At 36.0% G+C, this 72,089-nt stretch overlaps 1 pseudogene; it reads left to right on the top strand.

The window, feature by feature from the left end:
* Positions 1-19,324: 19,324 nt before the first annotated feature.
* LOC109275059 (UDP-glucuronosyltransferase 2B17-like) lies at positions 19,325-49,942 on the top strand (annotated as a pseudogene).
* The last annotated feature ends 22,147 nt before the right edge of the window (positions 49,943-72,089 follow it).

Here is a 72,089-nt window from a genome sequence, read left to right as displayed (position 1 = left end):
TAAACGTACTTTGATTATTGAAGTGTAAGTGCTCAAACTAGTTTAAAGAATATTTGTTGGCAAATGCTCACCATATTTTAATTAAATGTGATTTACTTCCTACAGCTTCATCACTCACTGAAAACAGAAATTCTAGATTTGAATCTTAGAGTCCAGCTTTGATCAGGTTTGGAGAGATCAATAGTGCTACATCCATCGTTAGAATTCCTCCTTATGCAGGCAAATTCCTTCAAAGGGAATGGCCAGAATTTTGTGTTTCAAAAATAAATCACCTCAAAAAGAAATTTACATTAGATTTTAAATTTTATTATGGTATATGGAGCTATTTAGGAAAGTTGTTTCTTTCACAACTTACAGTAATTTTTCCTCATGGCTTTAAAGATATTTTACTTAGATCTTCTCCCTCTATACATATCCTTCAATAGTGAAAGTTCTCAAATGCAATTCATCTAATGAAGTTAAAGTCTTTGAATAATTATTCTTTCAAAATTGTAGGCTATATTGTGTTATTGAAAGTGTTTTTATGAATAAGTTGTATATAAAGGTATTTTCCCCGTAAACAAAATTTAGGTTCTCTTTTCTCATTCTTTCTATGTTTTCTCAAAGCTCTTTCTTTCATCTCATCTCTTTAACATATAAACACTGAGTCTTTCAGCAGAGGTGATATTAAAAATAACTCCTTCTCTGTGTTTTAAGTAATATAAGTCTCTAATAAATGACAAAATAAAAAATTATAAAGATATTGGGAAAAATTAGAAACTAATTCACAAAGATTTAACAATTCCTCACAAAAATTATTTCATGATGAGTTTTCTATGAGGAGAGACGTGTAAATATCTCAGTTGATCAAGAAGTTCATGATCTAAGATCTATAATAACAAAATAGTCTTAATCTCACAGCCTAAGTCCATTTCAAAATAAAACTCTAATGATATGTTCCTGCCAGGAAAGTTTACAACAGGATTTTTTTAAGTTCATATAAAAAGTATGAGGTGATTTTAGGGAAAAAATAACATTTTTAAACTGGTACATATAAGTTTGGTATATTTCCTAATTAAACTTATCAGTAAAAATTATCTCACTCCAACTTAAACTATAACAAAACCCTTAGGGTTACAGTTACTTAGTATTTTCTTTGCAATTCAGATCATTAAAGATCTTTCCAATGATTGTCCTTAAGAATATCTTCTAATTACAAATTTGTCATTATTTCTTAACCAAACGTCCTTTCCCATTTCTTATCTTTCTTAAAGTAATTAGGCATTCAGTGGGATTCTAATTCCATGCTTTAAAAAATAGTTTTGAATGAGAACTATATGGAAAAGTATTTATCCTGTTTAAGAATATAAACTCCCAACTCAAAGGAACCAGCATATTTAATGAAAAATATACTTACACTTGAAGACATCTGACATGAGTTTCCTTAAACAAGGAGACAACCAAATAAGCATAAAATAGAAAAATAAAACACTGTAATTAGCTTTTTCAACCACACACATGCGTGTGCGCATGCACACACACACACACACACACACACACACACACACACAGTGTTCTTTCTTTTCCTCAAATAATCTGGAGAGCTCTAGAGGAAATGACCATGTATCTGATTCACCAGCCCCCAGCTAACATACCATAGCACTTTTTTCTGAAACTGGGGCTAAAAATGTGAAGAAATCATTACTCAAATAATAAAGTGAGGCATTTCAAATCACATATTTTATTTTCTAACTTTATGCTTTGGTTCATTTTTTTAAATTCCCTAAATCAGACATTATTTTGATTATATCTGTTATTCACCACAGAACTGCTAAAAAACCACTGATCTACAGCCAGTGAACTTATCTGTTATCAGTATTATTTGTGCAATGTTAATAGGTGCATCCTGGCATGAGTGTAAATTATTTTGTTCTTTATTAGGGGAAAAGGGTGCTTATTTTGTTTTCTTAATCTTAGGCAGTCTGGAAAAATACGAAGGTGTGCACTATCTCAGTTCAGTAAGTCACCAAACATCTATATTAAGAATATTCCTGGGGTGCCTGGGTGGCTCAGTAAGTTGAACATCCGACTTCAGCTCAGGTCAGGATTTCATGGTTCGTGAGTTGATGGTTCATGTAGTCAGTTCATGGTTCATGACAGCTCAGAGCCTGGAGTGGGCTTCAGATTCTGTGTCTCCCGCTCTCTCTGCCCCTTCCCCACTTGCTCTGTCTCTCTCTCTCTGCAAAATAAATATACATTAAAAATATTTTTAAAAAAAGAATATTCCCTTGCCACAAAGCTTCTTCAGTTTCTGCTTTAATTTGTCTACTCAAGACTATTCCTAGTTGTTTGCACTGCTTAAAAATAGGTTTGGACTTCCATTTCTGGTCCTTATGGTGTTACTGTGGGCAGACTAGACCTCTACTGTAAATAAATAGAAAATGCGAAAATTATATATAACAATTATTTTCAGACATTGAATATTAGGCATCACAGGAAGATGATAACTAAAAGAAGGTAAACTAATGAAGTGAATCTTAAGGTCTCTCCAGTTTTCTGACTATAGCCACTATGTAATTTGCAAATTCAAAATAGCCCACACTATTTTCTACTGAAAATTAAGATACTGAGAAAGGGCTTTGTTTTGACACGCAAAAGTCAGTTTTCACACATGACCTTAAACTATCTTGATTTTAATACCAATTTATATCTCTCAGCCTTATCAACTGTTTTAAATGCTAAAATTCCAGGTTAATGGCATGTGACCTTTCCACAGAGCCCATGCAGATAAGAAAGATAAAGTAATTCTCAGTATACGTGGCTATTGCTGTCATGGAAAATAGCCAGAGTGGAAAAGATCCAATTTGGGAAACTGGCACCCTCAACTATTCCATATCAGGGATACAGTGTTCGACTCTATAGCTAGCAGATTTGATATTCTTGACACTCAGTTTAAATAGTAGTTAGATCAGCTTTGGTAAATAGAAGTCCATACATGCAGGCCTAAACATGGCCTTACTGTCTGCTACGATGGTCACTTCGTTAATTTGTTATTGGGGCCAGCACTGGGATGGCTGTTTATAGAGACTGGCTGAGTGATTTGGCCTACTTTAGTGTTTAGCACCTATTCCATGATGGATGTTCTCTGGTGGGCATTAACATGGCATCTCATGGTCAAGGGTTCTAACAGGGTCCTGAAACATGCCAGGATTTCTTTTTTTCAAATGCATGTAATCCTTCAGTCCAGATGGCATCATCTGGCTGTGCTGTTATTCTCCTAGGCTTGCCAGAGATTCCGCACGTATAGAATGTGCAAAGCCTTTTTGGCTGCCTATATATTTTACCCTTAGCTCTGCCTGCTGTATATAACCATATCCATAGCTTTACATGGGTTAGGACTGCCTGGTTGCCACTCTGACCTTACTGCTCATTGTGATCATTGTGACCACTTGGCTTCTAACAATTGAGTGCTATCAACTTGTTTTTGAGCTGTTTTGTAACTACAAACAGACCTGGCCATCAGAGGACACCACACTGAGCATTCCTTATAACTTCAGTCAGTACACAATCACTGGCAGATTTTCCAGATTTATGTAGCATCTCTATCTTAATATATGCACTTCTCCAAGCCCTTTGATTCCTTCTTCCACTGTTTCCCATGGCACTTCCAGCATGTCAGTTTCACTTTGTGTGGGCCATTCCTTACCACCGCTTCCTGAAGTGTGAACAAAGGTATTGAATTCTGTGTCCTGAGAGAGAGTGCTCCAAAATAAAACTATGCTTCCTTCTGCAAGCTTATATTCCACTTTCCTAAATCCAGTCCCTCAGCATATAGTTCTCTATATAATTTCCCAGTTCCCACTAGGAGATATTGGCTATGTCCTCCAGTTCTTTTGAGTTTGAGTAATATCTTCCTCGTTACAACTGGCGGTGAATGATCCAGCTCCAATATCCAATGTCAGTGTCTACTCTGATTCCATTCTTGATTCCATTATCAAGCTGAAGATAAGCTTGCAGGGAGATTATTAAGGAGTGATCTTGGAAACAAAGTCTGTGAAAATGAAGGATTTGAAGCAAGATTGAACAGTGGAAAAAACAGAGACAGGGCACCTGGGTGGCTCAGTTGGTTAAGCATCTGACTTTGGCTCAGGTCATGATCTCACAGTTTGTGAGTTTGAGCCCTGCAATGGGCTCGGTACTGACAACTCAGAGCCTGGATCCTGCTTTGGATTCTGTGTCTTCCTCTCTCTCTCTGCCCCTCTGCTTTTCGTGCTCTCTCTCAAAAATAAACACTTTAAAAAAATTTAAAAAGATGGAAAGAAAAAAGAAAAAAAAGAGACTTACAGTATCCCTCCCCTTATCCACAGTTTTGTTTTCTGTGGTTTCAGTTACCCCTGGTCAACTGCAGTTCAGAGGCAGATGATTCTTCTGACATATCATCAGAAAATCAAAGGTAGTCTAGTGCTATATCGCCATGCTTACATCATTCACTTCACTTCATCTCATCACATAGGCATTTTATCATCTCATGTTATCGCAAGAAGAAGGGTGAGCACAGTACAGTAAAATATTTTGAGAAAAAGACCACACTCACAGAACTTTTATTACAGTATACTGTTTTAATTTTTCTATCTGTTACTGTTGCCTAATTTATAAATTAAAACTTTAGCTTAGGTATGTATGGATATGGAAACATAGCATATACAGGGTTTGGTACTATCTGTGGTTTCAGGCATTCAGTTAGGGTCTTGGAACATATCCTTGCAGATAAGGGGTGGGGAGACTACTGCAATGAAGCTTCAGCCTAGGTCTCAACCAACCAAATCTGAAAGTAAGATCACCTTTAAGAGTTTCCCCAAATTGAAATGAAGAGTCGGGCATTGGATATGGGCTGCCCCAGGAAAAAGACATCACTTTAGACTATATAGTTCTGTTCAGCAGAAGCAGCTCTTAAAGGAAGCTGATAGATGAGAGCTGTCAATCTTCTCAGCAGCGGAGGAATAACTTCTATATTCCCAAAAGGAGAATCTGGGTAACACATCAAACATCCACCAAAGGGCATTGCCATATTAAAGGATGTTGCAACTCTGTGGACAATGCTTTGCTTAGAATCTTCTGTCCAAATCCTTTTTAAGAGAGAATCTCCTCTCATTTCAAGTCAACAGATTATTGATAGCAAGAAAACAAACCTATTCCATGACATGAGTCTTCCCCTTTCTACTTCTAATTTGAAGAGACTTCCTGATAAGATTTTTAAAATACAATTTACATGGATTACGAAGGTAGACTGCAAAACAAAGTTCAGAAGATACCTAGAGGATAAATACTTTGTCAAAGTGTTGAGGAAGTAAAACTAACATAAGAATTTTGCAAATGTTCAGAAAAGGAAAATATCATAATTGGGAGGTAGCATTTTCAAATGAATGAAAGTAATTTAAGTGGGACTCAAAGGGCACCCAAGTATGGATAAAAAGAAAAAAAAAAGTAGTAGTAGTATCTACAGCCAGAAAAACAAAGGCAAAGAAATGAAATAGAGCTAAATATAACATGTAAAATATGGAAGAGGAAATTCAGAAAGCTGGTTTGGAAATGCTCAAATCAGAAAAGATTTGCTCTAACACAATGCTGCTTTCTTATCTGAAGATTCCCTATATGCAAGGTAGTTTCTTTCTAGCCCAGCGATAACAGTATTTCCAGTGATACTGGGATTAATTAGAGGCACATACAAATACAAGATCATCTACCCTTTTCCTTATTTGCTTACCAAAACCTCTACTGTTAGTTCGTACCAGTTATATTTTAACTACTTCATTCATTCCTGTGTGTGAATGACAGCCGCATCAGAAGTTAAGAGAGGTTTATAAAAAAGGATTCATTTTACCAGAATGTCTAAGAAGCGGACTTATCTTTCCGTGCTGTATTTTTATCTCAGCTGTGGGACCTGTGGCAAGGTGCTAATGTGGCGATTGGAATAATCATTAAATCAATTTAAAGACAATACTGTCTGAATTTGCTCAGAGGGGTCATGAGGTGACTGTTTCATCCTTGCGGATTCCACCACACCATCTGTTTTGAAATTTGAAGTGTATGCTACATCATTTACTAAGAATGAATTTGATTTGCTTGTCATGAAAAGTTCAAGATGTGGGTATATGAATTACCAAAGAGTAAAATGTGGACGTATGATTCAAAAATGCAAAAAAATAAATATTCTGATACTTTTCCAAAGCTCTGTGAGGGATGCAGTTTTGAACAAGGAACTTATGAAGAAACTGCAAGAATATAACTTTGATATTAGTTTTGGAGATGCCATTTCTCCTTGTGGTGAGTTACTGTCTGAATCATTTAACCTACTTTTGGTCTACTGTCTTTACTTTACCACTAGCAATATGTATGCAAAACTGTGGAAGGCTTACGTGATCTTCCTTTGTACCTGCTGTCATCTCAGAACTTAATGACAAAGTGATAATTACGAAGAGGGTGACAAATATGTTGCATTACTCCTATATTTTGACTTTGTATTTGAGACCTTTAATAAGAATTGGGATAAGCTTTACAGTGAAAGATAAGTCAGTAGTTTATTACATTTTATCTAAAGTAGGTGGAAAGAAACCTTATTTTATATATACTGTACATAGATATACTACACATAGATACATAGATATAGATGATATAGATGTAGAGTTTATATATATATATATATATAAATATATATATATATAATTTTTTTTTAACGTTTATTTATTTTTGGGACAGAGAGAGACAGAGCATGAATGGGGGAGGGGCAGAGAGAGAGGGAGACACAGAATCAGAAGCAGGCTCCAGGCTCTGAGCCATCAGCCCAGAGCCCGACGCGGGGCTCGAACTCATGGGCCGTGAGATCGTGACCTGAGCTGAAGTCGGACGCTCAACCGACTGAGCCACCCAGGTGCCCCTATATATATATAATTTTAAACTAAAGAGAATTTATATTTTCTTAGGTTTAGTGTTGAAATGGATATATGATAGTTTCTCAATCAAAATTTATCAACCATTCAAGAGAACTTGTGTAAAGTAATCTAGAACTCTGTGACACTAGAGATGTCCCTCCACTTGACATTGATCTACTATATTAATATTCTTAAGGCTTTAATTATTTAAAGAGCACTGTGTTTTTCATAAATCCTGATGTCTCTGTTATTTATTGCTGTGTAACCCACCATCTTAAAACTCAAGGTTTAAACCAAACATTATTTGCTGATCCTACAGACCAGCAATTTAGGCTGGGCTCAAGGAAATGTTTCTCTTTTGGGGCTTTCCTGGGCTCACTCATTAGGCCCCAGCTAAGGAGGAATGATCCAAAAAAGTGTCACTCACATGGCTAGGGTTTGCTAAATTAGCAGGACACTTTGATTCTTACTTCATATGGCCTATCCAAAGACAAGCATGTGCTTTTTCCAGTGATAGAAGTCCACAAGAGGTCACATGAAAGTTCTAGGCCTAGGCTTAGAAGTCATACTATGTCACTTTTACCACTGCTATTGGTAAAACAGGTCATGAGGCAAATCCAATCCAAAGATTGGAGAAATACCCTCCACCTCTTGATAGAAGAACTTGCAAAGAATATGTAGCTATTTTCAATGCACTACAGGAAGAAACTTCATTAAATATACTTATAAAATCAATGAAGGTCAGTTATGAGGAAACATATTTTCCAAACCTCTTTCTGTTTTAAAATATTCTTCATATATAAGAAATAATGACTATTTTGTGTGAACTTTACATTTGCCTGCCTTTACAATTAAAATTTACTATGCACTTATAGCTAAGGTACCTTTCAGCTTTCAAAATCAAATTCCTGGGGCGCCTGGGTTTCTCGGTTGAACGTCCGACTTCAGCTCAGGTCATGATCTCACGGTTCATGGGTTTGAGCCCCCAGTCGGGCTGACAGCTTGGAGCCTGGAGCCTGCTTCTGATTCTGTGTCTCCATCTCTCTCTGCCCCTCCCCTGCTCATTCTCTGTCTCTCTCGGTCTCTCAAAAATAAATAAATGTAAAAAAAAAAAATCAAAGTTCTTATATCTCTCTTCTAGATTCAATTTTTTTTACTATTATATCTGTTCTAATTCTTTCATCTAATCATCTAATATCTCCTTTAGAAAGGAAAATTGCTTCATTGTGGATAAGTTGTCTCTGGGCATTATTTATATTACTCCTTCCTTCTCAATGGATTAAAAATCATCTGCTAGGCAAATCTAAAACATTGGGGATTACATTAGAATTATCAATATCTGTTTTCTAATGCTAGATTAACTACTTACTCTCAGTTTTTTTCCGCTTGAAAAATAAAGCAAAATGTGAGGGTCCAGTATATTTGTCATATCTGAATGATTTCTAATCATGATCCTGTGAACACATTCATTCAATAAAGAAGTTTATTGAGCTTCACCTATGTTTCTTGTTTAAAGGGGAAATTGATAAATATTTGTTGAGAACTTACTCTCTCCTGGGAAATCTTCTATGTCCTTCATATTTATTCACTCATGGAGGGCACACATAGAAATTCTTTTTATAGGCACTATTATTCTTCTCATTTTACAGATGTGAAAACTGAAGTACAGAAAGTTCAGGTAACTTACTCAAGTTCTCATAGGTAAGAAAAGTTGGGATGGAATTGAAACACAGCAGTCTGGCCCCTGGACCTAACAAATTTGCATATTGCAATAACTGAAAGAAAAGAGAGAGACCCTAACTTCAAAACCTATTACTGGGAGAGACACTGTACTAAGTACCAAGTATACTATTATATAGAAGACCAAGAAAGTTAATTTTTCTTAATCTGAGTGGTCTTTTTTTTTTTTTTTTGAGATAGAAAGAAAGAGAGAGAGAGGGAACAGGAGTGGGGGAGGGGCTGAGGGAGAGGGAACAAGAGAATCTTAAACAACCTCCACACCCAGCATGTGGCCTGATATGGGGCTTGATCTCATGACCATGAGATCATAACCTGAGCCAAAATCAAGAGTCAGATGCTTAACCAACTGAGCCACCCAGGTGTCCCCTGAGTGGTCTTTTTAACAGATGCTTTCCATTGCCAGCCTATGTCACCAACTACCCAAACTTAACTTTACCAAAAAAAGTGTTCTCTTATGACAATTTACTCAATAGAAAGAGCATCTTTTTGTTGAGCAGTATTATAAACATTTTGGAAACCTAAGAAAAATATCCCTTTCAAATGGAAGTTAACTACCCTCACATAAATGTCATAATTATTCTTAGGAGCTAAAAGGTATGTCAGATTAAGGTTACTGAGAAAATAAAGCTCTTAGTTATTAAAACATTAACCTGTGACTATATATTTTGTATGAGGTTACTGGAGACAGTGGGTTAGAGAATACAAGTAAGACTAAAGCCTCTAAAATAAATCTGCTAAAAATTAAAGAATCACAGGTCATAGAAAAGAAACTCTTCTTTTAGGTAAACCTAGAACATTGGGGACTTTTTTGACTCTCTGAGATTCCATTGCAAGTTCATGAAAGGTAATGTGAAGGAAAACAGGGCATTGAATGACAACTAAAGTAGAAAGCTGGATGGTAAATGAAGTGAGAAGGTGGGCAGATCCATGATCAAAAACCAAACTGAAACACTCAAAACACTAAAGAGATAATACTAAGACCAAAGTTTCTAAGATAAATCTGCTAAAAATTAACCAAGAATCATAGGTCATAGAGAATAATCTTTTAGATGATGCAATATACGGACTTACACAATAATACGAAAGAAACAGGGCATCAAGAGGCAAACAACCAAAGTAGAAAACCGGATGGTGAGTGGAATGGGTGGTTGAGTTGATGGGTCTGTGGGAATAAAAAACTAAATAAATAATCCAAAGTCATAAAGAAGCAAGGGAACCCTTATTTTGGGTAAATAAGGGGACAAAGATGCAAAAGACTGATGCAAATAAACATGTACAACAAGAAGATTTCCAGCTTAGTTCTCCAGAAGTTGTTTGCCTTTTCTTGAACAGGCACCAGTCACAGCACTGCTGATTTATTCTAGGCCTAGAAAGTGACAAAGGAGATCGCTTGGTTAAATTACAAATATATAAAAAGGAAAATTTACAACACTTTGAAAGTGAATCTCTCTTACCACCCACTCCACATGCTTAGTAATATTTATCTTCAGTTTTTTCATTTTATTATTTTTCTGGAGACCAGAGACACAAATTTAGAAAACATTTAATGGACTGAATCATGGAACAGTTCTTCGGCTCCCATTCTTTCCAGGCAGTTATCAAGCAGCCTTCCCTTTACATTAAATCATAATTAATACATGTCAGAATGTTTAACGTTTCCTCGAACAGATAAAAATACATGACATGGATGTGGAGGTGAAAGACATCATTTTATGTAGTGCATCTCATTCATGATGCACTTTACTGATTATAGAAAGTCCAGGAATTTGGTCCTGCAATAACTTTTCTTTTGTAAAATATACAGGAAAGGATGAGTCTGCAAAGCTATGGAAAGGGAGGCATGTTGATTCCTGGTGAGGTCTGCATCATCAGGGAGGACCTTTGAGCCACTGGGGTTTCTCTGCTTGTCTTTCCCTATACTTCTAAAGGAAATCAGCTTCCTGTTTTTGCTGTGGTGGCTGGCTGAGTGCAACTGAAGACCAGATTGAGATAAGTGTGATCAATGCAAATTTTTCATGCTACAGACCCATATTTAATATGGAAGATCAGGGTGAGATTTAGACAACACAAAAAAACCATAAAATACCTAGGAATAAATCTAACCAAAGAGGTAAAAAATCTATACACTGAAAACTATAGAAAGCTTATGAAAGAAATTGAAGAAGACACAAAGAAATGGAAAAAGATTCCATGCTCCTGGACAGGAAGAACAAATATTGTTAAAATGTCGATAGAACCCAAAGCAATCTACATATTCAGTGCAATCCCTATCAAAATAACACCAGCATTCTTCACAGAGCTAGAACAAATAATCCTAAAATTTGTATGGAACTAGAAAAGACCCCGAATAGCCAAAGCGATCTTAAAAAAGAAAACCAAAGCAGGAGGCATCACAATCCCAGACTTCAAGCTATACTACAAAGCTGTAATCATCAAGGCAGTATGGTACTGGCACAAGAACAGACACTCAAATCAATGGAACAGAATAGAGAACCCAGAACTGGACCCACAAATGTATGGCCAACTAATCTTTGACAAAGCAGGAAAGGATATCCAATGGAATAAAGACAGTCTCTTCAGCAAGTGGTGCTGGGGAAACTGGATAGCGACATGCAGAAGAATGAACCTGGACCACTTTCTTACACCATACACAAAAACAAACTCAAAGTGGATGAAAGACCTCAATGTAAGACAGGAAGCCATCAAAATCCTTGAGGAGAAAGCGGGCAAAAACCTCTTTGATCTTGCCCGCAGCAATTTCTCACTCAACACGTCTCTGGAGGCAAGGGAAACAAAAGCAAAAATTAACTACTGGGACTTCATCAAAATAAAAACCTTCTGCACAGGGAAGGAAACAATCAGCAAAACTAAAAGGCAACTGACAGAATGGGAGAAGGTATTTACAAATGACATATCAGAGAAAGGGTTAGTATCCAAAATCTATAAAGACCTGATCAAACTCAACACCCAGAAAACAATCCAGTGAAGAAATGGGCCAAAGACATGAATAGACACTTCTCCAAAGAAGACTTCCAGATGGCCAAGTGACACATGAAAAAATGCTCCACATCACTCATCATCAGGGAAATACAAATCAAAACTATAATGAGATACCACCTCACACGTGTCAGAATGACTAACATTAACAACTCAGGCAACAACAGATGTTGGCAAGTTTGCAGAGAAAGAGGATCTCTTTTGCATTGTTGGTGGGAATGCAAGCTGGTGCAGCCACTCTGGAAAATAGTATGGAGGTTCCTCAAAAAAACTAAAAATAAAACTACCCTATGACCCAGCAATTGTACTACTAGGCATTTATCCACAGGATACAGGTGTGCTGTTTTGAAGGGGCACATGCGCCCCCATGTTTATCGTAGCACTATCAACAATAGCCAAAATATGGAAGGAGCCCAAATGTCCATCGATGGATGAATTGATAAAGAAGAGGTGGTATATATACAATGGAGTATTACTTGGCAATCAAAAGGAATGAAATCTTGTCATGTGCAACTATGTGGGTGGAACTGGAGGGTAGTATGCTAAGTGAAATTAGTCAGAGAAAGACAAAAATCATATGACTTCATTCATATGAGGACTTTAAGAGACAAACAGATGAACATAAAGGAAGGGAAACAAAAATAATATAAAAACAGGGAGGGAGACAAAACAGAAGAGACTCATAAATATGGAGAACAAACTGAGGGTTGCTGGAGGGGTTGTGGGAAGGGGGATGGGCTAAATGGGTAAGGGGCACTATAGAATCTACTCCTGAAATCATTGTTGCACTATATGCTAACTAATTTGGATGTAAATTAAAAAAAAATAAAAAATAAAACGAGTTAATAAATGAGACATAAATAAATAAATAAATAAATAAACATTAAAAAAATCAGTAAAAAAAAAGAAAAAGGAAACAACTTCTTATTCAGTCACTCACATCAACCTTGGGGCATTTCTCCATTTTCAGTGAGGAGCAAAGTGAGTTCTGAGCTGGGCCCAGGTGCCATGTGAAACTCAGTCACATGTGTCTTCGTCAAATGATGAGGATCATTAGCACGGAAAATAAAGCACACTTAAAATGCCATAGGGTTAAGTAAAAATACCACAAATATCATAAAAGAGACACAAGCCTAATGATACGGAGATGGAAAACAAGATAGCCATTTAGAATGTAATATAAATCATATAAATGCTCACAGAGAAATACTCACAAACATATCAGTCATCTTGAATTTGTAATACATGAAAGAAAATGACTTTTTATTGAATATTTGAACCTAGAAAGGCTGCAGAAGTGGGAGTATTTTATTAAATACGTAACCTTTTCACGCACAGGGTCGTCTTTTCATTTTTGTTGTTTAAATGTTTGTTTAAACTTTAAAACACGGGCATACTTTGAACATCCTGCCCCACAGAGATCTGAAACTGTATTACTATATCTTCTAAGAAATACAAACAAAAATTCACAAACTAATATATCTTTGTTTCTCTATTTTCTTTTTCAGGAAGATCCACTACATTATGTGAAATGATGGGAAAAGCTGGCATGTGGCTGATACAAAATATTGGGATTTTGAATTTCCTCACCCCCTCCTCCCCATCCCACCCCCATTAACTAATTTTGCATTCATTGGAGGACTCTACTGAAAACTTGCCAAAATATTGCCTAATGTAAAACTTTAATCCCTTAGAAAGAGTCTTCCATCCGACATTCAGACATCTTACCGAAAAGACATGGGGCAATGTGTAAAATTTCTTCACACCAGTCCCTCACATGACAGTGTTTCATAGTTCACCTATCACCGAAGATTCCGGGCTACGTAACCGTTGAGAAAAGTGTGAAAGAAGTGTAAGATCATGTGGATATAGCCACTATAAAACAGTCTTTCACTGTCCAACATCTAAGAAAGGATAATTTTTCCCACAAATGTGTGTGCTGCTTCCGCTAGATGCTAGATTCCACCCTCTGCACTGAAGGAGAGTGAATGACATAAATGCAGTCACTGCTCTTGGGAAACTTATAGAATAAGCAGCTATGAAAACTATAGATGTTGGGGCACCTGGGTGGCTCAATCAGTTAAACACCTGACTCTTGATTTCAGCTCAGGTCATGAACTTACTGCTCATGAAATCAAGATAAGATAGAGTCTAGTGTTTTGATACATTGTATTATGATAGCCAGAAAATATACAAAGACCCCAATCCTGACAGTAATACCTTTTCCGTAAAATATGGTTGTACAAGAAAAAAAAAAAGAGAGAAAAATGGGAAGAAAAAAAAAGGTTTTGCATACCTACCTTATTGGATCGGTGTGAGAATAAAAAGCTCTATGACAGTCATTTTTCATTATTTGCAGATGACATATTTTCAAACTTGTCTACTCACTAAAGTTTATTGGTAACCCCCAAACCAATACGTGTAGCGCTTTCATGGTCACTCACAGATATGCACAGAGCAGCAACAAACATAGATTCACCCAATAGGCATGTTCCCCGTTGAGGCTGAATAAGGCCATACTCTGCCTTGTTGTTTCATTTCAGATTATAAACAAGTGTCCCTTTCCTAGTATATTTTATTACATATCTTTTGCATTTCTGTGCTCTTTCTTGGTGATTTCATTGTTTAGAATGGCCCCTGAGGACAGTGCTGAAGTGTTTTCTAATGTTCCTAAGAGGAGGCAAGAAGATTGTGATGTGCCTCAGAGAGAAAATATGTTTGTTGGCTAAGCTTCATTCAGTTCCATTAGTTATAGCACTTTTGACTATGAATTTGATGGTAATGAATCAATAATATATATTAAATAAAGTGTTTTTAAACAGAAATACACCTGAAACAAAGTTATATGTGTATCAACTGAGGAAAATGTGAGGAGAGACTAGTAGGAACCTAACTGTATATTTCCCCTGGGAGCAATGATTCGATATTTGCTAACACATTCTGTTATAGAACATAACTACTGTGAATAGTTTCTGAGAAGCCTTTCTCAGAAATTATTTGTTCTGGTGCACTAAAATTCATTCTTTAGTGCATAAAGTGAATAATTTTATTTCAATCATTTAAATTGCTTAGTATCACTGGCTAGGCTTGAGACAAATATAGTAAGTAAGATACCAGGAAGGAAATATCCAGTTTAATGTTAACCTACACAAGAAGCCACAAAGTTAGAAATACAAATAAAATAACTTTATGTAATGCACTCCAATTAGTTTATATATAGACTGATTAAATGTCTTATCCATTACATCACACTGTCAAGGAGTAAAATCCACCTGAAATAGTTTATAAGCAAAATTTGTCACACTCATTATTATAACTATGGCTCTGGCTCCCTTTAAATATCTGGGCCGGGATCAGAAATAGCATCACATTTATATACAAGATTTAATCATTTTATATAAAAATAATGTTAATGCACATCATTGCAATTTTGTTAGAACTCTGAGTAAAAAGTTCTGAGTAAAAACGAAGAAAAAAAGTATACGAGGTTTTGAACAGTTATTTCCTTAATGTGAGATGAGATTAATATACCATGCCAGATATTAGCAGAGCATAAGGCAGAAAGAAAAAAGATATAAAACCTTAAGAAAAGGAAAATATTTCCATAAATCTTTGTCTCCATCAATTAATATAATACCACCAGAAAAAAGGATTAATGGATAAATCTTAGCTGAAGCTTAAACTTGGGGAGCCTACTGATAGTGGGAATTTGAAACACAAGGAAAGGTTGTGGTTAATAAATTGAGGGTTCTTTCTTATGTGCATTTCAATGTTTTAACAAGAGTGCTGTCCTCTTACCAAAGTAGGTATATGTAATCTCATAATTAGGTTATATTATCATATGTAGCCTTCACAATCAGGAAAATCTATATATCAAAAGAGACTTCATGAAATGTTGTGAAGAAGAAATATGGATCGATTCAATAACACCTATATTGGACACAATGACACACAAATATAAGAAGCCTAGTTATGGATTTGTCTTTCACTGTATTCAAGGATTTCTGTTAACATTTCAGATCCTTTTGAATATATAAGTCAACTGCCAACTCCTCAAAAGAATACAAAAATAAATAAATAAATTAATTAAAAGTTGATCAATCAAAGCTAGGTTTATTTGACATAACAAGAAGGGAGAACAGCACCTTGACAGGGTTTTACTATGATTTGAGAAGAAGGAAGTCAAGGGAAGATCATTCTAAGGTGCTGGGGCCTGGGTTGGTAATCACAAGGAAGATTTTGTAAAGCATGGCAATGGTTGGAACTGGGAAAAGTTTATGACATAACTTTGGATTGTTGGACACAGTGAGGTGAGATCTTGAAACTTGTTTTCGTGAATAACCTATGTGTTTTAATAAGTAAACTACATTAGTGGTTACAATTTTTGTTTAATCGACCCTTAAATACACCCTTGGGACATAATGTCCTTGATCTGCTTTCGAGATATGACTATAATTCTCAAACATCTCCTCCCCAGTGGCCTACCAGCACATACTCCCCAGCCACTGGAGTTATAAAAGCAGGTCTTACAGGAGGTGGGGTTGTGGAGATCTACTTGCAGCTACCTAAGATGTGTTTCTGCCCTTAAGTCCCCTTAATAAACCATTTATTGTCAAGCAGGACTTGTCAGTCTTTATGTTTTGTCTTATGGTTCCTCTGGCCTTTAGAGATCATTTTGCATAAATCTCCCTTTCATGGAACACATGATATATTCACAGGGCTGAAAGGAAAAAACTTCAATCAAGAATACTCTACCTGGGAAGGATGTCATTCAGAATGGAAGGAGAGATAAAGAGTTTCCCAGAATAGAAAACCTAGGAATAAAGGAAGCTGAAAAGAGCTGAAAGACCTACTCAAAACTATAAAACAGTGATGAAATAAATTAAAAATGACACTAACAAATGGAAAAATATTCTATGCTCATGGACTGGAAGAAGTAACATTGTTAAAATGTCCATACTACCTAAAGCAATCTACAGATTCAATGCAATCTCTATCAAAATACCAATAAATTTTTTCATAGAACAAAAATCAATAATACTAAAATTTGTATGGAACCACCAAAGACTCCAAATAGCCAAAGCAATCTTGAGAAAGAAGAACAAAGCTGGAGGCATCACAGTCCCACATTTCAAGGCAACTACAAGACTATAGTAATTAAAACAGTGTGGTACTGACACGAAAGCAGGCACACAGATAAATGGAACAGAATAGAGAGCCCAGACATCAACCCACACTTATATGGTCAATGAATCTATAATGAAGGAGGTAAGAAGATACAATGAGGAAAAGACAGTCCCTTCAGTTAATGCTGCTGGAAAAACTGAAAGTTATTTGCAAAAGAATAAAACTGAACCACTTCCTTACAACATATTCAAAATTAAATTCAAAATGGATTACAGACCTAGATATGAAACATGAAATCATAAAGCTCCTAGAAGAAAACATAGGCAGCGATCTCTTTGACACTGTTTGCAGCAACATTTCTCTAGGTATGTCTCCTCAAGCAAGGGAAACAAAAGCAAAAATAAACTTCTATTTTTATTATTGGTAATACACCAAAATAAGGTTTTGCACAGGGTAGGCAACCATCAACAAAACATAAAGGCAAGTTACAGGGAGAAGATATTCACAAATGACATATCCACGAAGGGGTCAATATTCAAAATATATAAAGAAATTATACAATCCAACACCAAAGAAACAAAATAATCCAATTAAAAATAGAGGACCTGAATAGACATTTTCTAAAGAAGACAAATAGATGAAGGGGTGCCTGTCTGGCGTAGTCAGTAGAGCTCATGACTCTTGGTCTCAGAGTTGTGAGTTCAAGCCCCATGTTGGGCATGGAGCCTACTTAAAAAAAAAAAAAAAAGAAGAAGAAGAAGATGACAAACAGATGGCCCACAGACACATGAAAAGATGCCCAACATCACTAATCATCAGGGAAATGCCAATCAGAACCACAATGAGACATCACCTTACATCAGTCAGAATGGCTAGAATCAAAAAGACAAAAAATAACAGCTATTGGCAAAGATGTGGAGAAAAAGGAACCACCACCCTGTTGGTGGTGCAGCCACAATAGAAAACAGTATAGAGGTTCCTCAAAAAATTAAAAATAGAAATATCATACGATCCAGTAATTCCACTACTGGGTATTTACCCAGAGAAAACAAAAACACTAATTCAAAAATATATATGCACCCTATGTTTCCTGCAGCATTATTTGCGATAGCCAGCATATGGAAGCAACCCAAATGTCCATCAATAGATGAATGAATAAAGAAGATATAGTATATATAGACAATGCAATGTTACTCCACCGTAAAAAAAAGAAAAAAGAATGAGATCTTGCCATCTGTGATAATATGGACAGACCTAGAGGGTATTATGCTAAGTGAAGTAAGTCAGAGAGAGAAAGACAAATACCATATGATTTCACTTATATGTGGAATCTAAAAAACAAAGCAAATGAATAAACCAAAAGCAGAAAGACTCAAAAATACAGAGAACCGATGGTTGCTAGAAAAAAGAGGGGGAAGGGGAAAGCAAAATGGGTGAAAGGGAGTAGGAGACACAGGCTTCCAGTTATGGAATGAATGTCAGGAGGATAAAAGGTACAACATAGGGAATATAGTCAAAGTTACTTCAATGGCGCTGTATGGTGACAAATAGAATCTACATTTGTGGTGAGCGTAGCATAACAGATAACTTGCTGAATCACTATGTTGTAACCTAAAACTAATATAACATTGTGTGTCAACTATGCTTCAATAAAAAAAAGAAAAGAAGATTATCTTTAAAAAGTCCATGCCACAAAAAAAAATTTGTGAGGTGAAGGATGTGTTAACTAATTTTATGGAGTAATCATTTCACAATATATTTGTACACCTTAAACCTGCACAATGTTATATCAATGATATCTCAATAAAGTGAGAAAACAAAATTTTAAAATAAAGCATTATGCTAATTATAGTACCAGCACAAAAGACAACATAATGTATAATTTCATTTATATGAAATGCTCAGAATAGGCAATATATAAGACAGAAAGTAGATAAAATGTTGGCTAGGGCTGAGAGATGAAGAAAACGGAGAGTTTCATTAGAGGGTAAAGGTTTCCATCTGGGGTGAAGAAAGTGCTCTAAAATTGATCAGTTTTGTTCACGATGGTTGCACAATTCTGTGAATATACTATGAAATACTAAATTGTACATTTTAAATTTGGCAGTTGTATAATATGTGAATTACATGTCAACAAAATTTCTATGAATAGAACAAAAAAATCCCTTGAACAATCATATCCAAGAAATATAATTCAACTGTATAATAACTTTAATTCTTGTGTCAAGAAGATTGCAGACACAGTTACCTCTTGCCTCTTCAAAATATATTACATAAGATAGGTGATTTGCGCATGCAAGGTCATTGGCTCTTAGCTAGATGATAGAACTTATAATCATCAAACAGACACTAAGCACATGTGTACATAGATGAAGTCATCTGCCTTTGACTTTTTCCGCTTGCCATCCAAATGCTTTGACTGTTCATATAATGTGTTTACTTTGAATGTAAGCGTTACATTTTAACTTCTTGATTGACTTCTCCTTGGGTATTAGCACAAGCGATGGTAGAAGGAAACAGGAATTTGAAAAGAAGCATTACATTCCACCAGGATGTCTATGAAATGGATTTCAGTTCTTCTGCTGCTACAGCTGAGCTGTTACTTTAGCTCTGGGAGTTGTGGACAGGTGCTGGTGTGGCCCACAGAATACAGCTACTGGATCAACATGAAGACAATCCTGGATGAACTTGTCCAGAGAGGTCATGAAGTGACTGTTCTGACATCTTGAGCTTCCATTCTTGTTGATCCAAGCAAATCGTCTACTATTAAATGTGAGATTTATCCTACACATTTACTGAAAGATGATTTTAGGATTCTCTTCAGAAAATTGATCACCAAATGGACATGCGATTTATCGAAAGATACATTCTGGGCATATTTTTCACAACTGCAAGAAAACTCGTGGGAATATTCTGACTGTATTGAAAAGCTCTGTAAAGACGCAGTTTTGAACAGGAAACTCATGACAAAATTACAAGAATCAAAGTTTGATGTCATACTTGCAGATACCGTTGGACCCTGTGGTGACCTGCTGCCTGAGCTACTCAAAATACCTTTAGTGTAGAGTCTCCGCTTCTCTCCGGGCTTTACATTTGAAAAGTATAGTGGAGGACTTTCTCTCCCTCCATCCTACGTACCTGTTATTATGTCAGAATTAAGTGATCAAATGGCATTCATAGAGAGAGTAAAAAATATGATATACTTGCTTTATTTTGACTTTTGGTTCCAAACATTTAATCAGAAGAGGTGGGCTCAGTTTTACAGTGAAGTACTAAGTCATGTTTTTCACTGGTGGCATGAAGTCTTAATTATCCTATTGCCTTGGAAGGTACATTTGTATAAAGTCAGAGGAATTTGTCTTTTATAAGTGAAACGATGAAATGAAAATATGAAATGATCTCTCAATCCTCAATCTCACAAATATTATGGAAAGACTTATACAACAGGGTCAGTTTGAACCTGTGGTCCAGTATTAATACATTATACTCCAGGAAGTCAATACCCATAAATAAAGCACTGAGGATTTCTTGAAGCAATTACATATCCATTATTTGTGTGTTTGTTTTTAATATTTAAACTTTTTTTTTTTTTTACTTTTTTCTGGGTAAAGTGTTTAATCCTTCCTTTGTTTATTAAATACAGGGTGAAAATATTACTTATAATATACTTTATTTTTTAGAATAATTTTAAGTCACAGCATATTGAATCGAGATTTCCCACATAACCCCTGTCCCCACACATTCGTAAGTTCCCCCATTATCAACATCTCCCACCAGAATGGTACATTCGTTACAACTGATGAACCTATATTGACACATTATCATCCAAAGTCCATAGTTTACAATAGAATTCACTTTTGGTGTTGTACATTCTATAGGTTTTAACAAATTTGTAATGACATGTACCCGCCACTATTATATCAGAGTAGTGCCTTAAAAGTCCTCTCTGCTGCACCTATTTCCTACATATCCATTTTACTATACTTTTCCCATCTTTAAGAAAAGGCATTAGAAATTTCACCATCTTGATGTAAGCAGACGTGTAGACTAAGGATTTCCATATTTCTAGCACAACAGTCTGTATAGAGTATTGAGGACATTATTTTCATTTGTTTCTCCTCAGTTTCCTCATTTAAAACTTAAAGTGTTTTGTCACATTACCTGAAAGATTCCTTCACAATTGGAAGATATGGTGGCTCTATCCCAGACTCAGGAACCTATAATATGAAGTTTCTAATGATTACACATTCTTTCACAAGGCCTTACAAATCATGTTTTAAAGGCTTAAAAATCTTGTTGAAGGGTGCACACAACTATGTCACTCCATTAAAGACAAAATGAGCCAAAGTTAACAGTGCACGTGTTTCCATACTTGATGAAAATATTCCAGCTGTTATTTGCAAATATTATTTAATACACAAAAATTATTAAGCTACTCATATGAACCAACCGCAATGGTAAGCACAAGGAATCAAGCCATACCCTCAAAGCCTCACAGTTTTCTTGGAAAATCTAGGATCAAGGAAATAACTTGCTAAATTATAGAAATTAGACAGGATTCTAGGGAAAGGTGTTTCCATTGGTTAACTGATTGGGGAGCTCAAATAGTTGCTTACATTTGCATCTGTTACCTTTGCAGCATTTCAGAGTAAACAGATGTGTGTTTAATTTGATAGTGGCTTAGGTTTAATAATCGTTTATGATTGTGAATGTACTACTGTGATGTTAGAAATGAGCCTCTTACACTTTGTCTTTTATATATACATGTGAACAACATATATATGTAAATATATATTTGCATCATTATATATGTTTGCATCATCATACATGCTTTGTATCATATATGTATTGTGTGTGTGCATAATTAAACCACAAACACTTTTAAACATTTTTGGCTAAATTATTCCAAACTCCTTTCAGAAAATTCCCTCATATATTCACATTATATTACTTTCATCTCCTCTACCTGTTGCTTGGTGTGGGTTTATTTATTTATTTATTTATTCATTTATTTATGTACTTACTTATTTACTCTTTTTTTCTATTAAGTTTTTATTTTGATTCCGGCATAGTTAACAGACAGTGTTATGTTCATTTCAGGTGACAATACAGTGAATCAACAATTCCATCCATCACTCAGTGCTCATCACAACAAATGCGCTCATTAATCCCCATCACCTATTTTACCCATTCCCCTCATTCACCTCCCCTCTGATAACCATCAGTTTGTTTTCTACAGTCAAGAGTCTGTTTCTTGATTTGTCTCTCTCTCTTTTTTTGTCCTTTGCTTGTTTGTTTCATTTCTTAAATCCATACATAAGTGAAATCATTTGGTATTGGTCTTTCTCTGACTTAATCTCACTTAGCATAATACTCTCTAGCTCCATCCATGTCATTGCAAATGGTAAGATTTCATTTTTCTGTATCCATTCAATCTACAGACGCTTGGGCTGTTTCCATATTTGGCTATTATAGATAATGCTGCTATAAACATATGGGTACATGTATCTGTTTGAATTAGTATTTTTGTATTTTGGGGTATATGGTAGTGCAATTGCTGGATCGTAGGGTAGTTCTATTTTTAACTTTTTGAGAAATCTCCACACTTGTTTGTGTTTTTTATTTTAGCCATTCTGAAAGGTGTGAAGTGGTATCTCATTGCAGTTCTGACTTGTATTTCCCTGATGATAACTGATGTGGAGCATCTTTTCATGTGTCTATTGGCTATCTGTATCTCTTCTTTGGAGAAATGTATGTTTATGTCTTCTGTCCATTTTTAATTGGATTATTTGGTTTTGCGATGTTGAGTTGCACAAATTATTTATATATTTTGGATAACTTACGCTTTCTTGTATATATCATTTGCAAATATCTTCTCCCATTCAAATTGCCCTTTAGTTTTGAAAATTATTTCCTTCATTGCACAGAAGGTTTATTTTATTTTGGTGTAATCCCAATAGTTTATTTTTGCTTTGGTTTCCCTTGCCTCAGGAGAAAAATCTAGAAAACCATATCTAGAAAAATATTGCTACTGCTCATGTCAGAGACAGTACTCTCTTTGCTCTCCTCTAGGATTTTTACGTTCTCAGGTCTCACATTTAGGTCTTTAACATATTCTGAATGTATTTTTGTGTATGGTGTAAGAAAGTGGTCTAGTTTTATACTTTGTATGTGGCTATCCAGTTTTACCAACATCATTTGTTGCAGAGATTTTTTTCCCATTGGATATTTTTTCCTGTTTTGTCAAAGATTAATTGGCCATATAATTGTGGGTTCATTCTGGGTTTTCTATGCTGTTCCATTGATCTATGTGTCTGTCTTTGTGTCAATACAATACTGTTTTGATTACTACAGCCTTGTAGTATAACTTGAATTCAGGAATTGTGATACCTCCAGTTTTTTTCTTTTTCAAGATTGCTTTGGCTATTTGGGTCTTTTGTAGTTCCATACAAATTATAGGATTGTTTGTTCCAGCTCTGTGAAAAATGCTGTTGGTGTTTTGATAGGGATTATATGAAATCTGTAAATTACTTTGGGTAGTGCAGACAGTTTAGTATTTGTTCTTCCAATCCATGAGCTACTCTGAGTATCTCAGTTAGTTAAGCATCCAGCTCCTGATTTCGGCTCAGGTCGTGATCTCATGGTTTATAAGTTCAAGCCCCACATCTGGCTTTGTGCTGACATTGTGGAACCTGTTTGGGATTCTCTCTCTCTGCCCATCCCCCACTTGTGCTTGCTCTCTCTCTCAAAATAAATAAACTTAAAATAAATGAATATAACCACTAACACCTGCATCCTATTATAAAATTGAACTATGTGAAAGTCTTTGATTTCATGACCAAATTCTCTTTTCTTCCTGACCTTTAAACATATTCACGTGACTGGGGCTTCTGAATGGCTCAGCCAGTTAAGTGTCTAACTTGGCTCAGAGCATGATCTCATGGTTCACAAATTTGAGCCCCGCATCGGACTCTGTGCTGACAGCTCAGTGCCTGGATCTTGCTTCAGATTCTGTGTCTCCCTCTCTCTCTGCCCCTCCCCCACTTGCACTCTGTCTCTCTCTCTCTCAAAAATGAATAAACATACATATTTTTAAAAAAATATTCACCTGGCTGCTTTCACTCTCTTTTTTTATTTTTTTATTTTTTTTTATTTATTTTTTAATATATGAAATTTACTGTCAAATTGGTTTCCATACAACACCCAGTGCTCATCCCAAAAGGTGCCCTCCTCAATACCCATCACCCACCCTGCCCTCCCTCCCACCCTGCCCTCCCTCCCACCCCCCATCAACCCTCAGTTTGTTCTCAGTTTTTTTCTTTTTTTTTTTTTTTTTTCTTTTTTTATTTGCTTTCACTCTCATATTCAGCCTTTGATAGGTAACAGATGTAAGGTCTTACTACCTGGTTAACCTCTTAAGGCTCAACACAGAGGCAGCAGACAGAAATGCCCATCTTCCAGTCTTTCCCTGAAAGAGGTCTATTTCGTACTTTAAAAGCTGCTTCCCAAGGAATAGGCTTCCAATTCAGCACAAATCTATCAACAGATTGCAATTCTCCCCGGAGTCCAGGGAGGCCTGTGGGTACCATTTTCATGTTCACATTTTTGCCCATTGCAGATTACCACTGCTTCACTGGAATGAGGTTGTACACACGTCTGACATGCCAGTTTTTGTGGCAGCTGCACAGGAAACACCAAACTTGATCCTTGGTTCTGGGATATTCTTCAAATACATCACACATTAGGTCACAAAAATGTCTAAATAAACTTAAGAAAATTGAAATCATATCAAGCAACTTTCCTGACTTCGTCAGAAGTGTCAGAAGTGTTGTAGTGTGGAATAATAAGAAATATATAGATTGGTCTTGATTCCCAGGTCCTGACAGAGAGCTCCTAAACTCCTTATAAATTTCTTAGTGGTAAGTACACTAGAACATCTTCTATTCTAACAATTGGTCTTTGATCCCTGTCCCTGACACAAGGCTTCTAAAACTCTTATATATTCCTAAGTGATAAGAACACTAAGAGCATCTTTTATTCTAATGAGGTAACTCTAGGCCGACTCCTGGGTGGGATCTGGTCACCAGAAAGACCACAGCATAATTTGATCTTGCAACTTTCAACCTCACTCCCCACTGCTTTAGACAGAGCAAAGGAGCTAGGACTGGAGTTAATATTGATCATGCCTACATGAGGAAGCCTCTATAAAAACTCCAAAAAGTACAAGGTTCAGAGAGCTTTTAAATGGGAGAACACATCCATGGATTGGGGGAACAATGGAACAAATGGAACATAGAACAAATGGAACATGGAACAAATCCACTGATATAGAACCTACTACAATCCAAAACCTCTAAGACTTTGTCTTACGTGTCTTCTCATTTGGCTGTTCACATCCTTTAATACTCTGATAGACATAATTAAGTGTTTCCCTGACTTCTGTGAACTGTTCTAGCAACTTATCAAGTCCAAAGAGGGAGGAGGCCATGGAAACTTACAATTTGTAGCCAAGTTGAACAGAAGTTGAGGGTAACCAGAGTATGGACTACTTGTAATTGGCATCTGAAGTGACATCTCATGGGACAAGAGCCCTTAACCTGTGAAATCTGTTGCCTCCAGGTAGCTGGTGTCAGAATCAAATTCGAGGACACCCAGGTGGTATCACAGAGAATTTCTTGATATGGTAAAAAACAAAACAAAACACATATTTGGTGGCCAGTTGTGTCAAGAATGTTTTTAGCATGGTAGTAGTATAAGAGTAAGGAGAAACACAGGAAGAAGACTGGAATGTTTTCTTACATTAAGAAACTAGAAATCAATTCAGAAAAGAAAACTGGTAAATTCACAAATATGTAGAGATTAAACAACATACTACTAAACAACCAGTGGGTCAAAGAAGAAATTAAAGGGAAATCAAAAAATATCTTAACGATAAATGAAAATACAGGTATAAAGTAAGAAAATTTATAACATGCAGCAGAAGCAGTTCTAGAGAGAAGTTCATATGGATAAACACCTATACTAACTTTATTTTTTTTAATGTTTATTTTTGAGACAGAGAGAGACAGAGCATGGAAGGTGGTGGTGGGCGGGGTGGTCAGAGAGAGGGAGACACAGAATCGGAAGCAGGCTCCAGGCTCGAGCTGTCAGTGCAGAACCCGACGTGGGGCTCTAACTCACAAACTGTGAGATCATGACCTGAGCTGAAGTCGGACACTTAACCGACTGAGCCACCCAGGTGCCCCAACATCTACACTAACTTTAAAAGAAAGATCCCAAATTAAAAAAAGTTTTTTTACACCTCAATGAACTAGAAAAGGAACAAACCACACTCATTATTAGACGGAGGGAAATAACAAAGATCTGAACAGAAATAAATGAAATAGAGACTAAAAGACAATAGAAAAGATAAATGAAACTAAGTGCCATTTTTTACAAAGATGAACAAAATAGAAAACCTATAGCTAGACTTACAAAGAAAAAAGAGAAAAGACTCAAAAGAATAAAATTAGAAATTAAAGAAGAGACGTAACAGCTATAACACACAAATATGACAAATCATAAGAGGCTACTGTGAAAAAATACATGCCAACAATTTGAACTACCTACAAGCAATGGGCAAATTCCTAGAAACACACAACCCACGGAGACTGAATCATGAAGGAATAGAAAATCTGAACTGACCACTTATCAGTAAGCAAATTGAAACAGTAATCATATCACTCAAAAAATAAAAGAGCAGGAGCAGGTAGCTTCACTACCAAATTCTACCAAACATTTAAAGAAAAATTATAGCCAATCCTTCTCAAACTCTTCCAAAAAAATAGGAGAGAACAGTCCAAATTTATTTTATGAGGCCCACATTAACCTGAAACCAAAATCAGACAAGAACACTATAAGAAAAGAAAATTAGAGGTCGATATCCCAGATAACACGGATGTTAAAATCCTCAACAAAATAATAGCAAGCTGAATTTAACCACAGATTAAAGGAATGTATTAAAAAATTGCATACCATCATCAAGCGGAATTTATTCCAAGGATGGTTCAACATCTGCTAGTCAATCCATGTAACATACCACATCAAAAAAAGTACAGATGAAAGTCATATGATCATCTCAATAAATGCAGGAAAAAAACCTACCTACGAAAGTCAACATCCATTTATGACATAAACTCTCAACAAAGTGGGTATAGAAGGAAAACACCTCAACATAATAAAGGCCATTTATGGCCATCTCACAGCTGGTACTCAAAGGTGAAAAGCTGAAAGGTTTCCCTCTAAGATAAGGAGCAAGACAAGATACCCACTCTTGCCACCTTTATTTAACATAGTACTGGCAGTCCTTCCCATAGCATTAGGCAAGAAAAAAATAAAATCACCCACATTGGAAAGGAAGGATTAAGACTGTCTCTATTTTCAGGTGACATAATATTATATGTAGAAAACCATAAAGACTACACACACACACATAGACACACACACTACTAGAAGTAATGAAGGATTTCAGTAAACTTGTAGTGTACAAAATCCAAACACAAATCTCAGTTGCATTTCTATACCCTAACATCAACTATCAGAAAGGAAAATTAAGCTGTCTTCCTCAGTGCTACCTGAAAAAGTGGCAGCCATCTCCTACTGGGCATATCATGGCCACCCTCAGACCTCTGGTGAAACCAAAGATCATTAAAAAGAGGACCAAGAAATTCATCCAGCACCAGTCAGAAATTCAATATGTCAAAACTAAGTGCAACTGGAAGAAACCCAGAGACATTGGCAATAAGGTGCACAGAAGATTCAATGACCAGATCTTGATGTCCAACATTGGCTATGGGAACAAGAAAGTAAAGTACATGCTGCCCAGTGGCTTCTGGAAGTTCCTAGTCCACAACATCAAGGAGCTTAAAGCACTACTGTTCTTCAGCAAATCTTACAGTGCAGAGATTGCTCACAATGTCTCCTCTAAGAACTGTAAAGTCATTATGGACAGAGCAGCCCAGTTGGCCATCAGAGTCACCAATTCCAGTGCATGCTGCACAATGAAGAAAATGAATAGACAGCTTATGTGCATGTCATATTTGTGTTAAAAAAAGAGAAATTAAGAAAGCAACCCCATATATAATTGTACCAAAGAGAACAAATACTTAAATACATTTAACTAGGGAGGCGAGATATCTGTACACTGAAAATTAAAGAGACTGATGAAAGAAACTGAAGAAGACTCAAATAAATAGAAAGATATTTCATGCTCATGTATGGGAAGAAGTAACATTGTTAAAATGTCCACACTACCCAAAGCAATCTATAGATTCAATGCAATCCCTATCAAAATTCCAATAGTATTTAGTATTTTTCTTTTATTTAAAATGTTTATTGATTTTTGAGAGACAGAGAGAGACAGAGTATGAGCGGGGAAGGGGCAGAGAGAGGGAGACACAGAATCTGAAGTAGGCTTCAGGCCCTGAGCTGTCAACACAGAGACTGACGCAGGGCTTGAACTCACGAACTGCGAGATCATGACCTGAGCTGAAGTCGGATGCTCAACCGACTGAGCCACCCAGACACCCGTTAGTATTTTTCATGGAAATAGAGCAACCCTAAAATTTGTAGGAAACCACAAAAGGCCCCAAATAGTGAAAGCAATCTTGAAAAACAAGTACAGAGCTAGAGGTGTCACACTTTCTGATTTTAAATCATGTTACAAACCTATAGTGATCTTAACAGTAAAATATTGGCAAAAGAGATCAAAGGAACAGAATAGAGAGCCTGGAAATAAACTCACACATATATGGTCAATTAACTTAAGACAAAGGAGGCAAGAATATGCAATGGGGAAAGGACACTATTTTCAATAAATATTGGGGAAACAGGACAGTCACATGCAAAATAAGAACACTGGACCCCTATATTGCACCCTACACAAAAATTAACTCAAAATGGATTGAAAACTTAGATATGAGACCTGAAACTATAAAACTTCTAGGAGTAAAACATAGGGGATCTGCTCCTTGATACTGGTCATTGCAATAACTTTTTAGATATAACACAAAAAGCAAAGGCAACAAAAGCAAAATAAACCAGTGGGACAACACCAAAATAAAAGGCTTCTGCATAGCAAAGGAAACTGTCAACAAGATGGAAAGGTAATTTGTAGAATGAGAGAATATATTTACAAATTATCTTCCTGATAAGCAGTTCACATCCAAAATATATGTAAATAACTCATGTAACTCAATAGCAAAATAACAAACAATCCAATTAAAATAATGGGTAAATGAACTGAATAGACGTTTTTCCAAAGGAGACACACAAATAGCCAACAGGTACATGAAAAGATGCTCAACATCACTAATCATCATGGAAATGCAGAAACAAAATAATGAGATGTCACCTAACACTTATTAAAATGGCCCTTATCAAGAAGACAAGAGGTAACAAGTGTTGGCAAGGATGTGGAGAAAAAGAAACCCTTGTGCACTTCAGTGGGAATGTAAATTGGTGCAGCCACCACAGAAAACACTAGGGAGGTTCTTTAAAATATTAAAAGTAAAACTATTGTATGACCCAGCCACCCAAGGAAATGAAATCACTATCTCAAAAAGGTATCTGCACTCCCATGTTTACTTTGGCATTATTTACAATAGCCATAACATAGGAACATTCTAAGTGTCATCAGTGATGAATGGATAAAGAAAATGTGGTGTATTGATATATACCTAGGGATATTATTAAGTCATAAAAAAGAAAGAAATCATGCCATTTGTGACAACATGAATGGACTTCAAGGGCATGATGCTAAATGAAATAAATCAGACAGAGAAGACAAATACTGTATAATCTCACTTGTATGTGAAATCAAAAAAATTGAACTCACAGCAATGGTGAACCGGCTGGTGGTTGCCAGAGATAAAAGCTGGAGTTTGGGGGAAATGGGTTAAGGTGGTCAAAAGTACAAACTTTTAGTTATGATATAAATAAGATCTGGGGATGTAATATACAGCATGTTGACTATAATCAATGATATTGTATTGTATATTTGAAAGTTCTTAAAAGAATAGATCTTACAAGTTCCCATTACAAGAAAAAAGATTTGTACCTATGTGAGGTGATGGATATTAACTAAACTTATATATATACACACAATATATACATGCACCAAATTATTAAGTGGTATACCTTACAGTGTTATATGCCAATATCTCTTAGTAAAACCAGAAAATAGATTTTTAAAACACAGACACTAGAAAAAGAAGAGCAAACAAAACTCAAATATAGTAGAAGAAAGGAAATAACAAAGATTAGAGCTGAGATACCCAAAAACGGAGAATAACAAACAGTAAAGCAAAAGAACAGAACCAAAAATTTGGTTCTTTCAATATATCAACAAAATTAATAAATCTCTAGCTAGATGGACACCCCAAAAAAGAAAAGACACAAATTTCTAAAATAAGAAATGAGATTGGAGATACAACTAGCAACCTTAGGCAAATAAAAAGGATCATAAGAGAACATTAACAGAAACTGTATGCCAGCAAATGAGATATAGGTGAAATGGACAAATCACTAGATAGACATGAATATGAAAAGAACTCAAGTAGAAACAGAAAATCTGAATAGACCTATGACAACAACAACAAAAAGATTGATTGAATTAGGGATCAAAAAACTACCACAAAGGAAAGCCCAGGCCCAGATGGATCCATTGAGTGATTCTGCCAAGAATTTAAAGAAAAATTAGTATCAATTATTTTTTAAAATTCTCCAAAAAATACAAGAGCAGAAAATACATTCAATAAAACATGATACTAAAACCAAACAATGACATCACAAGAAAACTACAGACCAATATCCCTTTTGAATATACCCAAAAACCCTCAAAAAAATGCTAGTGAACCAAATCTTTAACCATGTAAGAAGAATTATATATACACACACACACAAATGGAACTAATCCCAGGAATGCAAAGTGGCTTTAATATCTGAAAAATCAATTAATATAATACCACATACAAATAGAATAAAAGACAAAACTGCATGATTATCTCAAAAAATGCAAACAAATTCACTGTTGTTATTCTATGAACTCCAACAACCTTCATGACAAGAATACTCAATATATCAAGGAATAGAAGTGAGCTTCCTCACACTGAGAAAAGGCATCTACAAAAAATCCATGCCAACATCATACTTAATGGTGAAAGACCTAATGCTTTCATTCTTAGATAAGGAAAAAGACAAGGAAAGCCAGTCTCTTCACTTTCATTTAATGTAGTATGTAGGTACTAGCTAAGACTTTAAACAAGAATATGAAATAAAATAAATCCTAATTTGCAAGGAAGAAGTAAAACTATTGACCGATGACATGATCTTATGTAGAGAAAATCTAAGGGTGACACTAAAATAATATTATATCAAAACACAAACTAAGGAAGTTTTCAGGATACAAGATCAATACACAGAAAGCAATTGAGTTCTATATATTTTGCAATGACCACTCCAAAATGAAATTAAGAATACAATTCCATTTACAATACCATCAAAAAGAATAAAATACTTAGGAATAAATTTAACAAAGGAAATTCAAAACTCACACCATTGAAAACTCTAAAATACTGTGGAAGGACATTAAAGACTATCTAAATCACTTCCTGATTTCAGAGCCAACTATAAATCTACAGTACTCAAGGGAGTGTGTTACAGGCATAGCGATAGATGTATAGATCAATAGATTTTAAATCCAGAATAATTCCTTCTGGGAAAATTAATTATCCACATGTGAAAGAATGAAGTTGGATCACTCTACCTCAAACCATATACAAAAATTAACTCAAAATAAATAAAAAATCTAATGTAAGACTTAGAAAAATAATTTTAAAAGCTCTTAGTAAAAAATATGGGGTAATATTTGTAACCTTAGATTCAACAATGTTTTCTTAGGTAAAACACCAAAAGCACAAACAACCAAATTAAATTTGTATTAGTTGAACATCAAAATTAAAATTATTGTGTTTCAAAGGATATCATCAAAAAAGTGAAAAATAAACAACCCACAGAATTAGAGAATATATTTGCAAATCATGTCTGATAATGAGCTTGTACTGAAAACATATAAAGAAATACTACAACTCAATAATAGGAAAATAACCAATAAAAAATGAGTATCTAAAGTATCTAAAACAAATTTCTACATGGAAGATATACAAATGACCAATAAGCACATGAAAAAAAATGCTCAACATCGTTAGGCATCAGGGAAATATAAGTGAAAACCACAATGAGATACAACTTCATGCCCAGTACCATAACTATAAACAAAAAGACAATAACAAGTGTTGACAAGAATGTGGGGAAATTAAAATCATTATATATTGCTTCTAGGAATTAAAAATGGTACAGCCACTTTGGAAAACAATTTGCAAATTCCTCAAAGGTTAAACAGAGAGTGACTATATGAACCAGCAATTCCACTTCTCGGTATATACCCATGAAAAACGACAATGTGCACATGTGCAGATTTTTCACCTCCCGGTTAAATGTTCACCTAACAATTTTATTCCCTTTGATGCAACTGTAAGTGGGATTCCTTTCTTAATTCCTCTTTCAGATAGTTCATTGTTAGTGTATAGAAACTCAACTGGGTTTTGTATGTTGCTTTTGATCCTGCAATTTTACTGAATTCATTTATTAGTTGTAACAGTTTTTTGGTGGAGTCTTTAGCATTTTCTATATATATCATGCCACCTTCAGAGAGAATTTTACTTCTTTTCTGCTTGGGAGCAGGTTCCATATTGTCAGTGCAGAGCCCAGGGCAGGGCTCAAACTCATGAACCTTGAGATCATGACCTGAGCTGAAACCAAGACTTAGGCGCTTAACCAAATGAGCCACCCAGGCATCTCTCAAATTTTTATCAAGCAGTATGATGTTAGAGGTGAGCTTGCCAGATATGGCCTTTATTATACTGAAGTATGTTCCTGGTATACCTAATTTGGTGGGAGCTTTTATCATGAAAGGATGTTAAATTTTGTCAACTGCTTTCCTGCACCTATTAAAATAATTATATGACTTTTATCCTTCATTCTGTTAGTGTGATGTATCATGTTAATTTGTTGAATCATCCCTGCATACCAGAGATGATTTCCACTTGGCATGGTGAAAGATCTTAATGTGCCTTTGAATTTGGTTGTTAGTATTTTGTTGGTGAATGTACTGATGTGAATGACATTAGAGATAAAATGTTCCTCTCACATTTCTCTCACATCACCTTTCATATATATATATATATAAATATATATGTAGATCTATATAGATATACACAACACCCACACACAATTGCTTTATCAAAGAACACTGTCAAACATCTTTGGCTCATCATTCCAAATTGCTTTCAGAAAATTACTACAGTCACATGACAAAATTCTCATTTCATCTAACAGTTGTTTTATGTTTTTGTATGTGTTTTTCCACCCACAAAGAACCAATATATTATCTGAGTTAATGGCGAAGGCTCAAATATGGCTCATTTGAACCTACTGGGATTTTGAATTTTCTCGTCCACTCTTACCACATTTTCATTTTGTTGGGGGACTCACCTGCAAACCTGCTGAACCCCTGCCTAAGGTAATATATTTCTTTATTTTGCTTTGGTCACTTTGCATTTTCAATATGAATGATTCTATTCTTTACTTAGTTTATTTATAGTGAGAGAGATATGGGAAGCTAAAGTGACCTGCCAATTAGAAACTCACGTATTTCTATACAACACAAGTACCTGAATTTCGTTAACATTACAAAATAAAGTGGAATTCCTGGGAGACTTTGAGAATAGTGTCAGTTAAATCAAGGCCTAAATTATTCAATACATAAGTAAGTAGCAGATATTCACTAAAAGAATACTTCCAAAGTAGTTAGCATATTCTAAAGGTAAGTGCCAACATGCAGGGAAACTGTAGTTTCATGATCACCGACCTGACACTCTATCTGGAAAGACAGAATACAAGCACATAATAAAAACAGAATGAAACATGTTATAATAATGAAGGATCACAGCGGTAAGGAACATTCAGTGGGAATCACAGAGAGCATATCTCAGTCATTGATAATCAAGGTGCAATCCACGGGATATGCAGAAGGATATACAGAAGGATATGTAGAAGTGATGGGAGCAGAGAGTAAGGAAGACACAAAAGCAAAGCATGTAAAAGAAGGATGACAGTTCTCAAGAGCTCCAAATTTAGCCTAGCAGGAAGATGCCAAGTGAAGGACAGATGATGCTGGAGGGAGAAGCTGGAGACAGACAATCATAAGGAGGTTCAAACCTCTAGTAAGGGCATTAAGGAGAAAACGAAAAGGTTTAAGAAAGGGAGTAATATGATCACATTTCCTTCTTTAAAAAATCCCTCGGGATGTAGTCACTGAGTTAGCCTGCAAAAGAGCAAGAGTGAAAAGGGGGACCACTCAGCAGGCTGTTGCAAAATATAGGCAGCAATTATGGAAAACTACACTACACTGTTCATAGAGAGATGATAGTAATAATCATCATTGCTCGTATTGCTGCTGTGGAGGAAAAAATAGTACACATAAAACATCCCAAATATCTTTGGCACGTACTCAGTAATCCAGAAGAAATGTTAACTCGGTATTATTGTTATTTTGGTACTATCACATACTATTAATAATCAACCCAATGGTGCCAACCACCCAGATCTAATTCCTCATTTAATAGGAACTGGTTTTCTAACACATCAAGATTATACTCTCTAGAAAAGTCCTAGAGAGCAGGTATCCTATGGAGTTGTTTAAAAGTATATGTGTAAGGATTGGCAATGAGACAAGCATGTTAAAATGCTCACCTTTTTTGGTAAGGGTTAAGGCTCTTTGCCAGTTCTCTAACTAAAAGGAAAACCATTCCTCGATGATATAAATGTGTTCCCTAACAGTGTTGGAGCTAAATCCAACATTTATTTGCATCTGCTCCAGTATTTAAATCACTCCTCAACTACGTGAGTGGAACTAGAGGGTATTATGCTAAACGAAATTAGTCGGAGAAGGACAAATATCATATGATTTCACTCATATGAGGACTTTAAGACAAAAAACAGATGAACATAAGGGAAGTGAAAATAATATAAAAACAGGGAAGGGGACAAAACATAAGAGAGTCTTAAATATAGAGAATAAACAGAGGGTTGCTGGAGGGTTTGTGGGAGGGGGGGTTGGGCTAAATTGGTAAAGGGGCATTAAGGAATCTACTCCTGAAATCACTGTTGCACCATATGCTAACTTGGATATAAATTGAAAAATAAATAAATTATTAATAATAAAAAACATTCCTCATATGAAATCCCATGATTTTACATCTTAGAGCATTTAAAAAAGTTTTTTTTTTTATGTTGTTATTTACTTTTTGAGATAGAGAGAGACAGAGCATGAGCAGTGGAGGGGCAAAGAGAGAGAAGGAGACACAGAATCTGAGGCAGGCTTCAGGCTCTGAGCTGTCAGCACAGAGCCCGACGCGGGGCTCGAACTCACAAAGTGTGAGATCATGACCTGAGCTGAAGTTGGACACTTAACCAACTGAGCCACCCAGGCACCCCCCATCTTAGAGCATTTTAAAAGAGTGACTTAGTCTGTTAGAACAGATGTTTTCTTCCTACACCAAATTTACAGAAAACCTCAGTAAAGCTCCCCTAGGGAATATAGGTCTCAACATCATAGCTGCCTGACAGAATGAGCACAGAGAAAATGTAGACTTCATATATAATAAGAACCATAAATTCTGCCATATAATAAAGATCAAATAATCTCTACCACTTGAATCTTAAAACTACCCACAGTTTAAAATTACAAACAATTCTATTCAGTTTATAGGATGATATTCCTTATGAAGGAAAACAATAATCTAATACATTTTAAATTGATAAATCTTTAAAACATAAATAGGAAGCAAATGATCTTTAGTGGACTACTTTACAATTCTTAAGAGATCCTTTTGTCTACCTCTTTACTGGTAGCAACATAAAACTGGTATCTTATTTGAGAGTAAAACACAATGTATCTTTTGATTGCAAATTATTTATGCTACCTCTGGTAAGTTTCACAAAGTTCAATGACAGTGGTAAAATTAGTGAAAGTTCTACCTTAGCTAACCTTATTCTTAAAAGATTTCCTCTTTCAGTTTTGAGAAAATAATTGTCAGTAGGAAGGAGAAAAAAAAGGAGGAAGAGAAGGACAAGAAGGATGTGTGGCAGATAATAATGATTGCTAATAGTAGCTGTTGTTATTAAGTTGCAAAACCAAGATTTGAATCCATGTCAGTGACTGTGAAGACATTGTTACACAAAGAAATGGTTTCTACACACTACTTACTTTTCCATTAATTATTACCTTCTCAGAAAATTTTTGTACACTTTTTAAGAATTAAGACATTTGGCAAGATGCATCAAGAGTCTTAAAAATGTTTATAGCCTTTGGCTTCATAATATACTCATAAAACTATACAAAGAAAAATAATCCAGAGGTGCAAAATCTATTTTGGGCAATTATTCATAAGAGTAAACACTGTAAATAATGGAAGTATCGTAAATATCCAAAATTAAACAATGAGTAAATAACTTATATTTGTGCATATTACACCATTATAATCGGTTTAATCAAATAATGCTTAATTACACTAAATTAGCTGTAATATGAGGTTTAGTTGAAAAGAAAGGGACAAAATGGTAAATATAAGAGCACAATTTCCTTATAGAATGAAAAAAAGTATAAATTAGGATTAAAATTTTCAAAACATGTCATAATATAGATTTAATTATATGAATAAAGATTAGAATAAAAACATACAAATTTTAGCATAATGTCCTCAAGCTCCATCCATTTGGTCCCAAATAGCAGGATTTCCTTTGTTTTCATAGGTAAATAATATTCCATTGTGTGTGTGTGTGTGTGTGTGTGTGTGTGTGTATATATATATATATATATATATATATATATATATATATATCACATCTTCTTTACCATTCATTTGTTGATGGCCACTTAGGCTGTCCCTCGATTGTTGTGAATAATGTTTCTATACATATGGGAGTGCATATATCTTGTCAATATCCTGTTATTTCTTTTGGGTATACACCCAGAAATGGAATTGTTGGATTATATGGTAGATATATTTTTTGTTTAGTGTTTTATTTTTGAGAGAGAGGGAGTGTGAGTGGAGAAGGGGCAGGGAGAAGGGGACGGAAAATCCAAAATGGGCTCTGCACTAACAGCAGGGGCTCAAACTCACAAACTGTGGTATCATGACCTGAGCCAAAGTTGAGCCATCCAGGAGCCCTGGCAGATCTATTTTGTTTTTGAGGAATCTCCATATTGTTTTTCATAGTGGCTGAACCAATTTACATTCCCATGTACAGTGTACAAAGGTTCCCCTTTCTCCTCATCCTCACAAACACTTATCACTTCCTGATAATAGCCATTCTAACAGATATGAGGTTATATCTCATTGTGGTTTTGATTTGCATTTCTTTGATGATAAGTGATACTGAGCATCATTTTGTGTACCTCTTGGTTACTTGGATATCTTCTTTGGAAATATGTCTATTTAGTTCCTCTGCCCATTTTTTAATCATATTGTTTGTTTTTTTGTAATTGAGTTGTAGGAGTTCCTTATATATTTTGGATAATAACCACTAATCCAATATATGGCTTGCAAATATTCTCCCATTCTATAGGTTGCCTTTTCATTTTGCTGTTTGAAAGCTACTAAGTTTGATGTAGTCCCACTTGTTGGTTTTGTTTTTGTTGTTTGTGGTTTTGGTCTCATGTCCAAAAAAATCACGGCCAAGACCAATGTCAAGGAGCTTCTTCACTATCTTATCTTTTAGTAGTGTTATAGTATCAGATCTTATGTTTAAGTCTCTGATTTATTCAAGTCAATCTTCGTGACTGGTATAAGATACAGGTCCAATTTCATTTTTCTGACACAGTTTTCCTAACACCATTCATTGACAAGATTATCCTTTCCCCATTGGTTATTCTTGGTTCCCTTTTTGAATATTAGTTGACCATTTATATAGGGTTTAATTCTGGACTCGGTATTTTGTTCTACACGCCTATATGTCTATTTTTATGCTGGTCCCATAGTGTTTTAATTACTATAGTTTTGCAACATAGTTTGTAATCAGGGAGTGTTATGACTTCGGCTTTGTCCTTCTTCCTGAGGGATGCTTTGCCTAATTGTAGTCTTTTGTGGTTCCATAACAGTTTTATGCTTGTTTATTCTATTTCTGTGAAGAAAGTCATTGACACTTTGATAGGGATTGTATTGGATCTATAGATGGTTTTGGGTATTATGGACATTTTAGCAATATTAATTCTTTACATCCATGAACATGGGAGGTCTTATCATTTGAGTCTTCTATTTTTTTTTTTTTTTCCACAATGTCTTATAGTTTTTGTTGTATAGACCTTTCATTTCTTTGGTTAAATTTATACCCAGATACTTTATTGTTTTTGATGCTTTTATTAATAGGACAGTTTTATTTTTTAGATGTTTCACTACTGGTGTATAAAAATGCAATTGATTTCTGTATGTCAATTTTATATTCTGCAACTTTACTAAATTGGTTGATTAGTTACAACAGTTTCTTTGGGTGAGTCTTTGGAATTTTCTATATACAAAATTATATAATCTGCAAAAAAACACAACTTACTTATTCTTTTCCAATCAGATGTCTTTTACTTCTTATTTTGCCTAGTTGTTCTATCTAGGACTTCTAGTACTATATTGAATAGGGCTGGCAAGAGTAGTATACTTATCTTCTTCCTGATCTTACAGGATAAGCTTTCAATTTTTCACCATTTAGTATAGTGTTAGTTATGGATTTGCCAGATATAACCTTTATTATGTTGAGTTGTATTCCTTCTATGACCAATATGTTGAGGGTTTTTTTTTTTATCATGAAAGGATGTTGTATTATTATTTTTTTTTTTGAGGAGTTCACAATTAAATTTATTTATTTATTTTTTAATATATGAAATTTATTGTCAAATTGGTTTCCATACAACACCCAGTGCTCATCCCAAAATGTGCCCTCCTCAATACCCATCCCCCACCCTCCCCTCCCTCCCACCCCCCATCAACCTTCAGTTTGTTCTCAGTTTTTAACAGTCTCTTATGCTTTGGCTCTCTCCCACTCTAACCTCTTTTTTTTTTTCCTTCCCCTCCCCATGGGTTTCTGTTAAGTTTCTCAGGATCCACATAATGGAGAGTGTGATGCTAAGTGAAATAAGCCATACAGAGAAAGACAGATACCATAAGGATGTTGTATTATATCAAACCTGTATTTGTATCTATTAGGATTGGATTATTTTATTTTTTATTTTATTAATGTGATGTATTAGAGTTACTAGTTTCCATATATTGAACTATCCTTGCATCTCAGGAATAAATCCCACTTGGTCATGGTGTATAATCCTTTTAATATGGTCTTGAATTCAGTTTGCTAATATTTTGTTGAGAATTTTTACATCTATATTCATCAAGGATATTGATTTGTAGTTTTCTTTCTTGAGGTGTCCTTATTTGGCTTTAGTATCAGGGTAATGCTGGCCTTGGAGAATGATTTTGAAAGTGCTTCCTCCTCTTCAAGTTTTTGGAAGAATTTGAAAAGGATTGGCATTAATATTTCTTTACATGTTTGTTAGACTTCACCAGTGAAGCTGTCTGTTCCTGGGAATTTCTGTGTTGGAAGGTTTTTGATTACTGATTCGATCTCTTTACGCATTATTGGTCTGTTCAGATTTCTATTTCTTCATAATTCAGTCTTGATAGGTTCTGTGTTTCTAGGAATTTATCCCTTTCTTCTAGGTAATCTAATTTGTTGGCATATAATTGTTCATAGTAGTTTTTTGTGATCCTGATGTGATGCATTTCTGAATTATCAACTATAACGTCTTCTAATTTTGAGTCTTTTTCCTTAGTCTATCTAAAGCTTTGCCAATTTTGTTTATCTTTTCAAAAGGACAGAGAAAAAATATGCAATATCTCTCATATGTGGAATCTAAATAAGCCAAACTCATAAAAAACAGAGAGCGGTTAGTGTGGTTATCAGGGGCTAACCACCAAAAAAAGTGGAGAAATAGCAGAGATATTGTTTAAGGGTACGGACTTGCAACTAGCAGTAAGTACGTCTTAGAAAGCTAACGCAGAGTATAGTGAATACAAAAATAATGTATTATAGTCCCCAAATTTGCTAAGAGACTAGATCTTAATTATTCCAACCACAGAAAGGAAATCATTATGTGACACAATAGAGGTGCTATAATTACAATGGCAATCATATCACAATATACAAATGTATCAAGTCAACCTGTTGTGTACCTTAAATTACACAATGTTATATATCATATTTCAATTTAAAAAAAGAAAGCATACAAAATATTAAGCCAGGCATATCCTGATATAAAGCATGAGTAACTCTTATTTCCTTCTTTGTAATTTTTTATACTTTTGCAAATTTTCTTGCAATAAGCTTAAATTATTTTCATAAGCATGTCAGGGAATGAGAACAACCAGTGTACATCAGTCATTAATCCACAGAGGATATATTACTGTAATACCATAAGGAACCATCTTCCACAGTACAAATGAAGAAGCTTTAGGCCAATGAAACAAAACACTGAACACAGGTAACCTTAACTGTTGGTACACATCACTGAAATCACACATGTTACAAGGATGCACTAGGTGAATTACAGGAAAGTTCAGTGATCCTCATATTAAAAATAATGTCATCTGGGTGGAATTATACTTTGAAGAATGCTCTACAAAAATAGTCCGCAGGATCACCAAAGCTTGAAAACAGTTTCCTTTTTCTGTAAAAAAATTTTGAAAAGAAGTTTTTTGACAATGATTAGGGTGAGAAAGTAGAGTTTTTATGTTGGAAAGTTAGATCATTATGTTCCAGAGAGAAAAGAACTAATAACCAATTTAAAGAAAAGAAGCAAAAAAAAAAAAAAAAAAAAAAAAGAGACAAAGATGAGTATATGGTTTCGACCAGGTATCCAGGAAACTTTTGTTCCTCTACAATTTTTTTTTCTTTTTTCTTTTTTTGGTAGGAGGGTACACTGAGCAATGTGGAGTTAGTCTAGCGTAGAAAGTAATATTTGTTTTTAATCGCCATGGATCAGGGACAAGACATGGTGATTCTGGAACATTTGCAGGCAAATATGTCCTCACCAGGAGCCTTATATAGTTTGAACTGAACTACTAAGGAGGATGACCACATGTCTGCTGGACAAAGCCCTGCATACTTCTCCCACCGTAGTGCAAGTGCTCTCTGAGACACTCACTGTGGTGATGACCAGGACCCCTCCATTCACTTCCAGCTACACAGAGCACATTCTGATGAGACATCAATTTTACAATATAATTTCAGGGCATATGGTATCATATGTAGACAAACCCAGCAATATTGTTACTCAAATATGTAACTACAGAAGTATATTTCCGGGTTATAAAGAGGATTCGTAGGATGCTTTCACAAAAGTTCAAACTATAATACCGTACTCCTCAATGTCAGCAATCAGTAATTTAAGGAGAGAGTTTGGGAAATTTCGAAAAATTTGAAGGTAAGGTATAAAGAATTATAAGGCAGAGATAATGTTAGATATAAACTCATCTTAATCGTAAGTAACATTTTCCTAGTGCTCATAGTCAGGTAAATGAAATTCTAATGAGTAAAATAATTCTCCAGAAAACCTGCCTGGAATAAACACAAATGATTTAGTAGAAGTATAACAATAAACGATAAATGCTGTGTGGCTCTCTGAGAAAGACAGATACCATATGGTTTCACTCTTATGTGGATCCTGAGAAACTTAACAGAAACCCTTGGGGGAGGGGAAGGAAAAAAAAAAAAAAGAGGTTAGAGTGGGAGAGAGCCAAAGCATAAGAGACTCTTAAAAACTGAGAACAAACTGAGGGTTGATGGGGGGTGGGAGGGAGGGGAGGGTGGGTGATGGGTATTGAGGAGGGCACCTTTTGGGATGAGCACTGGGTGTTGTATGGAAACCAATTTGACAGTAAATTTCATATATTAAAAAATAAAAAATTAAAAAAAAAATAAATAAATAAAATAAACTTTGGGAAAAAAAAAACTGAGAACAAACTGAGGGTTGATGGAGGGTGGGAGGGAGGGGAGGGTGGGTGATGGGTATTGAGGAGGGCACCTTTTGGGATGAGCACTGGGTGTTGTATGGAAACCAATTTGACAATAAACTTCATATATTAAAAAAAAAAAAGAAAGAAAGAAAAAAAAAATGCTGTGTGGCTCTCTTCCAAAAATCCACAGTAGAAATTTAAAAAAAAAAAAGGTTTTTTAAAAAAATATTTATTTATTTTTGAGAGAGAGAGAGAGAGAGCATAAATGTGGGAGAGGAATAGAAAGAAGGAGACACAGAATATGAGGCAGGCTCCAGGCTCTGAGCTGTCAGCACAGAGCCCTACACGCGGCTTGAACTCACGAACTATGAGATCATGATCTGAGTCAAAGTCAGACGTTTAACTGACTGAGTCACTCAGGGGCCCCCACAGTAGTAACTGATAGCATTATTTATAAAGAGTCTGAATATAATACTCTCTAAGAGTATCTCCTCCACACTATTGTGTACTGGCTCTATTTAATTTCTTGCTTACACACACATACACTCATTTGCACAAATATATATAATAGAGGAAATTGACCTCATGGACACATCTCTTTCCCAGGATATGAGGGATTAGATCTGTTAAAAAACAGCTATTACTGAAAACAACAAGGAGTTTCCTCAAAAGATTAAAATAGAATTATCAAATGGTCCAGCCATTTCATTTCTGGGTATATATCCAAAAGAACTGAAATCGGGATCCAGATGACAGATTTGTACAGCCATGTTCACAGCAACACTATTAACAAGTGCCAAGAAGCAAAAGCAACCCAAGTGGCCATCAAGAGATAAAGTAATAAACTAAACATGGTATAAACAAAAAATGGAATATTACTTGGCCTTTAAAAGGAAGGAAATTCTGACACATGTCACAACACGGACTAAGTTGACAGTAAGCGAAAGGAGCCAGTCACAAAAAGACAAATACTGTGCAATTCAACTTACATGAAGTATCTAGACTTGTCAAATTCATAGAAACAGAAAGTAGAATGATGATTGCCAAGGGCTAGGGAAGAGGGAGATAGAGAGTTTTAATAGGTATAGACTTCCAGCTTTACAAGACAAAAAAGTTCTGAAGATTGGTTGCACAACGAATACACTACTGAACTGTACACTTAGGTATAATTAAGATGGTAAAATTTATATGCATTTTACAATTAAAAAAAAAAAACAGCTGCTCCCTTAATTCCTGATTATATTTTACGTGTTTGTTTCTACAGGTATCCTTTAAATAGTGTTGGCTTTGCTGTTCCTTTTTTTGTGATGGAGCAAATTCTTTTTTCACAGGAAATGGGAAAGTTTTCCCAGAGCTCTGGAAAAAAATGGTATTGTGGTTTTTACTCTGGGGTCAATGGTCAGTAACATGACAGAAAAAAGAGCCGACGTGATTGCATCAGCCCTTGCCAGATTCCACAGAAGGTAAAGTATCTTATAACAAACAGCTACTTAATAAGTCAAGCTCTGTAAAAGTTTTGATTATAAACATTTCCTGCAAGACAGGTAACTATTATGCCTACAAATTTACCTCAGATATCCATTTAAAAACCAAAATAAAACACAGCAGGGGCTAAAGTAGTACCGAGGGTGTCTGACAGTAACTTTGACATTGACACTGTAATATATATCTATATACCATATATAAATTATATATATGTGTGTGTTTGTGTGTGTGTGTGTGTGTGTGTGTGTATATTTATATATGAGATACACGATTAAATTTTGGTATTATAATGGTATTGTGGGCAGGTACAAAATCACTAAATTCGACCTTATCATTTGCTCCTTTTCACTGAAGGATTCCTGAGGACACTGTGCACGCTGTAGATGTTATCAGAAAAAAAGTTAAACTTTCACAGTAGCTGTACTAGCACAATAATGTTAAGCAATATTGATAAAAATCTGAATGCATCATGCAGTTTTTACACATGCCATATAATCCTTCTTTTCTTTCCTCTAAATTTTGAATAGGCCTATTCAGTGTGCTTTTCAGGATGGCCAGAGCTCACCAAGCCGTGTCCAGGTATCTAAGCCAGCCACGATGATTTAGAGAAAGAAAAATCAGTCTGTCCTGGTTGACTGGGCCCTACTAAAATCTGAAACAAGAAAATAAAAGATAGTTGAGATGGGTCCTGTCCTTAAGTGAACCCTGTGCATTATAAAATCTGGCCTCAAATGGACTCTGCTTTTAACTACTGCTCCTGATGGAGAAAGAAGGAATAAAAGGAGTCAAGCAGAGGGAAGACTGCATGTAAAGGGCTCAGATGCATCCTTCACCTTAAGATATAATAGTTTCTACTAACATATAAAAAAATACCTGGGGTCTTTGGGTATTTGTGAACTACTTTTTAGTTTCCCATCTGATAGAATCTTCACTTAATCACCTATGCTCATTTTTTGCTGAAAATCTAAAGTTACTTTACATTCTGTTTAACAAACAGAAGTTAAACCCTAGTAAATTATAATCCAAGTCATGGGGATTGCTTGGAAATTCCAAAACTGGCACCGTATTTTGGTACTGGTATATACATAAACCATGTTAAACAATGCCGTCAATGCTTTGTGCTTCATTTTTTAAGTACTGGAAGTCAGCTGAATAAATTTTAGCATTACAATTTTGGAACTTTTTCAACAGCCACACTGCTATTTATACATTATCAACATCGAAAGAATTTCCAAACCAGCAGTAGTGTTAATACTCTGGATTCATGTCAAAACTTATCAATTGACATTTTTCTTGGGGGTAGTGTTTTAACAATCTATAATCTAAAAGAAGTTATATTTATTTCCTAAGCCGAATTAATTATGAATTATAAGGAAATACAAATACTTCTCATAAGTAGTTGATTGCATATATTAGCCTTTTTGTATATCAAAAGATACAAAACTCCATGTAATAACTTGAGAAACAAGTGGATATAAGTAAATTCCCTTCTACAAGAGCCAAAAACAAATACAGGCTAATATTAAGTTTAGAAAATGAGAGCTAGTATATATAGTAACATAAATGTGTAGATTAATTTGCCACTGTTTTCTGCTCTAGAATCATGACAGTCTTACAATTTCTTAAATATCTGAATTTGTCATTGATTATGCCACTATGATTTGCCTACACCATAATATGTGACTTTACTCCATAGTTGACTTAACATAAAAAATATGTACATGTTATATGAGCATTTCTATTATAACAGTGTCTTACTGGTTCTCGTTACCTAACACCTCCTGTCCTCATTTCTTCATCCATCATATGGAAGGGATTTAACTGGATGTCTTTGAATCACCCTAGAATCCTAATACGCTGTAACTTTGAAGTTCAACTACAGAAAAGTATTTTCTTTATCTTAACAGGTTTTATGGTGATTTGATGGCAAGAAGCCAGAAACCTTAGGACCCAATCAATTCTCGGCTGTATATGTGGATCCCCCAGAATGACCTTCCTGGTATGACTCAGGAGAACAAAAACTGAAAACATAACAGCTGAGCAATGCGATAATAGCTCAACAAAAAACAAATTTAGTGAGCATTTATTATTGAAATATTAAAAAATAAAACAAGTTATTTTTATTATTTCCAGTCCTAGGAAAATTAAGGAAAAAATGTAAGAGTTGGCATTTCATTACATTCCTTATGGCCCAAATCAAAATACCTTTATTTCAGGTGTAATTACTTTTCACAGGTGAATTTTTCAATAACTTCCAAAATTGTTGCTGTCTTTTAATTCTCTCCATACACCTATCTATCTTTCTCCTAGTTGCAGGGGTATTTCAAATGCTATTGAAAAATAACAGCACTTTTATTGTACTCCATTTTCTATAGGAAAAAGTATACAATGTTTTTCATTAATTAATAATACGTTTCATGAATAAATGTGGATTTTCCTAATTCTGTTTCCAGTGCCACCACCATCACCCTTTCTGCTGCCCTGAAGTCCTTTATATCAGACTCAATGACTTCACTACTTTAAGAGAATGTTTCCAACATGCCCCCTGCTTTTTTGCACATGTTTCTTTTTATCCAAAATGTTCTTCCAATTTGTTCACCTGCCAATCTTGTGTTCATTTTTGAAGTTCAAATGACACACCACTTCTTTCATGTAGTCTTCATTTACCTCTCCAGCAGACTTACATGCTTCTTGCTCTGAGCTCTGAAAGCAATTTAAATGCAATTTCACATATATAATATTCTGTTATCTAAAAAATACTGCCTCTAGATTCAGTGCATTATAATGCTCATTTCTCATTTTAAAGACTTATAAAATAATTTTAGTAAAATTCACTCAATTCTAGGTCATCCAAAAACTGAAGCTTGTATAACTCATGGTGGAACTGATGATCTATCACGGGGATCCAATGGTGGGCATTCCTTTGCTTGTGGATCAACCCGGTAACATCACTCACATAAAGGCCAGAAAAGCAGCTGTTAGACTGAACTTGAACACAATGTCAAGTACAGATTTGCTCAATGCATTGAAGTGAGTCATTAATGATTCTTCACGAGTACAATTTTTTTTTTACTAGATACTATTTCTAGAGAGATGCTAATATGAAGGTCAGGTGAGCAAAAATGAGTCCTGACATGAACACAATTATGAGTAAGATCTGCTCAATGTTTTGAAGATAGCCATGAATAGCCCATTTTGAGTGGCACAGTAAATTTTCTTCAATGGTTTTAGGGGAAAAGTTTGTAACAGTTTTAAAAACAGTGGAGAAATTTTAGGGTGCCTGGGTGGCTCAGTCAGTTAAGCATTTGACTTCAGCTCAGGTCATGATCTCATGGTTCGTGGGTTTGAGCCCTGAGTCAGGCTCTGTACTGACAGCTCAGAGCCTGGATCCTGCTTTGGTTTCTGTGTCTCCCTCTCTCTCTGCACCCCCCACCCCACTCACACTCTGTCTGTCTCTCTCTCTCAAAAATAAATGTTTAAAAATTTTAAAACAAAGAATAGTGGATAAATTTTGAAATATCAATAAAAAGAATCACTGAAATGGTTAACAGAAAGATTAAGAGGAAGCACTGAGAACAAAGTTGAAGTCGGGAACCATGAATGTTGTTATAGTGATGCCAGCTGGGTTCCTTCGCACGGGTACCACTTGTACTGGCCTTGCCACTCTGCCCCTTACCTGCAGCCCTGAACTTTAAACCCAAGGATTAGGGCAAAAATGAAAAACAAAGCAGGGTGCCTGGGTGGCTGTTGGTTGGGCGTCCTACTTCAGTTCAGGTCATGATCTCGCAGTCCATGAGTTCGAGTACCGTGTTGGGCTCTGTGCTGACAGCTCAGAGCCCGGAGCCTGTTTCAGATTCTGTGTCCCTCTCTCTCTGCCCCTCCTCCACTCATGCTCTGTCTCTGTCTCTCTCTCTCTCTCTGTCAAAAATAAATAAAACATTTAAAAAAAAAGAAAAACAAAGCAAAACAAGAGAACAAACCATAATACAAAAAAACAAGGAGAAATAAAACAGCCAAATATCAAAACAACCAACACACCTGGCCCTATGCCCTACACTGGGGAGACTATACCCAGAAGCTTTCTAAGGAGCAGAGACTAGTGTCTGTATCTTCAAACATACTTTGTCTAGGCTCTGACATGTATAATCGCAAAAGCAGTTTCTCCAAACACCTCTGTCCAAAGAATCCGTTTGGACGTCTGGAGAAGGAAAAGGAGGAAAATATCAAAACTGGCATCATCTGCGAGGTTCAGAAAAACAGGAGGTACAGAGTACGCCTGCTTTCCAACACTCCCCACAGGGCTCTGAACCAACACACAAGTCTCAGAAAACCAGGAAGGAAAACTGAGTTTTACAGAAACTGGAATAAAACTGACCAGTCTAGTTTCATTACCCAAGCTAGATGGGAAATGCAAAAAAAAATCAAAAAAAGTAAACAGAAAAAAAAAAAAAGATTAGTACTGTTATAGTACTAATCTGCACAATTATGATTTTCTTTCAGCATGAGAACTAAATTGTTTTAAAACTCGTCTAAAATAGTTTACTTTCTGTAAACCAGTATGACCTGATCAGTCGCAAATTCCCATTAAATACTTCCAAAATTTTCTATGGTAATATTTTGCTCCCACCACAGATAAATGATAAATAACTAGGGCTTTCAAATTTACTCGATTAAAAATTATGTGAACACTACTTATAAATTTAGTTAAATTCTATTAATTTTGTTTATACTTGTTTTTGTCTTATTTGGTAGAAGAACCATAAAATCAAAAAGCAATTGACTTAGAAGAGATATATTGGAATATTCCTTTTAAAAGTCAAATTTTCTGTATCAGAAATATTTGGTTTCCAAATTAGTTCAGGATGTTACTATTCCTATTATTATTAATATCATAATTATGTATACATTTTCTCTTTTTGGTTTCATAATGACTTTAGAAATAAAATTTTGCTTGAATATATATTGGTTATAGTATCATTTGCATTTTAAATGGACATTTGCATTTTAAAAACAATGTTGTCTAGTTTTAATTTAGTCCAACTATTATTCATCTTAAATAAGCACCACGAGAAGCACATTTTTTTTAAGGATTGTATCTTCCATTTGGTGGTTTTATGTCAAATCACATCTTTCTAATATAGATGTCTTTCTACATTTTAAAATTTTTAATAAGGTAAAGCTGTGCCCAAAAAAGAAAACTAGCTGATGTATACTGAATGTTTGTGATATGGTACACATTGTACTAGTAAATTCTTTGTAGGGAGTAAGTAACTTCTTCACTATAGTCTTTGCCTATTGTATTACAAATGTGTTTCAGGATTACTTCTCTCCTCTCAAAAACCCAGCATTCTCACTGGTTTTTACAGGACAGAGACAGATATTACCTCCACTGTACTGCTACAGTCCCATGTTATAGCACTTTGTGATTTAAAGTTTGTAAGCCCTCTTTATTTAGCTTTCTTCCTTGTCTGTTAGTTCATAATCATTTCAACAGTAGAAACCAATGAAACTGGCAATGCCTGAAAGTGGAATGCTGAGCACTCTCCAGATTCTAAAATGACAATACCAACAAGAAAAACCACAACAGCAAACACAAACTGGGTCACCAAATGATAGGGTCAAACCCAAGAATCAATACATCATTCCTCAAAATAATCAGATAAGAAAAGTACTATTCCTATCCATTCAAAAATGAAAACCCGAGGAACAGAAACACTAAAAAAAGCACACAAGTGCCAGAGTCAGGATTCAAGCCAATACAATCCACTTCCACACTTCTAATCACTAATTTCACTGCTATCATGTCAATACCAGCTCCTGATCAGCTCTGCCCGGACATGTCCATTAACCTCATCATGGACTTATATCCTATCTCTGGATTATAATAATATTTTGAAACTTTCTCAACAGATCTATTAACAATTCCTTACTGGATAATTCAAAATTTGCACACAGAAATCATGTATTTCATTTTTTTTTCTTGCCTTTCTAAACTAGAAATACTTGTCCTTGCCCAACTTCTCTTTTTCTTCACAGCTTGAAATCCTAGACATTAGCAAATTCTAGCCCATTAAGATCTCTATAATCATCTCTAAGAAAAATGATAGATTTTTCTTCCAGGGTTATGTGGCACTCATTTTTATCCTCCACGTGAAAATCAACATACTTCTCCAGTTTGTTCTATAAATTATTTGATTTTCCTCCAGCTACAAAGAGAATGCTATGTGGTTATCAACCATTCATCATGATCAGCTTCTAAAGCCTTTGGATGGAGCAGTCTTCTGGACTGTGTTTGTCACACGGCACAAAGTTGCCGAGCACCTACGGCCAGCTTCTTACAACCTCACCTGTTTCCAGGACCACTCTTTGGATGTGATCGGATTCCTACTGGCTTGTGTGGTAATTGCTACTTTCTGTGTCATAAAATGTTGCTTGTTTTGTTGTCAAAAGTTTAAAAAAGAAAATAAGAAAAAAACAGGGAGTAGGCTTTTGAGACACAGTAGGCGTAGTAAACATTTGAAATAGCTAGTAAGCACAAGCAAAGTCATTCTATTTAATTCAACCACTGTGGATCAAGTTGTGACAGATTCTCCTCCACATGTTGTAAGATGTGTGCCATATCCAAATATTTTCCTCTTGGCTAAACATATTGTGTTAGTTAACCCATTCCACCCTAAGGGAGAAATAACTCTATGTATTTTTTGACAAACACTTCTTCAATATTTATCTTGAGATTCTTCAATTCTGTTCATCAAATCAAAGAAGATGTGGTACCTATAGATGGATTATGCTCAATTTATAATTCTAATTGTATAAATCCTCAAATAATTCTACTTTAATACTGACATATATAATTTCCTAACTGAAAAAAAAAACAGGGATTTCACTAGAGCCTTATTCTGTGATTTAAGAGTGAGAAGCCTGATTGTTTTTACCAAGCATTTTCAGAAACATCTACTGTATAAATAAAATCAATCAAATAGAACATATGTGTCCCTGACAAAGAAAAACACAACTGAACAGTTGTTAAAGGTGGCAAGATAGATTTTATTCATCCATTTATAGAAGGGGAGAGAGATTCCAGTATGAAATGAGTTCAACTCCAACTAAGATAAAGGTGACTGATGTTTTTAAAGGGAGAGCAGACAGGGAACAAAAAGGAACTATGGAAAAGTAAAAAGGGAAACAAAAAAGAGACGAGGTGACTACATGGAAATGGAAGATTACAGAAAGGAGTAAGTAGAAAATTACTGAAAATGGCTTGGCAAGTTGGGTTTGACAATGTATGTTTTGTTGTTTGGTAGGATCATAATTTCTTGAGCAAAGACTTTTTTTTAATGTTTATTTATTTTTGAGAGAGAGAGAGACAGAGTGTGAGTGGGGGAGGGACAGAGAGAGAGAGAAAGACACAGAATCTGAAAGGCTCCAGGCTCTGAGCTGTCAGCACAGAGCCCGATGTGGGGCTCAAACTCACAAGCCGTGAGATCATGACCTGAGCCGAAGTTGGACGCTTAACCGACTGAGCCATCCAGGCGCCCCAGAGCAAAGATTTAAATAAGGAAGCTGGAGCCAGTTTGAAGGACACAAACCATGACCTACATACAGATGGAAGAGAAGTTAAAATTTGGACAAGTCCCTTAAGCACAGTGTTTAGGCAAGTCCTTTGTGTTTACAGTTCACAACCCTCATGAAGTACAAAATATTCCTTCCTGTAAATATCCCTTACAGGAATCTGAATGGTTCTTACTGGATTCCTACCTAAATCTGGGCAACCAGTAAAAAAGATCTTTGGTTAAAAAGACTAAAGATAATTTCCACACAAAGCCTTGGATATGTTTCAATTACTCTTCTCAATCTATCGAACAATGCTTTATAAATGGATGGTAAAACACAAAATAAAAGGAGGGTAGGAATGCTAGGTGAGGCCCAGCAAGATTTGGCCCAACCCTCTGGATTATGTTAGATTTCCCTCCCCCTGCAATATGATCGCCCATATTTTGGTCTTACCTTGTCAAGTCAGTCAGATATTTCCAACTCTAATACCTGGGATATTGAGAATATCAAAACAGAAACTTATATAATCTTTTTGTTGATTTTTTTTCCACATATCTCATAGAAAAATAAATTGCAGATGGCATAAAGAACCAAATATTGTATGCAACAATTTTTAAGTCCATGCATAAGAAAACATTTGAAATAGCAAAAAGATCTCCAAAGCTTGCCTTTAAATATTGGTAATCGAGCCTTTCGAACACAACTTAAAAAGTGAACCACAAAGAGAAGAAAGAAACCAAGTTAAGAGCAGTTCTTCTGCCTGACAAGAGACATGTTTAAACAGTTGGACAGAAATGAGGCATACTTTGCACTTTTGATATACAGGGATATTTTTATAGCATTCTTCTATACAACAAAATTATTTTCAGCAATAATCACTGATGAAACTAATTATAATAATATCCAGAAAGGAAACAATGAATATTTATTAAACTTGGAACATATAATAGTAAAGTACAAAAAAGAAAAAAAGTAAGGCATTAGTGTTCTTTAATACATTAATATCTTTTTTAAAAAAAATAGGAGAGCGGGGGAGGCATCAGAGGAGAGAAACCTTACACATACGTATACATTAGCATGAGGTATAAGGAAGCCCCACTGTGCAATACTGAAACTGAATTCCAACCTATTGGTTTTCTTAATGAAGTTAACTTCTGCAGATTAGGTAATGACTTTGTCAAAACTGATCTTTTCAGGAGGAGGAGCCAAGATGGCAGAAGAGCATGGAAGTTTTTTGTATGTCTTGCGTCCATGAAATACAGCCAGACCAACACTAAACCATCCTGCACACCTAGAAAACTGACTGGAGGATTAACACAACAGTCTGCACAACCTGAACCACAGAATTCAGCAGGTACGAAGCATGGAGAGGTGAACTTGGGGAGAGAGAAGCCACGGCGGCCAGGGAGGTGCTCTTGCGTGCAGAGAGAGAATGGAGATGGTGGGGAGATTACGGGAAAAGCACCCCTCTCCAAAAGCAGCTTGGAGAGAAAGTGGAAAATTGGAAACAGCCGCAGGGACTAAACTAAAAAGGGAGAAAGGAGAAAGGATAAAGGAGAAAGGAGAGGGTTTAAATTCCATTAAGACTGTAAACAGGGGGGAGCGCAGAGTCTGAAACTCCGCAGCTCAATACCTGGCGGTGCTCTGGTGGGAAGGGCGAATACCCAAGAGCAGAGTGGGGTCTAGGAGGTTCTTGGGCCACATGGGGAGAAGTGGTTCCACTGTTGGAAGGACATTTGGTAGAGGCTGTGAGACCACCTGGGCCCAACAGACCCCAGAGAATGGCCACATTTGCTGCTACTGGAACAAGTTCATTGTGGGTGAAGCCTGGTGCCAGATGTGTGTTGTGATTTTCCATAATCCCTGAGGCACTGCTGCTACACTGTCTTGCAAACTTTTTCTGGGGTGGGCTGGCACCTGGCCACAGTCTATGGGCATCGGCAGCAGCACAGTCCCACAAGCATTCCTGGGTGCGGCCGGCACCCGGCCATTGCTCGGTGAGACCCTCCACAGAGGGGGAGAGTGGGTCAAAGCTGCAGTTCCTCAGAAGTGGGGGGCTGGAGAAGGCAGCTGCATCTGAGACAAAACTCAGGAGGGATGTGCTTCCTGGAGCTTGGTCATGGACAGTGTGGAAAAGAGGGGTGGACTGAACCCAAGACGGACTGGTGCTCGATTGCTGACCAGGGAGAATAGAGTTCCAATACTAGAGACTGAGTAGGTGGGTGATGCCATTTTCACCACTCCTGCGCATGCACATACGCACCTACAAGCGCCACAACAATTCACCCCAGTAGGCTAGCAGCGCCATCTAGTGGATAACAGAGCCGTTACACTAAGCCCTGCCCAACTGGGCCAACCTCGCTCTTCAGGAACACAAGTCTCATGCCTACTTAGTTTATGAACTATAAAGCGCCTCATAGTTGGACTTCTAGGGGAAAACGAAGGAATTTCAGTCATGTTTGAATCTGTTAGCTGGTCCATCTATTCAATTTTCTTTCTTTCTTTTTTTTTCTTTTTCATTTTTCTTTTTCTTGAATACAGAAAAAGAAAAAAATCATTTTTATTATCAATTTTTATTAAATATATTTTTAAAAATTTGTTTCTACTATATTTTTTACTTTTGTGAAAATTTATTCAAATTCTGTTTTACTTCCATCATCTCATCTTAGTCTACTTCAGTGTATTCATTTTTTCAAATTTTCAAACAATTCTTTTCCTCTTTTTTTCTCTAATCTATCAAGCCACTTTCCACACACAGAGCAAAACACACCTAGGATCTAGCATCAGCTATTCAACTTTTTGTGTGTGTGTGTTTCGAATTTTTGAATTAATATTTTTTTAATTTTAATTTTTTCTACCTCACTAATTCCTTTTCTCCCTTCAAAATGACAAAACGAAGGAATTCACCCCAAAAGAAAGAGCATGAAGAAACGACAGCCAGTCACTTCACCAATACCGATACAAGCAAGATGTCTGAACCAGAATTTAGAAACATGATAATAAGAATACTAGCTGGAGTCGAAAATGGATTAGAATCCCTTTCTGCAGAGATAAAAGAAGTAAAAGCTACTCAGGATGAAATTAAAAATGCTATAACTGAGCTGCAATCACGGATTGGTGCAGTGGTGCCAAGGATGGATGAGGCAGAACAGAGAATTAGCGACATAGAGGACAAACTTATGGAGAATAATGAAGCAGAAAAAAAGAGGGAGATTAAGGCAAAAGAGCACGATTTAAGAATTAGAGAAATCAGTGACTCATTAAAAAGGAGCAACATCAGAATCATAGGGGTCCCAGAAGAGGAAGAGAGAGAAATAGGGTTAGAAGGGTTATGTGAGCAAATCATAGTGGAAAACTTTCCTAACCTGGGGAAAGACACAGACATCAAAATCCCGGAAGCACAGAGGACCCCCATTAGATTCAACAAAAACTGACCATCAACAAGGCACATCATAGTCAAATTCACAAAATACTCAAGCAAGGAGAGAATCATGAAAGAAGCAAGGGAAAAAGAGTCCCTAACCTATAAGGGAAGACAGATCAGGTTTGCAGCAGACCTATCCACAGACACTTGGCAGGCCAGAAAGAAGTGGCAGGATATATTCAATGTACTGAATCAGAATAATATGCAGCCAAGAATTCTTTATCCAGCAAGGATGTCATTCAAATTGAAGGAGAGATAAATAGTTTCCCAGACAAACAAAAAATAAAGGCGTTTGTGACCACTACACCAGCCCTGTAAGAAATTTTAAGGGAGCTCTCTGAAGGGAGAAAAGATGAAAATATAAATAAATAAATAAATAAATAAATAAATAAATAAATTCCAAAAGCAACAAAGATTAGAAAGGACCAGAGAACACCACCAGAAACTCCAACTCTACAAGTATCATAATGGCAGTAAATTCATATCTTTCAGTACTTACTCTAAATGTCAATGGACTCAATGCTCCAATCAGAAGACATAGGGTAACAGAATGGATAAGAAAACAAGACCCATCTATATTCTGTTTACAAGAGACCCACTTTAGACCTAAAGACACCTTCACATTGAAAATAAGGGGATGGAGAACCATCTATCATGCTAACGGTCAACAAAAGAAAGCTGGAGTAGCCATACTTATATCAATCTAGACTTTAAAATAAAGACTGTACCAAGAGATGCAGAAGGGCATTATATCATAATCAAGGGCTCTATAGACCAAGAAGACCTAACAATTGTAAACATTTATGCGCCAAATGTGGAAGCACCCAAATATATAAATCAATTAATCACAAACATAAAGAAACTCATCAGTAGTAATACCATAATAGTAGGAGACTTCAACACCCCACTCACACGATGGACAGATTGTCTAATCAAAAAATCAACAAGGACACAATGACTTTGAATGACACACTGGACCAGATGGACTTAACAGATATATTCAGAACATTTCATCCTAAAGCAGCATAATATACATTCTCCAGTGCACATAGACCAGAATAGTCTATTCTCCAGAATAGACCATATACTGGGACACAAATCAGCCCTCAGCAAGTACAAAAAGATCGAGATCATACCGTGCATATTTTCAGACCACAATGCTATGAAATTCGAAATCAACAACAAGAAAATTTGGAAAGGTAACAGATACTTGGAGACTAAAGAACATCCTTCTAAAGAATGAATGGACCAAAAAGAAGTTAAAGAGGAAATTAAAAAGTATATGGAAGTCAATGAAAATTATAGCACCACAACCCCAAACCTCTGGGACACAGCAAAGGCAGTCATAAGAGGAAAGCATATAGCAATCCAGGCCTTCCTAAAAAAGGAAGAAAGATGTCAGATACACAACCTAACCTTACGCCTTAAGGAGCTGGAAAAAGAACAACAAATAAAACCCAAAACCAGCAGAACACATGAAATAATAAAGATTACAGCAGAAATTAATGCTATCAAAACCAAAAAAATAGCAGAACCGATCAATGAAACCAGAAGCTGGTTCTTTGAAAGAATTAACAAAATTGATAAACGACTAGCCAGTTTGATCAAAAAGAAAAAGGAAAGGACCCAGATAAATAAAATCAAGAATGAAAGAGGAGAGATCACAACCAACACAGCAGAAATACAAACAATAATAAGAGAATATTATGAGCAATTATATGTCAATACAATGGACAATCTGGAAGAAATGGACAAATTCCTAGAAACAGATACACTACCAAAACTGAAATAGGAAGAAATAGAAAATTTGAACAGACCCATAACCAGTAAGGAAATCAAATTAGTAACCAAAATCTGCCAAAAAGCAAGAGTCCAGGGCCAGATGACTTTGCAGGGGAATTCTACCAAACATTTAAGGAAGAGTTAACACCTATTCTCTTGAAGCTGTTCCAAAAAATAGAACTGGAAGGAAAACTGCAACAATTCCACTGCAAACAATTAACGTGATTCATCACATCAATAAAAGAAAGGACAAGAACCATATGATCCTCTCAATAGATGCAGAGAAAGCATTTGACAAAATACAGCATCCTTTCTTGATAAAAACCCTCAAGAAAGTAGGGATAGAAGGAGCATACCTCGAGATCATAAAAGCCATATATGAACGACCCAACACTAATATCATCCTCAATGGGGAAAAACTGAGAGCTTTCCCCCTAAGGTCAGGAACAAGACAGGGATGTCCACTCTTGCCACTGTTATTCAACATAGTATTGGAAGTCTTAGCCTCTGCAATCAGACAACACAAAGAAATAAAAGGCATCCAAATCGGCCAGGAGGAGGTCAAACTTTCACTCTTTGCAGATGACATGATACTCTATACGTAAAGCCCAAAAGATTCTACCAAAAAACTGCTAGAACTGATTCATGAATTCAGCAACGTTGCAGGATATAAAATCAATGCACAGAAATTGGTTGCATTCCTATACGCCAACAATGAAGCAACAGAAAGAGAAATCAAGGAATCGATCCCATTTATAGTTGCACCAAAACCCATAAAATACCTAGGAATAAATCTAACCAAAGAGGTGAAAAATCTATACCCTGAAAACTATAGAAAGCTGATGAAAGAAATAGAAGAAGACACAAAGAAATGGAAAAAGATTCCATGCTCCTGGATAGGAAGAACAAATATTGGTAAAATGTCGACACTACCCAATCTACATAGTCAATGCTATCGCTATCAAAACAACACCAGCATTCTTCACAGAGCTAGAACAAACAATCCTAAAATTTTTATGGAACCAGAAAAGACCCCAAATAGACAAAGCAATTTTGGAAAAGAAAACTAAAGTCAGGAGGCATCACAATCCCAGCCTTCAAGCTATACTACAAAGCTGTATTCATCAAGACAGTATTGTACTGGCACAAGAACAGACACTCAGATCAAGGAACATAATAGAGAACACAGAAATGGACCCAAAAACGTATGGACAACTAGTCTTTGACAAAGCAGGAAAGAATATCCAATGGAATAAAGACAGTCTTTTCAGCAAGTGGTGCTGGGGAAACTGGATAGCAACATGCAGAAGAATGAACCTGGACCACTTTCTTACACCATCCACAAAAACAAACTCAAAATGGATGAAAGACCTCAATGTAAGACAGGAAGCCATCAAAATCCTTGAGGAGAAAGCGGGCAAAAACCTCTTTGATCTTGCCCACAGCAACTTCTTCCTCAACAAGTCTTCAGAGGCAAGGGAAACAAAAGCAAAACTGAACTACTGGGACCTCATCAAAATAAAAAGCTTCTGTACAGCGAAGGAAACAATCAGCAAAACTAAAAGGCAACCAACAGAATGGGAGAAGATATTTACAAGCGACACATCAGATAAAGGGTTAGTATCCAAAATCTATAAAGAACTGATCAATCTCAACACCCAAAAACCAAATAATACAGTGAAGAAATGGGCCAAAGACATGAATAGACTCTTCTCCAAAGAAGACATCCAGATAGCCAAGCAACACATGAACAAATGCTCAACATCACTCATCATCAGGGAATTACAAATCAAAATCATAATGAGATACCACCTCACACGTGTCAGAATGGCTAACATTAACAACTCAGGCAACAACAGATGCTGGCAAGTTTGCAGAGAAAAAGGATCTCTTTTGCATTGTTGGTGGGAATGCAAGCTGGTGTAGCCACTCTGGAAAACAGTATGGAGGTTCCTCAAAAAACTAAAAATAGAACTACCCCACGACCCAGCAATTGTACTACTAGGCATTTATCCATGGGATACAGGTGTGCTGTTTTGCAGGGAGACATGCACCCCCATGTTTATAGCAGCACTATCAACAATAGGTAAAGAATGGAAGGAGCCCAAATGTCCATCGATGATGAATGGATAAAGAAGATGTGGTATGGGGCGCCTGGGTGGCTCAGTCGGTTAAGCGTCCGACTTCGGCTCAGGTCACGATCTCGCGGTCCGTGGGTTCGAGCCCCGCGTCGGGCTCTGGGCTGATGGCTCAGAGCCTGGAGCCTGCTTCTGATTCTGTGTCTCCCTCTCTCTCTGCCCCTCCCCCGTTCATGCTCTGTCTCCCTCTGTCTGAAAAATAAATAAAACGTTAAAAAAAAAAATTAAAAAAAAAAAAAAAAGATGTGGTATATATACAATGGAGTATTACTCGGCAATCAAAAAGAATGAAATCTTGCCATTTGCAACTATGTGGATAGAACTGGAGGGTATTATGCTAAGTGAAATTAGTCAGAGAAAGACAAAAATCATATGACTTCACTCATATGAGGACTTTAAGAGACAAAACAGATGAACATAAGGGAAGGGAAACAAAACTAATTTAAAAACAGGGAGGGGACAAAACAGAAGAGACTCATAAATATGGACAATAAACTAAGGGTTACAGGAGGGGTTGTGGGAGGGGGGATGGAATATTCTTCCTTTAATTCCTGAAGAGGCCTACATGTCACTGTGTTCCTTTTAAGGAGGGCAACCAATGAATGACAAAACTAAAAACTGCAAAATAAAATGCATGTGTTTATTTGGGATCTTAGGATTGCAATCTGGGAGAGAGAGTTGACTAAAATCAAACATGTGCTTCTGAGAGACAAAGAAGTTTAGGGTTTTTAAAGAGGAAAGATACAAGTTGCTTTGAACGAAATCTGATTGGTGCTGGTATAGCTACAGTTACATGAATCTATATGTGATTGGTTACTAGGGCAAATGCTAGGCAGAAAGTCCATTTATGTCTATTCTAATATGCATCAGATTCCTTGGCTTTTTTTTTATTGTTATTTTTTTTTTCAATATATGACATTTATTGTCAAATTGGTTTCCATACAACACCCAGTGCTCATCCCAAAAGGTGCCCTCCTCAATACCCATCACCCACCCTCCCCTCCCTCCCACCCCCCATCAACCCTCCGTTTGTTCTCAGTTTTTAAGAATCTCTTATGCTTTGGCTCTCTCCCACTCTAACCTCTTTTGTTTTTCCTTCCCCTCCCCCATGGGTTTCTGTTAAGTTTCTCAGGATCCACATAAGAGTAAAACATATGGTATCTGTCTTTCTCTGTATGGCTTATTTCACTTAGCATCACACTCTCCAGTTCCATCCACGTTGCTACAAAGGGCCATATTTCCTTCTTTCTCATTGCCATGTAGTACTCCATTGTGTATATAAACCACAATTTCTTTATCCATTCATCAGTTGATGGACATTTAGGCTCTTTCCATAATTTGGCTATTGTTGAGAGTGCTGCTATAAACATTGGGGTACATGTGCCCCTATGCATCAGTACTCTCGTATCCCTTGGGTAAATTCCTAGCAGTGCTATTGCTGGGTCACAGGGTAGGTCTATTTTTAATTTTCTGAGGAACCTCCACACTGTTTTCCAGAGTGGCTGCACCAGGTTGCATTCCCACCAACAGTGCAAGAGGGTTCCCGTTTCTCCACATCCTCTCCAGCATCTATAGTCTCCTGATTTGTTCATTTTGGCCACTCTGACTGGCGTGAGGTGATATCTGAGTGTGGTTTTGATTTGTATTTCCCTGATGAGGAGCGACATTGAGCATCTTTTCATGTGCCTGTTGGCCATCCGGATGTCTTCTTTAGAGAAGCGTCTATTCATGTTTTCTGCCCATTTCTTCACTGGGTTATTTGTTTTTCGGGTGTGGAGTTTGATGAGCTCTTTATAGATTTTGGATACTAGCCCTTTGTCCGATATGTCATTTGCAAATATCTTTGCACAGCAAAGGAAACAACCAACAAAATTAAAAGGCAACCAACGGAATGGGAAAAGATTCCTTGGCTTTTAACTGAGTTCAGCAACAATTCTGAGAATTAGAGACAGGAGATGTGCATAAACCCTAGTTCCTCAATGTCCTCCTAGCTCCATTTTAAACAACACTTTTAGCAATGTTTATTTCATTTTATTCTCTCCTTTATCAATGGAGAAAATGGCAAAATGTGAAAATACATTCTCTTTGGGACGTGTCAAGGTTTATCTCCCACTTTCTGGATCTCATGTATCTCACACAAGTGTCCAAAATCCTAGCCACTTCTCGCTCATTCTGTGTGATTTACATAATGACATCAACATAGTGGATTAGAGAAATTTTCTGAAGGATTTCCATATAATCCATATCTCCTGGAGCTAAGTTATTTTATATAATCCTGAGGCAGAACTGTAAATGTATGGCAATGACTGACTGCTCCAACAGAATGAAAATTATAAGAATGAGAAATGTTTCTGATCCTCTTTCCAGATAAGGTTGGAAGAGGACACCAAAGCAATGGCCTCAAAGATGAGTTAATCTGATCGGTCAGGGAGCGCACCTCTGGCACAAGAGATGATACTGGAGCAGCTACTTGGTAAAGTTTCCAGGAGTCTACTATCAGTCTTCAGGATCTGTTGGTTTGCAGTGGCAAACTGCAACAGAGCTAATGGAAATGTAATGGAATCCATCATTCTACATCCTTTAAATTATTTTAGAATTTAAGACATTTAATGTCCACCCATCCCCCAGAGATGTGATATTATATTCTATTCGTCTTTTGGTTGTGGCCAGGGAGATGGTGGAAGGAAGTTATTTCAAGGATATAGAGGGTTCAATAGTGGTCCTTCCAAAAATAGGTCCAAGTCATAACATCCAGAATATATGAAAGTGACTTTATTTAGAGAAAGAGTCTTTGCAATATAATTAAGTCAAGGATATCAAATACATTCCTTTGGGTTTAGGATGGGCTTTAAATCCAATGACAGGACTATTTATAAGAAGAAAGATGGAGGTAGATTTTGATACCTATAAAAGAAAAGGTAATGTGAAAATAGTGACAGAGATTGGAGGGAAGCCACAGCCAAGGAACACCAAGGGTTGTCAAACCATCAGATGGTAAAAGAGTGGCATGGAATGGATTTTTCCCCAAGCCTCCAGAAAGAATGGACCCTGACAACACTTTGACTTCAGACTTCTGGCCTCCAGAACTATTGGAACAATAAATTTCTATTGTTTTAAGCCACCAACTTTGTGTTAATTTGATACAGCAGCTTTAGGAAACTCATGAAAAGCGCTTCTATTTGGTCTTTTCTATTATGACCTTATCCCATAGGCTGAGGATGCAATCTGGGGCTTGTGCCAATGACAAAGTATACCTCTTCAATTATATATTTTGGGGACTGAGAAAATCATCAGTTGTTCCAGGGATTCTGTTGTCCCTTTAGGAAAAAATTGAGGGAGTTATTAGCAAGTACACGCACTGTGATGTTACAGGATTTTTTCTCTGGGGGACCCACTCTTATATCAGTCAATGAATTTGAGGTATGAAAATACTCAGGTCCAAAAACTTGGCAAGTGATTGTGATTCTAGGGAAGCAATTGTCCTCACCCTTTAGATATCTATCTTTGAAGTAATCTGGTAGTATAGACTGAGCAATGCCGTTTTTGGTGGCTTATCTATTTTGTCCCTAGCTCTGCCTGCTGTATAACCATATCCATAGCTTTAGGCCTGCCTGGCTGCCACTCTGACCTTACTGCTCATTGTGATCATCCTTTTTGGTTGACTTCTGATGACCGAAGCACCATCAAGTGTCTCTATTATTTTCAGATTTGATTATAATTAACCTAAAACTCAGTTTTGTAATTACCAAAAGAACTAATTGTCAGAGAACAGCCACATTGAGCATTTCTTGTAACTTAAGTAAATAATCACTGGTAGATTTTCCAGACTTATATAGTACCTCTATCTTAGTATATCCACTGCTCTAAGCCTTTTGATTCCTTCTTCCACTATTTACCATGGCACTTTCAGCCTGTCAGTTTTACTTTGTGTAGGCCATTGCTTTTCCCAAGGTTCTGTGGGCATCCTAGTAGTCTGTTACCACCATGTTCTGGAGTTTGAACACAGGTATTCTGTGTTTTGAGAGAGTGCTACGAAATAAAACTATTCTTCCTTCTGCAGTTTTACATTCTACTTTCCTTAATCTTGTCCCTCAGCATACAGTTTCCAATATAATCTCCTAGTTACTACTAGGAGATATTTTCTAGGTCCTCCAGTTCTTTTGAATTAGAGTAATATCTTTTCTCCCTTAATAGGTCCAGCTTATACCTGGCTGTTGACAATGTGATTTAACCCTACTTATTGAACTATGGCCAAGAGCTATGGTTCTGAGAGGGACACATGAAGCCCTGTGGAAAAGATCATAATATATCATCTTCAAACAATGGAAAAGTGTTATTTCTTAACAGCGAGGAGCAGGCCACTGTAGACTCAAAGCGTTCAGGGGAATCTTGGGATTCAAGATTGCCAAATACAATTAACCATTTCTCATATGACTTGGGATTCTATTCTCTTTCAACTAGGGCCCTGACATTGGTAAGAGATCAGACTAGGTTGGGAATTTAAGTAGAACTGGAAATGTCCTATTTTAAAAATATACACTTTTTTTTTTTGCCTTTTGCTAGAGATGAGAATCTCTTTACATGCCACAAAGGAGGCCTCTCTGGCTTTCACACTTTGCCTTAATTTGATGGTTAATAACCATCACCTTTTCATTTTATTTTCCAAAGCATGAATTTTGCAGAAACCACTATCTCCACTGTCTTCGTAATTTGTCCTGTGTTCAAACTCCAGGAGATGGAGTTGTTTATCAAATACCTGAAATATCAAACTACTAGTGCCTTTTCTCCCAAAAGTATATGAACCCATTCACCATAGCTGAAAGTAATAAATATTTCAGTTCACACTGTCCAGGGGCTCTCTGGGTCAACACTGGAGTATTAGGTAAGTGAATTGTTTATTTATTACATTTTCCCTGCAGTTAAATAGAAACTTTGATTTGTGTCATATGTACATATGTATGTTTGTATGTATATATATATATATATATACACACACACACACATATATACACACATAATCATTATAACAATTTAATATGATATATATTATACACGTACATAATACATATATTCATATATGTTTATATAATACATATATTCATATATGTATACAATACATATATTCATATATGTTTATATAATACATATATTCATATATGTATATAATACATATATTCATATGTTTATATAATACATATATTCATATATGTATATAATACATATATTCATATGTTTATATAATACATATATTCATATATGTATATAATACATATATTCATATGTTTATATAATACATATATTCATATATGTATATAATACATATATTCATATATATGAATTAACATATTTTACATCTGTTAGGAGTAGTGAGGAAGTGGAAATATGATGGTTTCTTAGTCAAAATATATTTAGGCCATTATAGACAGCTTGTGCAAAGTATCCTGTAATAGTCCAGACCTCTCTCCAGTTAAACATTTATCCATTATATTTACATTCTTAGGGCTTATTTGAAGAGCAAAATATGCATGGTATTTTTCACAAATCCTAATGTCTCTGTTTATTGCTGTGTAACCCACTATCTTAAAACTTAGGGTTTAAATCAGAAACATTATTTGCTCATGATCCTGTGGACCAGCAATTTGGGCTGGACTCAAGGAAATGTTTCTTCTTTGGGGCTTTCCTGGGCTCACTCAGTAGGCTGAAGCTAGCTCTCAACTTAACTAAGGAGGAAAGGTCCAGGAAAGTGTCACTCATGTGGCTAGGTTTTCTAGATTAGCAGGACACTTTGATTCTCACTTCATGTGGTCTCTCCAGTGGACCATCTTGTGCTTTTTCTAGTGACAGCAGAAGTCTACAAGAGCTTGCATGAAAGTTCTAGGCCTAAGTGTAGCAGTCAATCTATGTCATTTCTGCCACCTCTATTGGTAAAACAGGTCATGAGGCAAGTCCAATCAAAGATTGGAGAAATAGTCTCACCCCCTGATAGGAGAAATTGCAAAAAAATGTAACCATTTTTAATATACTATAGCAAAAAACTTCATTAAATATATTTATGAAATCAAGTGAAAGTTAGTCTTGGGGAAATATATTTTCCAAATTTGTTTATAATAAAAATATATACTTTATCTGTATGGAAGTATGACCACTTTGCATGAACTTTAAGTTTATTGTCCTTTACAATTAAACATTTCTATGAACTTATAGCTAAGGTTCCACTCAGCTTTGAAAATCAAAGTCTCTGATATCTGTTTTCTAGATTCAATTTTCAGTTATATCTGTATTATTTCTTTGATCTGATCATGGAATATCTCCCTTAGGAAAGAAAATTGCCTAGTTGTGGATGAGTTATTTCTGGGAATTATTTACTATTACTCCTTTCTTTTCATTGGATCAAAATTATCTGCTAAGTAAACCTAAAATATTGGGAATTACATTAGAATTATCAATTTCTGTTTTTTGATGCTAGATTCAGCACTTCTCCTCAGTTTGAAAAATGAAGAAATATTTGAGGGTCCAATGTATTTTTCATATCCGACTGATTCCTGTCATGATTCTGTGATCACATTCATTCAATAACAAAAATTTACTGAGCTTCACTTATGTCTTTTGGTTAAAGGGGAAATTAATAAACATTTGTTGAGAATTTACTGTCTCCAAGAAAATCTTCTATATTTATTAACTCATGAAAAACACACGGAGAAATCCTTACTTTTTTTAAGTTTGTTTTCATTTATTTTGAGAGAGAGAGAGGGAGGGAAGGGGAGAGAGAGAGAGAGAGAGAGAGAGAGCGCTGGGGAGGGGCAGAGAGAGAGGAAGAAAGGGAATTCCAAATTCCAAGCAGGCTCCATGCTCAGCAAAGAGCCCAACATGGGGCTCATTCCCACAAGTGTGAGATGATGACCTGAGCTGAAATCAAGAGTCAGATCTTAACCCACTGAACCACCCAGTTGCCCCCAGAAATCCTTTTTTTTTTTTTTTTTTTTTTTTTTTTTTTGGGGACAGAGAGAGACAGAGCATGAACGGGGGAGGGGCAGAGAGAGAGGGAGACACAGAATCGGAAACAGGCTCCAGGCTCTGAGCCATCAGCCCAGAGCCTGATGCGGGGCTCGAACTCACCGACCGCGAGATCGTGACCTGGCTGAAGTCGGAAGCTTAACCGACTGCGCCACCCAGGCGCCCCCAGAAATCCTTTTTATAGGCACTATTATTCTTTTCATTTTACAGATGTGGAAACTGTAGTACAGAAAGTTCAGGTAACTTACCCTAGCTATCATGGAGAGAAAGTGGTGGAGATGTGATTGAAATTAGCAGCAGTCTGGCTCCTGGACCTAATCACTTCCATATTGCATTTAATAAAAGGAAATAGAGGGAACCTGACTTCAAAACCCAACATATTACTCATAAAGACATTGTACCAAGCACCAAGGAAGACCATTAGGTTAGTTTTTTTTGATCTGGGTGGTGTTTTTAACAGACACCTTCCATAGCTAGACTATCACTCACCTATCCAAATTTATATTTCCTAAGAGAGATGTTCCCTCACTGCCATTTACTAAGATATGTGAAGCATTTTTGGTTGGGGCATTATTGTAAACATTTTAGTAACCTAAAAAAATCCCTTTTGAATGGAACTTAACTGTCCTTAGCATAAATGTAATAATTACTCTCAAAGACTAAGAAGGTATGCAAGATTAATTTACAGTTACAGAGGAAATAAATACTTGAGTTCTAATAAAATATTAACCTTTGTCTGTATATATATAATACATGAGGATACCAGTGCCAGTGAGTTGAAGCATAGGCCAAGACCAAAGTCTCCAGTATAAATCTGTAAAAATTAATCATGTATCACAGGTCACAGAAAATAAGCTCTTGGAATGAGATTCCGAAGAAAGGCATGCAAGGTGACGTGAAGGAAAACAGTTCATCAATGGTAAAGAATCAAAGTAGAAAGCTGGATGGTGATTGAAATGAATCAGTGGGTTTGTGGATCTGTGGGAATAAAAGACTAAAATGAATAATCTGAAGTCACAAAGAAGCTTAGGGAGCATTTTAGGTACCCTAAGCGATCCATATTTTATAGGTAATAAAAAGTATCTTGCCAAAAATCATAGAACTTGTCACATGGTGGGCCATCTGATTGTGAAATGGAGATGTGTGACCAAGATAATTATTAGAGGCAATGGTTGTATAAAAATTAGACTTATTCAACACATAATAATAGTCTTACTTCAGTCCTGTGATATTTATTTTGCACACTGGCTTCTGTTCACTTAAGTTTTACATTCAAATATATATAGATGATTGACTTCGTGCATGTATAATTTCTTCAAAATAATATTTAAAAATCACTATATTCAGTCATAGTCCCAATAAATATTCTATTATCCAAAGATTATATTGTGAGCTAACCTCTAATGACTTGTGTAAGACATAAAATGAGAAAGAAAGAGAGGAAAATGGTTAGTATATACAAATAAAACATGTAAGTGAGAAGCAAAGAGAAAATGTCAAAGCTACTGTAGTCCTCACTTCTGTAAATTGGTCATGATGTCATAGTTGATATTGATGGCTTCCTTCCTTAGCACCCATCTCATACTTCCCTTATCTTCAGCCAAAAACTTCTTGGGATTCTTTATCTGGTGGAGTGACTTAAATCTTTATTTCTGAAAGGTCTGAGTCTTTAGTCATTCTTCCTTTTTTGGTTGCTGTTAGTGCTCTCTTAACATTTACAATTTGACATGGAAGTAAAAAGGCATTCTAGAGAATCCCCTGGGTTCCATACATGGTCCTATTTACCTCCATTGTGTAGCAGTAACAACTTCTCCATGTTAATCAGAATAAACCACTCCATACAGTAGACTACCTTTTTCCACCCTGTGGTTCAGAGGCATAAAAAGTCCAAAATGGCTAGGTGGTCATCTCGTCTTTCAATAGAACCATTACTGTGTTCCCTGGCAGAAACATTTCCCATTGAGGATTAAGATCAATTGCTGGAATGGGAAGCAAAAATTCTGCAGGGGTAATAGTGTAATCCCACTTCTACCCCTTGATTCTTGCACCCATATATTCTGGCTATGAGGAGAAGCACTATATAACAGTCTCTGAATCAAAGCATACACTATCTCCTATAACAAAGAACCCCACCTTTTAGGTGTTGCCTCTCAAGTGTTACCATAACTTACTCATCAGTAAGCCACCCCTCCTTTCAGTTAGGCCAGATACTTCTGGTCATATGATAAAGTCCATTACAAACTTGTCCACTCACTCTATGCTTTGTCTATTCACTGTTTTCATGGTGTCTTTAATGGGTTAAAGTTCTTTCCTTTGATGTGCTTAAGTTTGTAATTTTTTTTTATGATTAGTGCTATCACTGTCTTCTTTTCTAGAGATTTTTCTCTGTGTTGAGATCATGGAAATGTTGTTCTATAACATACTTTTTAAAATAGTTGAAGTTTTGCCTTTCACATCAGGTTTTCCATACCTTGGGGTTGATTTTGTTTTGTATGCTGTGAGAAAAGGGGATTTTTTTTTCCTATGAAGATACACAATTGTCCCAATGCAGTAAAATGGAACATGTACCCTTCTCCTCTTATGCCTCTAATCATTCCTGTCATATAGCAAATATCCATACATGCATTTGGTTCCATTTCTCAATCTGCCTTTCTGCTCTAATGTCATATTGTCCCAATGGTTATAGTTTTCTCATGTGTTTAAAGTTGGGTCCGCATTACAGAAGGCCTGTTACCAGGTTGCTTGCATGAATGTGGTTCTCTCCATGTTCCTGGGAGGATTCCTACTGAGTCATTGGGTTTGTCCTTGGGCAGGTAAGACTAGCCCTGTACCACAGCTAAGTGGGGTCTGGAACTAAGTCACAGAGATGCTTTAAGGTCCACAACTGAATCCAAGGTTTGCAGGCCTGCCTGTGGGAGCATTAATAGGCATCTCTCCTACTAGATTCCTACTCATGCAAGACATCTCCTGGATTGTGACTAGGAGGGGTAGGAACTCAATGAAAGGATTGCATCAGGACTTGCAGTGGACTGAGGTTTGCAGACCGGCCTCTAGGGGACAACGATGGGCATGTCTCCCATCGGGCCTCTGGGCTGCACCACGGCTAGGGTGGGGCTGGAGCCTCATGAGTTACAGAACTACTTCAAGGATTCATAGCAGGGACCAAGGTCAGCAGGCCTGTTACCCAAGGCACACGTAGGCGTAGCTCCTCCTGGGTCCCTCCTTAAATGATACTAATGGCAGGACCAGGATCAGTCATGACTCTAGCAAAATCCACAAGGGTATGGGGATATTTCTGGTCTGTAGCTAGCATTATGGTTGGCCATCCTGCCACCTGAGTGCTTGCCTTTTTAAAGGCCTTTTTAAAAATAGCCCTTCTTAGTCCTAGGCTTCATCGGGGTTTCCAAACTTCCTACCTGGATCCCAAAGCTCCCACAAAAGCATTTTTGTTGGCAGATGGCTGCAAAATTATTGTTGCTGTTGGTGGATATGAGTAGGGATCTCCTATTCTGCCATCTTGTTGGCATCACCTAGCCATGGGCATTTTCCTAACTGTATAATTCGAACAAGTCTCTAAGGTTATTCCTTAATATAGCAAACAATAGTCCATTCTGTTCTGTATTGAGCAAACTATACCCTCAGCATCATGTTCATATTCTAAATGGTACAATCAAGAATTATGTTTAAAAACAGAATTCTTTGCATATCAGAATTTCTTGGAGCAAAGAAAGCTAGAACGCTATTTTATCTCAGATGAAAAATACAGGTGAAGCTATGTGACACTATCATGAAGAAAATAAGCGTTAGTGATTAAAGCTTGAAACTTATCTATAATGAGGTTATATTTTAAAATGCATTTATAGAAAAGCTGCCAAACACTTAGATGTATTTTATTCAAGCAATTTTTGTGATATTGGTGGTTTGAATAAAGATTGATTTTTAAGTACATGGTGGCAGTTGTAGTTGCTGTGTAGGGAAATATGGGTTGAAAAAACAGCTCTGTTGAGATTTGTCAGGACAGACAATTTTGTTTTTTCTTTTGAAGGACTAAATTATTACTACAATATAAATGCAGTTATTTCTCTGGACTTTAATAAATGAGAAATATATAGGACTCAGAAATGAGCAGCAATATGAAACTAATTATGAAAATTGAGATTTTTAGATCTTTCTCCTGTGATTTGGTATTGATATCATGTAATATACTTATATTACTATAAAACATTTAAGTATAGACATATTGGCAGTAAGAGTATAAAAGTGTATATGTGTGTGTGTGTGTGTGTGTGTGTGTGTGTTTTCTTTAATTGATACCTTAGCAGTAGTTACCTAACATATGGTCTGCCCTAATTAGATTACATGCCAGAGGAAGCTCCTAAAGTCATTTTAATTTTTCATTTAAAAAAGTCTTTCTCTAGGGACACCTAGGTGGCTCAGTCAGTTAAGCAAATGACTTCGGCTCAGGTCATCATCTCACGGTTCATAAGTTCAAGCCCCACTTTGGCTCTGTGGTGACAGCTCAGAGCCTGGAGCCTACTTTGGATTCTCTGTCTCCCTCTCCTCTCCCCCAGCCCTCGCTCATGCTCTGTCTCTTTCTCTCTCTCTCTCTCAAAAAATGAATAAACATAAAAAAAAAAAAACAAAAACAGAGGTCTTGCTCTAACTAAACCCAGACTCAAATCAAGCACAGGAAGCTCATAATCCAGAGTTATGATAAATGTATTCCATACTTCATTCTTTCATCCAGTTAATGGTGAATGGACTGAACTTTGGACAGCCTGCCTATGCCAGCATTTGAAATTGAGTATAGTAGTTCTGATGTAAAATGTCAATAAAATTGAGAAACATTGCTCAAACTACCAACATTTTTCTAAAAGCCACATTTAGAGGATAGGAATACAAGTGCTTAAAATTTAATCAGAGTAGTTTCTAATTGAATGTGAAAGAAGTCATCATTGTACACAAGTGATCATTGTATTATCAGTACTTTTGCCATTCAAAGGAGAGTCTGCAAAACAGAGAACACTGACATCACCTGGGATTTTGTTAGAACTGCAGAAACAGGTTCTACTCTGAATTGCCTGAATCAGACCCTGCATTTTAACAAGAATCCAGGTGATTTGTTGCACATTAAAATTTGAGAATCACTGCTTTAAAATGTATGCGAATTCTATGAGTCTTCTTTTATATTTAATAAATATTTAATAAGAACTATTTTAGAGTATTGAAAAAGAGCTCATCATCAATGCCTGTTCAAATATAATACTTGGTTTCTTTAGATTAATTTGAATATTCATTTGAGCAGAATATATATTTTCTGTCACTGTTGTATTCTCTTAATATTGGAGTGATGGTAGATGTATACTTTGAGGACTCATACTCTAATTTACAACTTTTTTGGTTTTGTTTTTGTTTTCATTTTGTGACTGGTTTATTTCACTAAGTATAATGTTCTGAAGGTTCATCCGTGTTATGGCAAGTGATAAGATTTCTTTTGTTTTTTGCTGAATAACATTCTTTTGTATGTGCATCCCCATTTTATCTATTCATCTGTTAATGAATATTTGGATGACTTTCACATCCTGGCTATCGTAAATAATGCTTCATGAGTGTGCAAATATCACTTTGAATATATACGCATAAGTGATATTTCCACATCATATGGTAACTTTTGGGAACTTATAATTTTCCATAGTAGTTACACCATTTTACATTCCCACCACCAGTGCACAAGTGTTCCTTTCAATCCACGTATTTGCCAACGCTTGTCATTTTGTTTTTAGCTAATGGACAGGTCCAAAAGTTTCCTTGTAACTTAGTAGTCTAGAGTTCAGACTCTCTTTCTCTCATAGAAACAACTTATACCTTACGACCCAGCAATTGCACTACTAGGTATTTATCCAAATGATACAAAAATACATTTGAAAGGACACATGCACCCCAATGTTTATAGCAGCACTATCAACAATAGCCAAATTATGGAAAGAACCCAAATATCCATCAACTGATGAATGCATAAAGAAGAGGTGGTATGTGTGTATGTGTGTGTATATATATATGAATAATACATATGATTAATATATATAATCATAATATATAATGTATAATATGTAATAGTAATATAATATATAAGAATATAAGAATATTTTTCAGCAATCAAAAAGAATGAACTGTTGCCATTTGCAATAACATGGATGGAACTAGAGTGTATATACTAAGCAAAATTAGTTAGAGAAAGACAAATATCATATAATTTCACTCAATTTGGAACTTGTGAAACAAAACAGATAACCATAGGGGAAGGGAAGGGAAAATAAAATAAGATAAAAACAGACAGGGAGGCAAGCCATAAGAGACTCTTAACTATAGAGAACAGACTAGGGGTTGCTGAAGGGGAGGTGGGTGGGGAATGGGCTAAATGGGTGATGGGCATTAAGAAGGGCACTTGTTGGGATGATCACTGGGTGTTACATGTAAGTGATGAATCACTAAATTCTACTCCTAAAACTAACACTACACTATATGTTAAGCAATTTGAATTTAAATAAAATCTTAGAAGAAAAAAAAAGAGAAAAAAAAAACTAGGTTTGAATTTTGTCTTTGCTATTAACAAATTGTGTTAACTGGGCCATTTAACCTTTTTAGACCTCTGTTTCTTATACATACAAGATTGTTTTAAGAATCAAAGGATAAATGAGGTGCCTGGGTGGCTCATTCGGTTAAGCGTCCGACTTTATCTCAGGCCATGATCTCGTGGTTT

The sequence above is a fragment of the Panthera pardus genome, unplaced genomic scaffold (assembly GCF_024362965.1).
Source record: "Panthera pardus isolate Hobbes unplaced genomic scaffold, ASM2436296v1 HiC_scaffold_13, whole genome shotgun sequence".
NCBI lineage: Eukaryota > Metazoa > Chordata > Mammalia > Carnivora > Felidae > Panthera > Panthera pardus.
The sequence above is the reverse complement of the archived record's forward strand: the minus strand, read 5'-3'. Positions and strand labels throughout refer to the sequence as shown.